At 37.9% G+C, this 72,089-nt stretch overlaps 2 protein-coding genes across 4 annotated transcripts in view; one reads left to right on the top strand and one right to left on the bottom strand.

The window, feature by feature from the left end:
• LOC121377859 (solute carrier organic anion transporter family member 5A1-like) overlaps positions 1-736 on the bottom strand; it is a 36,382-nt gene extending 35,646 nt beyond the window's left edge. Inside the window, exon 1 of the mRNA XM_041505957.1 lies at positions 664-736. The gene's annotated coding sequence lies outside the window, so the exon portion shown is untranslated. The remainder of the gene's footprint in view (positions 1-663) is intronic.
• A 22,898-nt stretch (positions 737-23,634) lies between these two features.
• On the top strand, positions 23,635-56,723 carry LOC121376989 (keratin, type I cytoskeletal 9-like). 3 transcript variants are annotated; one of them, XM_041504811.1, is made up of 17 exons: positions 23,635-23,859; positions 23,964-24,051; positions 27,793-27,882; positions 30,434-30,486; positions 33,024-33,090; positions 34,205-34,254; positions 37,638-37,677; positions 38,769-39,032; positions 39,541-39,729; positions 43,959-44,095; positions 45,057-45,107; positions 46,318-46,443; positions 47,831-48,030; positions 49,677-49,701; positions 51,247-51,361; positions 51,900-51,957; positions 55,337-56,723. In XM_041504811.1, the coding sequence occupies exons 3-17, from the start codon at positions 27,813-27,815 to the stop codon at positions 56,388-56,390; spliced, it is 2,499 nt and encodes an 832-aa protein (XP_041360745.1). In that variant the 5' UTR covers positions 23,635-23,859; positions 23,964-24,051; positions 27,793-27,812; the 3' UTR covers positions 56,391-56,723. The 3 variants fall into 3 exon arrangements, with proteins under 3 accessions (XP_041360745.1, XP_041360746.1, XP_041360747.1); XM_041504812.1 differs by having other exon boundaries at positions 23,644-23,705; XM_041504813.1 differs by having other exon boundaries at positions 23,678-23,714.
• Positions 56,724-72,089: the final 15,366 nt, after the last annotated feature.

Genomic DNA, 72,089 nt, shown 5'->3' with positions numbered 1-72,089 from the left:
TGCTAGCTATCTTATTTCAAACCCTCCCCGACCATACCCCGTGCTAGCTAACTTATTTCAAACCCTCCCCGACCATACCCCGTGCTAGCTATCTTATTTCAAACCCTCCCCGACCATACCCCGTGCTAGCTATCTTATTTCAAACCCTCCCCGACCATACCCCGTGCTAGCTATCTTATTTCAAACCCTCCCCGACCATACCCCATGCTAGCTATCTTATTTCAAACCCTCCCCGACCATACCCCATGCTAGCTATCTTATTTCAAACCCTCCCCGACCATACTCCGTGCTAGCTAACTTATTTCAAACCCTCCCCGACCATACTCCGTGCTAGCTATCTTATTTCCAGCAGGCCATATTGTTTTGCTAAGCTGGTCATATTTCTTTTCACCTGCTATGTTAGAATAATAATAGCAGGCTATATTTTACTTCCTGTTTCAAGCCTTGGGTCCTAAATTGGGGAATGGGGAAAATTAGGCAGCTTCTACATACAGTTCTACTACTTTACACTGTTAACTTCGTGATCAAATACAACTAAAAACACACAAGTTTATCAATTTATGTTACATCACATTGTGTCGACTACGCCGCATTCAAAAAATTTAAAAAAAGTTTAAATGAAATCATTCAACAAGTGAACAACCTGTTGACTTTCTCACTTACCTTCACATGAACACAATAACAATGAACATGCACACTGCTCCTAGCTCTAGAGATTTCTTTAACACAATAAATGCATAAAGAATACCAACCTGTAAATATTAAAGGGTCATGGTGACTGCGTGTGAAACATAAGTGAATACAAAAGACTGCATGTGTTTGGGTCACAACTACCAATCATTTTACGACAGCTACCCTGTGCATGTACGCAGGCACTTCCTAAACACTATTCAGATGCACAGCCATTAAATCTTACATGAATATAGTATGTGAATACAGGCGTGAAGACATATCAAAATGTTGTCCACGTAGGTGTATTAATGTCTGCAGTGTGTGTATCGTGATAACACACCACCAGTAATATTATTAATAGAACATTGTCAACAGTAATTTAATACCTTGAATAAATACAGAAATAGTGACACCTCATTTGTAAACGTTCTTTTCAAAGATATTTATAGACATGATTTGAAATCCCACCCACCCCATCAAATGTTTTAATTGAACCAATAGGATATTAAATCCTACCAAATAATCAGCTTATTAAAGTTAAACACATGTATATTATATTATAATAGAACTATTAATTTTTATTATACAAAGTTAAAAATATATATATATATATATATATATACATGTATGTATATAAATCCCAGTTCATCCCTTGTCTAAATAAATTATTTAAAGTTTTAATTTGTATGGCTGGTATAAGCAGAAAACAGATTTAAGTTCACCATCATACAAACATCATCTTCCTTTCCTTATGACGTCATAAAATTGTCTAAATGTTTTGTAAATTAATCATTCCTTTTTCTCGGGCTTTGTCAAACACTATATATCATTTGATGTCAGTCATAAATGAGAATAAAATAAAACTGTTTCTTCTGTCCCGTTGACCAGCCGATTTACACTTTGTACCCTCGGGCAGAAACCCTGGTACTGTATTTACTTTAATAATTGCCGATTGATTTTATAGTTGAATCTCACACTGAACAGTACATGTATTGTATTTACCGACTTTAATAACCCAACCATGTGATGCTGGTTGATTTTATAGTTGTATCTCACACTGTACATGTACTCTTTGTGCTGACTTTAATAACCCAACCATGTGATGCTGATAGATTTTATAGTTGTATCTCACACTGTACATGTACTGTATTTACCGACTTTAATAAACCAACCATGTGATGCTCATTGATTTCAAAGTTGTATCTCACACTGTATATGTACTGTATTTACAGACTTTAATAAACCAACCATGTGATGCTCATTGATTTCAAAGTTGTATCTCACACTGTACATGTACTCTTTGTACTGACTCTAATAAACCAACCATGTGATGCTGGTTGATTTTATAGTTGTATCTCACACTGTACATGTACTCTTTGTACTGACTTTAATAACCCAACCATGTGATGCTGGTTGATTTTATAGTTGTATCTCACACTGTACATGTACTCTTTGTACTGACTTTAATAACCCAACCATGTGATGCTGATTGATTTTATAGTTGTATCTCACACTGTACATGTACTCTTTGTACTGACTTTAATAACCCAACCATGTGATGTTGATTGATTTTATAGTTGTATCTCACACTGTACATGTACTCTTTGTACTGACTTTAATAACCCAACCATGTGATGTTGATTGATTTTATAGTTGTATCTCACACTGTACATGTACTCTCTGTACTGACTTTAATAAACCAACCATGTGATGCTGACTGGTTTTATAGTTGTATCTCACACTGTACATGTACTCTTTGTACTGACTTTAATAACCCAACCATGTGATGTTGATTGATTTTATAGTTGTATCTCACACTGTACATGTACTCTCTGTACTGACTTTAATAAACCAACCATGTGATGCTGACTGGTTTTATAGTTGTATCTCACAATGTACATGTACTCTTTGTACTGACTTTAATAACCCAACCATACGATGCTGATTGATTTTATAGTTGTATCCACACCGTACATGTACTCTTTGTACTGACTTTAATAAACCAACCATGTGATGCTGGTTGATTTTATAGTTGTATCTCATACTGTACATGTATTGTATTTACCGACTTTAATAAACCAACCATGTGATGCTGATTGATTTTATTGTTGTATCCACACTGTACATGTAAATGAGAATAAAATAAAACTGTGTTTCCCCTGTCCCGTTGACCGGCTGACAAATCAATACCGGTCCATCGACGCTGGGAAGTCGCAGGAGCAATTATTTATTGGCGATGGCTATCTGCCCCCAGTGAATCGGACGTCAACCCCATTCACAGCAGCACGTCAATGAGGTAATTATTTCAACACTCACTGGAATGAGCTGTCACATTTTACAACATCAATAAAGTCAGAAAACACTGCTGGACACATACAATGATATATACACATGTATATATATATACTCTTTCAAAAAAAGTAGAGGAACCTGAAATATTAATGTTAATATCAACTATTAGACCGAACATACTTTTTGACCATAGACATCCTAGTAAAGAACATTCAGGTCTGTTTATCAACACACCGAAACACATTCCATAGTTTGCACATGCATCACGCAGTTGCCCCGTACACGTGCGTGGGGTGTCATTCTCGATTTTGACAATTTCCATGAAGGTCCATTAATCACTGTAGAACATTATTTCTGTCAATCTTTTTCATTCTGTTGATCATACAGTTGTTATTGTTTTGTTTTTAGTAATTTGTATTGTTTAAAAAAAAATGTTAACTTCAAATTTCACTTCTGACCCCAATCGTCCTTCAAGATCTTTGGTGGTCATAAAACCTACTGTAATACTGAACTACCGGTTATAATGTTTGCCCAATTAATTCACTATTATCATATAACCATTCCCCACAGCTAATATACCTTACAATTTTGGCAATTGTAAATTCTTATTAGATTATTAGAATTCCCCTACTTTTTTTTGAAGAGTATAGATTTCACACTGTAGATAGACGTCTTTTTTTAGTATTGTAAATATCCATACACATAAAAAGTAGCACATTGATTTATTAACCATTGGCTATTGGATGTCAAACATTTGGTGATTTTGACATATATACTCTAAGAGAAAACCCGCTACATTTTTCCATTAGTAGCAAGGGATCTTTTGTATGTACCATCCCACAGATGACAGGATAGCACATACCATGACCTTTGATAATCCAGTTGTGTTGCACTGGGTGGAACGAGAAATACATGTACCAATTTTATTTCTTGTGTGTCTCCCTCTGTGTGTGTGTTGTGTGTGTGTGTGTGTGTGTGTGTGTCAATATATATATATATATATATATATATATATATATATATATATATATATATACACACACACACACTCACACTATAATAATCATGGAAAATGAAATTTCGGTTCCGTGATTTTACACACATGGTAGCGGAATCGATCATTCCCATGAAATCCGAAGGTGTGTGTATTCCAGATAAATATCCAAAATTCCCTATTTCCGGAAAGATAATATAAATAATTGTATCTGCGTTTGTTTCAAGTTTTCCGTATTGCTTTTTAAAAAGTCACACTTTAAGTGAAATAAGTAGTCTAATTGTCAGACTACTTTCTAGAATAACTTCTCAACTTCTTTTTGTTTAAACTTCTAATATCTGTCTCAATGTCTAATATTTGTCTCAATTTCTAATACTTATTTATCTCAACTTTTAATATTTGTCTCAATTCCTAACATTTGCTTTCAAAGATTGCTTCTTATTTCACAAAAGGAATTTCGAGCCCTGGGCACAAACATCTATTTTGTGACTAATGTACAAGCCAGAACAAAGAGTATTCCTTAATGGTTAGAACTAAAAAGAAATATGTGTGTGTTTGAAAAAAATAGTGTAGGTAGGATTTTTTTTTTTTTTTTTTAATTGATTCAAACTGAGAAACCGTAATCGGCTGAGGTGTTCCAAATCTGGATGGGTGATTGCAAAAATCATGATTTAAAAACATATTTTCTTTTCTTTTTTTGCTTCAAAAATGTTCAGGATCACTACATAAAATTAAGGTTACATAGTTTGGGAAACCAGAAACATATTTTTTGTTAGGCCTGAGTGAGAGAGAAAAATCAGTGTAATGTACTTTTATAATAGTAATAACGAAGAATTCTAAACTTGATTTAAATGAGTCTATACGTTACCACGTCCGTATTTCGTGGTAACCTGTACATCAGAAACTAGATCGATGGCTCTAAGCTGGACTCCAAAAATGATTAGCAATTTGGCAAATTTGATCCAAGAATCTGTAGCCAAATACAGCTTTGAACGAGCCAAACAAACATTTGATCAATCACGGGACATTCATGGACGATTCAAAGGCCGAGGTGTTCTCAATGAACTGTTAATTACAGGCAATCGGAACCTTTCGGCTTTTCCCAAACGCGTAAGTGTAATTAGTACACCCCAGACAATACCAGACCCATTTATTATGGCAAATAACAAAAAAGGATGAGATGTTTCAATTAGGAAAACTTATGCCAGTTACAAAATATTCGGATGTGATTCCAGGAAAAAAAAAACGCTTTTGTTCAGTATCACGATTCACTACACAAGTTTCAGAGATCACTAGACAATTTTATTGAGAATAATACATTCCCATTAGATACCATTTATCTCACAATGAGTTGTTTTAAAATGTATCCAATGAGCGAAAGATCTAAGAGAAAATTCAGGACCATGAAAGTTGGCCGGTTTTTACAGGATTTTGGTATGTCCAGGGTCCGGTTTAGACAGGTTTCACAGTATATGTATGTATGTATGTATGTATGTATGTAGTACTAGTAATATATATATATATATATATATATATATATATATATATATATATATATATATATATATTAAGTATCATGTATGTCTATGACAATCTACATACATGTACATGTGAACATGCCAGAAATATCCAGCTAACTGAAATTCCACACTTTAACAAGATGCCCATGGGGCCTGAATCACTCACCTGCAGGTGTTAAACTAATTATCTCTCTGAAACATGAACCGTGGCAATAATGATTTATCACAGATGGTCATTTGGTGACCGCTAATTCGACATTAATTAACACAGCAAATAAACAATCAGACAGAGTGCAAGGTTTTATACCTTTCTCCTCAGGACATTGCCCTCATTCAGAAGAAGTTTTCCTTATTTAGAAGAAGTTGCCCCCATTCAGAAGAAGTATCACTCATTCATAAGAAGTTGACCTTGTTCAGAAGTTGTCCTCGTTCAGAAGACGTTGCCCTCATTCAGAAGAAGTTTCCACCCGTTTTAGAAGAAATTGCTCTCATTCAGAAGAAGTTGCCCTCATTCAGAAGAAGTTGCCCTCATTCAGAAGAAGTTGCCATCATTCATTCATAAGTTGCCCTCATTCAGAAGAAATTGCCCTCATTCAGAAGACGTTACCCTCATTCAGAAGAAGTTGCCATCATTCAGAAGACATTACCCTCATTCAGAAGAGGTTGCACTCATTCAGAAGACATTGCCTTCATTCAGAAGAGGTTGCCCTCATTCAGAAGACATTACCCTCATTCAGAAGAGGTTGCGCTCATTCAGAAGACATTACCCTCATTCAGAAGAAGTTGCCATCATTCAGAAGACGTTACCCTCATTCAGAAGTTGCCCTCATTCAGAAGACATTACCCTCATTCAGAAGTTGCCCTCATTCAGAAGAAGTTGCCCTCATTCAGAAGACGTTACCCTCATTCAGAAGTTGCCATCATTCAGAAGTTGCCCTCATTCAGAAGAAGTTGCCCTCATTCAGAAGAAGTTGCCCTCATTCAGAAGACGTTACCTTCATTCAGAAGAAGTTGCCATCATTCAGAAGATGTTACCCTCATTCAGAAGAAGTTGCCATCATTCAGAAGTTGCCATCATTCAGAAGAGGTTGCGCTCATTCAGAAGATGTTACCCTCATTCAGAAGAAGTTGCCATCATTCAGAAGATGTTACCCTTATTCAGAAGAAGTTGCCATCATTCAGAAGTTGCCATCATTCAGAAGTTGCCATCATTCAGAAGAGGTTGCGCTCATTCAGAAGACGTTACCCTCATTCAGAAGAAGTTGCCATCATTCAGAAGAAGTTGCCATCATTCAGAAGAAGTTGCCATCATTCGTATTTATGCTCTAGCTTGTGTTATGAGTTGGCTTACATGTAGTTTATCACATGAACTGTTCAGGGTTTCTGCCAGATGGAACCTTTTGACACAATTAATTACTCTTATCATTACTGTATGATTTTCTTAACCCTAATCCATACCCATTTTTTTTCTGGGGGTGCAGCCCACATATAATCTTGGTTGGACATAAAGAGTAGTGTTTTCCCTAGTTTGTTTTAGCATGGTGCAGCACCATGCCTTAATCAGCGCCATGCTGCCCTGAGATTAAACAAGCCTTTTTCACTAATTAATTCTAAAATTGCCTTTATAAAACACCCAAAAAGGTATTATTAATTAATAAAATATGCCTTTTATATCTTTTGCCATTCATTTAAGCACATAAATTACATTAATGTTTATTTCAATTAATTTTTGTGTATTTTTAATGAAATACAAGTGCCCCGAAAATGGTGACAATGCCCCAAAAGTGTCTGGTCTACCATACCATGCCTAATTTCTTGAGAAAGTCACTACGATAGCCTTCACAAAAACTTTGGTAGGTGCCCTGTGTATTATAGTAATCAGTTGATAATTTCCACTAACCCAGTCCAAAATATTCACAAACTGTTATTTTTTATGTGTACAGGATTTGCCAAATCCATTAGCCGTTGGCAAATCCTGTACACATAAAAAAATGGCATGTAATCGTGGTCAGACATAAACAGTAATGGATCCCTTGCAGCCAAGGCATTTTCCATGACCTTTCTAAGGATTTTTTCCCCCAGGTGAAATGAAAAAAATCAATAAAAAAATTAATACCTGCAGGGTTGTTAAATTGTTTTTATTCATCAATCTTACAAAAAGTTTGGACAAATCATATGTATTTTAAAAATCTTATCAATCTAAGCAAGTATTTTGTAGTATGACATCAATTTTATACAATATTTATAACTTTATTTTCTGTTATAAACTTGTCACTTAAAAAAAGAAGTTTTAAAAATCTTAATGCATCAATAAATATGTAGGTGTTGTAAACGTGTTATGCTTGCCACAACATGACGCCAGCTGCCATAAAACATATTCGACTAAAGATCTAGTGCAAAGTAAACAAGTTGAGTGAGGCACGGGTCACATGACAAAAGATAATCTGCCTGAAGCTTGATTTACTTCTATCACTGTATCAGTCATCATCTTCTAGCTAATACAGTGGCTGCGGGATAAATATGAAGGACAATAATGGATATATACTTGATAAAAAAAAGTTGTTTTCTTTGTATGTTATTTTTCCTAAATAGTTATTAGTGTATACCAACATGACAACACATTACCAAGACTCAAAACTGTAGCCTGCGAAAAAGACGTCCATTTTTCAGACCTAGTATGTGAAAATAGAAATTAACCAGCTAAAAACACAACAACAAAAATTCAGGTCATTTTGGAAGAGCGATTTATGACTGATGTTTGGTATTTCTGCTGTTTGGTCCATGATTCTGATATATTTTTAATTCCATAATGCCCTAAAATACATCTCAGAGGTTGACAATTTTCCACACACTATCCCAAACTCTCCTTTTAACCTGTGCTGTCGTAATTCCAGCAAGCCACAGGGGTGCACAAATCACTTGTCCGCGTGCCCGAGATAACCAAAATATGTTGCGGGCAACCATTCTTTGTCAAACAGTTGCCCAACGGGCAACCAAGAAAATCATAAAACAAATAAAATGAAAAACAAAACTTCACGACACTCAGACAGTCACGGACAATTCAAACTTAAAGTATCAGCATGATAACTTGACTTACAGGCGATATAAATATCCACCCTAACTCAGCGTCCACTGTGCATAATTTTGGCAGGAGGTGTTTGAAAACACTATATGCCAGATATTTCATAATAATGTTAAAAAAGGAATAAAACTAAACTGATAAGTAATGATAATAAAAACATGTTAAATTTCAGTTTCATTTTAACGACAATTCAAATTATATTCATAAAACGTTGATGAAACATGTGGGCAACCAAGAGATATTGTTGGGCAACCAAACTTCCGCTACTGGTTACCCGGTGGACAACTATCACAATTTCACATTTGTGCACCCCTGAAGCCATTTTTTCTTTCTTAGCACACCAAATTTCTTTTTACCTATTTTTAAAAATCCTATACATATAGTGAAGAAAAAAATCTCCTACCATGATACATTACTCATACCAACTACCAAAGTGCGATCAATGGTAGATGATTTTTGCTGCCACTACTGCCACTGCCTAAGTTTCATGCTTACATTTCTCTACATTCTGATTCAGTAAATATTGCTCCCTATTTTTCACAGTCTGAAAGTATTTTTACATTTCCCTATACCACTACGGTTTTTGGCATTATTTTTCTCAAACAGCGTCCCAATGAACAACATGCTTTAAAACAATTCTCGGTGGTATAGTGGTTAACCCATCGGTCTTAAGGCTGGTAGGTACTGGGTTCACATCCTGGTACCAGACTCGGTGGTATAGTGGTTAACCCATCGGTCTTAAGGCTGGTAGGTACTGGGTTCACATCCCTGTACTGGCTCCTAACATTTTTAGTCAACTGAAAATTAATTAGTGACTATAAGCGTTTAATGTTTTAAAATTGTGTAGCAATCTCTGAAAATTTATTTAGTGAATTGCAACACAATAGTCAACAAAATATTCTCTGACCATGCATGGAAACTAAAAATCTAAACCGGTCACCCAAGTAAAAAGTCTGGTTTTAAGGCCTGTCTGAAAGAAAAGAAACAAAGAAATGTTTTATTTAATAACACACTCAACATATTTTATTTATGGTTATATGGCGTCAGACATATGGTTAAGGACCACACCAGATATTGAGAGAGAAAACCCGCTGTCGACACTTCATGGGCTCTCTTTTTCGATTAGCAGCAAGGGATCTTTTATATGCACCATCCGACAGACAGGGCAGTACATACCACAGCCTGTGATATACCAGTCATGGTGCACTGGCTGGAACGAGAAATAGCCCAATGCGCCCACCGACGGGGATCGATCCCAGACCGACCGTGTATCGAGCGAACGATTTACCACATGGGCTGCAACCCACCCTCAAACAGTTGTCCGAATTTGAGCTCTAGGTTAGGCTGTGTACTGGTATTTAAAAAAGGACTGTGAAAAACATTCAGTTTTGATGGAAGCCCAGTTTACAGAGGGTCTGGTTTGAAGGGGTTTCACTGTGTATTGATAAATGCCAGACGTAGCAGGTGCAGTGATACTGAACAAAATGTTTTCTGATGAAGTCACTATGGAAACTAAAACTCAAACAAATAAATATACAGTGACACCTGTAAAAGTAACCAAGTGAAAGATCTTGTTTTAAGGGATATCTCGTTTACACAGGTTATGTTGTGTACTGATATTTCAAAAAGGACCATGAAAAATGTCTGGTTTTGAGGGAGTTCCAGTTTACAGAGGGTCTGGTTTTGAGAATTTTTACAGTTTACAGAGGGTCTGGTTTTGAGGGAGTTCCAGTTTACAGAGGGTCTGGTTTTGAGGGAGTTCCAGTTTACAGAGGGTCTGGTTTTGAGGGAGTTCCAGTGTACAGAGGGTCTGGTTTTGAGAGGTTTTACAGTTTACAGAGGGTCTGGTTTTGAGGGAGTTCCAGTTTACAGAGGGTCTGGTTTTGAAGGAGTTCCAGTTTACAGAGGGTCTGGTTTTGAGAGGTTTCACTTTTTACAGACGGTCTGGTTGTGAGAGGTTTCACTGTTTACAGAGGGTCTGGTTTTTGAGAGGTTCCACTATTTACAGAGGGTCTGGTTATTAGAGGTTTCACTGTTTACAGAGGGTCTGGTTATTAGAGGTTTCACTGTTACAGAGGGTCTGGTTATCAGAGGTTTCACTGTGTACAGAGGGTCTGGTTTTCAGGGGTTTCACTGTATATTGATAAATATAAGACACAGCAGCTGAAGTACTTAAAACAATGAGATAAATCAGTGGAACAAAGCCTACAGGTATCCAGTGCATTGTTCAGCATAGTCGTAAATAACGCACTTGTGTATCCGGTGTGTACTGTGATAAACACGCAGCTTAGTGGAAATGCACTCAGTCAACAGAGGAAATTAAACTGTGTAACAAACATCATCTGCTGCTATTCAGTAGGATATATGCATCAGAAATAGAGGGGGGGGGGGGGGGGGCTGGAGGACATTGGCCCACCAGCCAATCATTTAAAACTGCATCATCGATCCTTCCCCAGTTGAAAAGCATTTTACTTTTTTTTTTTAACGACACCACTGATTTATTCATTATCAGCTCTACTGAAGTGAAACATTTGGTAATTTTGACACATACAGGGATGTGAGAGGGGCTGAAAGAAAACAGCTTACTGCTCACCTTGTTTCTTCCCAAGTCAAACAAAGGCTTTCAAATAGCATATCCTGGATAAGACAAAACTGACCAATCGCAGCGAAGCTGACGAAATCCAGCCACAGGAATGTACTACGTGCAAATATTACTTGCGATCGCACAATATTACTTTAATTTTCGCATTGGTTTTTTTTAAAGACAAAATGAAAAAGCGCATTTCTGCGTTTCCGCATACATCTCACATCCCTGCACATTATTAGCAAGGGATCTGTTAAATGCACCATCCCAGACAGGATAGAGAAGAAACCTGCTACATTTTTCCATTAGTAGCAAGAGATCTTTTATGTATATGCATCATCCCACAGGCAAAATACAGACATACAACGGCCAGACAGGATATGACATACCACAGGTTTTGATATATATATATATATATATAGATAGATAGATAGATAGATAGATAGATAGATAGATAGATAGATAGATAGATAGATATCTACAGAATCCAAAAAAGTGATGTTTGGTGAAGTGTTTTCACTGTATTTTAGAACTTAAAGTGAAGATATCGGAATATTTATCAATTGTTATTTTCGAAACTTGCAGGTGGAACAAGTCTATACTTCAGTTACCTCCATTGTAAATTATTAAATTCTAATTATTGAGGTCAATGTTGCGTATGTTGTTGCAGCAGTGGGTTTTTATATTATTATTATTTTTAAACAGTTTCCAGTGGGTTCCCATGATCATAAGGCACGGAACCAAAAACGTGTTTCCCATGAAATTTGAAATCCTATATGGCCTACAACACAATTTTATTTATGATTATAAATATGGCATCGAACATACATGTGTATATTGAGGTCCACACAAACAATGAAAGGACACCTTCTGCTGCCACTCCATGGGATACTCGTTTCAATTAGCAGGAAGCAGGATTTCTTCCAGAGGATACGGAGGGTAAAATTACGTACCCGTTAAATCTTGGAATTAATGGATTTCATTTTTAGAAATTTTAGAAAGATTACAGTAACAGAAATACTGTTTAATATAAATTTGTCAAAGTACGTGAAAGGAAATGTTTTATTTAACAACGCACTCAACACATTTTATTTATGGTTATATGGCATCGGACATATGGTTAAGGACCACAAAGATATTGAGGGAGGAAACCCACTTTCGGCACTTCATGGGCTACTCTTTTCGATCAGCAGCAAGGGATCTTTTATATGCACCATCCCATAGAAAGGATAGCACATACCATGGCCGTTGATGTACCAGTCGTGGTGTACTGGTTGAAGCAAGAAGTAGCCCAATGGGCCCACTGGCGGGGATCGATCCCAAACCGACCGCGCATCAAGCGAGTGCTTTACCACTGGGCTACGTCTCGCCCCATTCAAAGTACATGAAATGCTATGTCCATTTTGAAAAGATTTCAAACCCATAACTAGTGTCTCCACGAGTAAGTATCGGGCACGGGCCATGTATAGCAAGACTCAAGCCTGTTTATACAGGACTCAATTACCCATGCAAGGAAGGTCACTCTCATTTAATTATATTTTTTACGTTATTTCCACATATGCTTGCCGCTGGTTACATTATAGGGCTATGGAAAACAAAAGTCGAACGTAATACAATGGCATGGTTTGGCATCCATGTTCAGTGCTTGAATAAAAATACATAATGCTAAATATTTTACTTTATTCCAGTCTCATTATCATCTAGTGTAGGTGTCAGGTCCTCGGGTCCGGGTCGAGTTTGAGCCTCAAGTACTCGAGCCCTATCCATAACCACCTAGTATTCATGAGCATAAGTGATCTTGTTTTATAAAACGGGTATGATGCCATAAAACCCAAAGATTTTTGCAGATTTTATCTTTTTAACTTAACCTTTTGACAAAATTACTGATTCTTATCATTACTGTATGATTTTCTTAACTCTAACTCTAAACTAAACCATTTTCTTTCTGGGGGAAGCACCCCCACACACACATCCCATTGACTACGGTTGCATTCATTACACACATTGTAAATATACAATTCCATAACGCCATACCCAAAAATTTCTTTCAGGTAGAAATACTGGGAATATATAAATGTACCATTACTACCATCCCACATGAATTATTTCATGTTTTTATAATAAAACAACTTTTCAGGAGTCGCATTCAAGTGTAACGACCAGTATGTAGAAGGAAGGAAGGGAACGGCTTATTTAAAGATGCACTCAACACATTTTATTTACAGCTATATGGTGTCGGACATATCGTTAAGAACCACACAGATAGAGAGGAAACCCGCTGTCGCTACTTCATGGGCTACTCTTTTTGATTAGCAGCAAGGGATCTTTTATATGTACCATCCCATAGACAGGATAGCACATACCACAGCCATTGATGTACCAGTCGTGGTGCATTGGCTGGAGCAAGAAATAGCCCAATGGGCCCACTGACGGGGATCAATCCCAACCCGACTGCGCATCAAGCGAGCGCTTTACCACTGGACTCGTCCTGCCAACCCAATAAGTAGAATGCAAAATAAGAAATGCAAGCCCAGTTTGACCATGAGACTGCTTAATTTCCAGGGCACTGTTAAATTCGAGCCCTGTCGTATTTAACAGATCTATGCCATGCTCCAAGTGATTCTTAATAATTATAGGGGTGACTATTGCGGTCAGTTTTAATATTGCAATACTACTGCGATAGGTAAAATACTATTGTGATAGTATTGCAATACTATTGTGGATTCTTAAATCACTTGATAACAGTAATATAAATAACTATTTCGTAAAACTATTATGTATGTATGTGTGTGTTTTCTGTGTTTGTCTGTGTGAATGTATGAGTGTGAGTATGTATCAATCTAATTAAAATTAGCTCCACTATTACATGTGGATCTAACAGCAGCCTGTTGGAACTCATGTCCAGTTGACCTTTCATTCGACCAATCAAAACCTTACTTGCAAAATCATGTCAGTGATTTGAAAACATTTGGGATTATGCCGAGGGTATACGAAATAATTCGGGTGAATTACAAATTATGCCGGAAACTAACTGCAATATAAAATCTGTTTATACTAGTATACAATCCAAAGTTTATTACTGCACTTTCCCCCTGTTTTTTTCAATGTTGAAATAGACCAACAAGTTCGCCTATTGCATAAATAGTCTCACCCGATATTTTTAGAATTTGTATGCTCCCGAATAACCCTATAAAGGGCGAAGTGTAATTGGTCGATATTTAAATTGTTATTTATAGATGAAATGTCACCTGGACATGGGAGTCCATGCAATGCTGTTAGATCTATACTGGCTAAAATCCCATGCCTCGACTGGGATCCGAACCCAGTACCTACCAGCCTGTACACCGATGGCCTAACCACGACGCCACCGAGGCCGGTATGTTTGTATGTATGCCTGTGTTTATTTGTAATAATGAAGTAGTGAAATCATATTTAATAAATTTATAATATAAAGACCACACGTTGTTGTTTCACTGTGCATACTATCGATAGTTGAGCAAACAATTGCGATAGTTATCGATAGCTAAATTGACTATCGATGCATTGCTATCGAGGTACTGACTATCGCAACATATCGATAGTTCGATGTATTGTTACACCACTATTAATAATGCTTGTTTTTCTTAAATAATTATGTACAAAACGGTTTTGGCAATAAAAAGTGGAAGACCATTTCTATTTCTCTGTAGCTGAAGTAGAGTAAAATTGTGCATGTATATTAATAAACATGCTGATATATACCAAATTTCAATGTCCTAATATTATTTTAAAAGTTAAAGTTTGTCTTGTTTAACAACACCATTTGAGCACATTGACTTCTTAAACATTTTTGTAGCATGCAGGGCTAGCTCTGCCACTCGCCAAATTCGCCAACTGTGAATTTTAGGAACAAATGGCGAATTTTATTTTAATTTGGCGAAAACATTTCAAGTAATAATTGGTGTTTTGTAGGAAAATAAATGGGTTTTGCTTCTTTTTTTTCGATAATTTGGCAAAATGTTTCGCTCACCCAGAGCTTGCCTTGGTAGTATGGGATCTGTTATATGCACCCTCCCACGGTTACCAGTTATATCGTCCCCGGTTCCTACCAAATCATCCCCGGTCACACTTAAAACACCGACTACATAACACTAGTTATCCTTTACTATCTTTACTGTCCAGTCCAGTTATACTTTAATATTTTAAGGATTTTAGCCGCGGAAACATGCCTATTCAGTCAAATTAACAGTCTAGAATCGTTTGGAAAGCACATGGGGCCATAATGACACAGGGACGTTATGGTCGGTCCTTCGTATGCGGGGACGAAATGTCCTGTAACATTTGAACTTTAATTTAGTCAAATTAACATCCTAGAAAGCACATCGGGGCATTATTTAAAACGCTATGGACCTTCGTATATGGGGACGATTTGACGCGGGAACATTATGGACTGGTCACCCCTCCCACAGACAGAATAGCAAATGCCACGGCCTTTGATATACCAGTTGTGGTACACTAGCTGGAATGAGAAATAGCCCAATGGGTCTACTGACAGGGATCGATCCTGGACCAAACGCACATCAGGCGAATGCTTTAACACAGGGCTACATCCCACCCAAATATTGAAATAATGCTATTTTAATCACCATTAAATTAATCAGTAATTTTATTACCAGTCTTATATATTGATTTTTATTAAATCACTGCCAAACAAAATTACAGAAAGATAAATCTGCAATTTCAGTTTGACACAGATTTATTAAAAATCAATGTATAAAACTAGTAGTAGTAAGAAAATTACTGATTACATGGCGATTAATCTGAAAATTATAGTTCACACCCATCCAATGACTGACTGAATGAATTAATGTTAAATAATCGTCCCTATGCGTCTAAAATTAAATGTATATATTCTAATAAATATCTCAAAGTAATCGCCAGTAATAAGTAATAACCTACGACTGGTATGCTTCCGTGTGCATATTCTTTATAGATCGTGAATGGTGCAAGGAAATGTTGATTATGTTAACTCGGTCAGAAACAAGAAATAGAGTAATAGAGTAGCCAGTAGGCGTCGATTTCGTGTCTATCAGCTGATATTACCACGCTTGTAATCAGAATCGTGTTTCGGCATCATGAGGAAAAAAAAACATGAAGAAAATTAAACAGTACAATAGAATAAGAAAGTAGCCTACCTGAGTCGCCCACATTTTACATCCACATTCTTTATTTCTCCTCTGAGCTCTGAACAAACATTCGTTCACTTACTGACTTCCGCCTTCTTCGTTTCCTCGATCCAAGCGTAGCGATTGGTTAGCATTTGACCTTTTGGGTCAAAGAATGGCGGGAAGTAATTTCATTGAATACAACTTCGTTCGCAAGCAGTTTTAATAAATTGAGTTGTAATTTGATTTGGCATTGGCAAACATGTGTTGTTGTGTTTTATTTGTTTGGGTAAGTCTTTCTTGGAGTGGGGTGTGTCTCGTTTTGTTTTTTGAGAATGCACGTGTCGCACATGTTCATAAAGGGTAGGCTATACTATACACACACACACTGGTATATCCAGGATTTTAGGGTGGGGTGTAACCCACACTATGTATGTATGTATGATTGTATAAAATTTAATACAGTTTTTAAACAAAAAAGTTTGGGGGCATGGTACCCGTGCCCCCACCTACGCCACTGCATGCATATTAACTTCAAACGCAAGCACCGTAAATTATGTAAGTTTTAGTTGGAAAAGGCATTTAAATTTGTTTTTAACTTGGTTTTTGAGGATGTATATACAAATAGGGCACTATATTCGTGTTCGTTACCTAATTATAGATTTATATACCATATTTGTCTTACAACTCGTTTAAAAATACACCGGACTATCGCTAAGGTCGAGCCTTGTCTCATTAATCCGAATGGGGTGGGGGTATATTCTCTCGATTTCCCCCTACACTCTCCCCACTGTTATAAACAAGGCCTGTCCTGTACTCTTGGTAGTGGCGGGTATTTTTGAAAAAATCACTTCGTATTTTTACATGAGCGGGATTTAGCTCATTCGGTTGATTGACTACTATAGGAGAAGCCATGTGTTTAGGGAAGTGACGTCACGTATCAGCATGCGCGCGCATCTGGTAGGCAGAAGTCTATCATAATGGCCATTAGTAACAAAGCGAACTAGCGTAGCGTGAATAGCAAAGAATGGCCAACACGTGCTTAAATTACCGCTTGTAGCACGGGAACGCTATTCTACATAGCTACATGTACTCTTTCCACCCATACAATTTGACGATTGACCGAGTTCAAAACTATAGCAAACTTCCTTTTTTTTCTTTTTTCTTTTCACCTGAATAAATATTTTTAGTCCATGTATTTTTAAAGCGTCTGGTCCATATTTCAAGTAAAGCATTACAAACGAGCGCGCGCACACACAAATAAAAATAATAAAATAAAACGAGTAGGCCTATATTTTTTATTTAAAACTGTTTAAAAGAAATAATTGGCCTACACTTTGTTAAAGGAAATTATTTCTTTTAACAATTTTAAATAACCCATATATATATGCATATATGTATATATATATATATATATATGCATATATGTATATATACATATACATATATATGTACATATAGATACACATATATATATATATATATATATATATATATGAACATTTGTTACAAATGAACAACCAGTAGACAATATATAGACAGTAGTTATATATATATATAACACATCAGACTTGTCTACTGGTTCATTTGTAAGGCTTTTCATCAACAATAAATTTAAGCAAGTATCTTATTAGAAAACTTTACAAAAACTTTAAAACTATTAATTTTATCAAGTCCTTTTTTATTCCTTAAACTTGCTGATATCGGATACATATTAACACATTGTATTAAAATGGAGGAACCTAAATTTAGTTTCCATACATGTTCCATGACCACACATACATTGCTCCCTCTAGCTACAGCATCCCTTTTTAAATATTAGTACAGAACTTAGCCTTTTAAACCGGATACATCTCAAAGTTACTTGGTCCCTCACCTTTGTGGTTCCATCTTCAGAACATTTTGTAGCATTATTTTTTTATATATATATACATAAAAATTGCCATTAATATTTTAATCACCTAATCCCATGCAGGCCAGGACATAGTTTAATATGCAGTCGATCTAGGATTGATTCCTGTTGGTGGTCCTATAGGGCTATTTCTCATTCCAGCCAGTGCTCTACAACTGGTGTAACAAATGCTACACTATTTATTATCCTGTCTGTGGGCTGATGCATATAAAAGATCCCTTATTGTTAATCGGAAAGAGTAATCCATTATGTGACAGCAGCAGGTTTCCTCCCTAATATTATCTGTGTGATCCCTAAACATGTCCGACTCTATATATCCGTAATTAAAATGACTTGAGTGCATTGTTAAATAAAAGATTCCTTCCTTTCAAATCTAAAACAGTGTCAGTTACCTTTGACAAGAGGCACAGTTTCAAAGGCTATCACTTTCAACCTGATTAATAAACCATTTAAAACAACAAATTACTGTAAATGGTAACAATACAATGTTTTAATGTAAGACACACATTAACACAATGCAAATATCATTTGATCATTGGTTTATAATGATAATAGAAAAAGAAAATAATAAATATGTGTTGTCTACTGTTTCTCGATATAATTTTATTGATTTTGTAAAGTCTGTTTTTATTAGAAAATCGAGATCCTGGTAAAAAAAGATTAAATCCAAGTGTTATCAATGTCATCATCACATACTGAATAGCCCCAATAATATTGCACATGGTAGTTTGGAAAGTCAGTGAAAAAGTTCTGGTATCCCTCTTATGCACAGAAACATGAGATACTGTAGAAAAGAATCGCTGAATCTGATACCAGTGTTCTCCTTAGCATCCCTTAATTCACCCTAAAACTTAAACGCCCTTAATTCATCGTGAAAGGCCCATTTTTCATCCAAGAGTTGCCGGTTCTCTTTTTGTCCATAAACAGGGATCACTGATACCTAGGAAAAAAATAAGAAAATTGGTAAATTTCTATGATATATAAGTATGAAAGTTTTATATTGTGTATATTGAATATTATTGAAATATTTGAATACACATAAATGTATTTGTGAAGACATATTGACATCTGTCACTGATGACAATAATACTTATAAATACAATCAGCTCCCCTTTTCTTTCTTTATTTCCTGCAAACAAATTCAGATAACTTATATAATAAATGCATGTAACATAATTTATGTTTTTAATAAAATATAATGGCTATCACCAACTTGTGGATCAATATCCAGTTTTATTATTAGTATTTATTTATTTTTAATCCCAAACAAATGATTTCATACACCTGATATCCCACCCTGAAATGTTTATACCTTTTATTTTATTATTAAAAAATCAACTTACACATTACAAATACACCTGTGGATCACTTCTTCAATAAAAAAAGTAAAACATTATAATTAACATAATATAATTAATAAATGGAAATATTTCACAACCATTTTCATATGAAACAATATATATATGCTTGATTGCACACACACACACACACACACGTACACACACACAGCTCCCTGTTATTTAATTAAAAATATAAATACTCCAGCCACCTACATATTTTATGGCATAATACAATATAAAATATATTCAGATTTTTGTTTTACCCACTATAATGGATCTGTCAATACAAACAAAAAGTTACATAAAACGTTGTTTGTCGATTGACTGGGTAGGCCTACTGTTCACAGGGTAACTTTGTTTCCATGTCAGTTTGGTGGGGGCTTTTATTATTATTATTTTTTATTTTATTATCTTTTCAATTTTCATTTCAATAAATACTGACGTGTATTAGTATTACGAATGAATAACATACAACAAACCTTGTATAAAATGACGATCTCCGTTGTGGGATGGGCAAAGTTGATTGTTGTCAGCTTTAACTGTTCAACGTTTCGCTTCCACTGTATTTGATGAAACTAATTTCATAATCCTTACTACAGTGACTTGTGCATCTAACAACAACGTATGAAATTACCATGACAAAATACCATTCATCAAAACTAGTCTACACTGATTTAATTGACGGAAAAACATTCGATTGTTCATTACTACTAATGCCAGTATTGTCAACTGGTTTCTTGCCTACCAGCGCTCACGCGGTACCACGTGATCAAAACATGTGACGTCACCGTGGCTTCTCCTATTCTGGATGTTTGACATCCAACAGCCGAAAATGAATTAAAGGGACATTACTGAGTTTGCTGCATTGTAAGATGTTTCCGACTAATAAAATATTTCTACGATTAAACTTATATATTAAATATATTTTATGGTTTAAAATATCAGTGTCTGCATATTCAATGTGTTTCTGGTCGTCTTTATATTTGTAAGAAGCCCAAACTGGATTTTGTCTTCAAATAATTTCGTACGTACGAAAAAAATAAAATATTTTGGAAATAAAATGAAATTTAACCTAGTACAAATATTAGAATGATCAGAAACACGTTTAATATACAGCCACTAATATTTTATGCAGAAAAATATATTTGATATGTAATTACAATCGTTAAAAAGTCTTTGTTAGTCGATAACATCTTAAAAAGTGCAGCAAACTCAGGAATGTCCCTTTAATTAATGTGGTGTCGTTAAACAAACCAACCTTTAAATTGTACGTGAATTACAACTAATATGTAGAATGACGCAAATACAGTGTGAAAAGCTTCAGGTCATCTCGTTGTGCGGGAATATCTCACTTTTTCCCGAATTTAAGGACTTGACAGAGGCGGATCTGGTGGGGGGGGGGGGGCAGGGGCCAGTTATAATTTTATTATATATTAATTTTCATATTTTTTTACGATCCCCTTCAAACCTCCCCCAAAGTTCCATTGGCATTCCACCTCATGTCATTGGGGTCCCCCTAAATGGATTATCTGGATCAGCCACTGCTTGATCTAGCACTTGATGAGAGGGCTAGGGGCGATTGCTCCCCACCCCCCACCCCTCCACCCGTCTCTGACACTTTTGAGAGAAAGAGACAGACACATGAAGAAATACTATGATAATATTCGCAAACATTTTTTCATCACAGAATTGTTCAAGAACGCCTGCCATGGACATACACCCCTCTAAAAAAAAAAAAAAACCCAACCCAGGTGCTATTTTGTAATATAAATTAATGCAATGTTAAGCATGTCACCGATTGTTTTATTTTAATCAGCTTCATTTAAACATTTTATGAACCAATCTAAATTTTGCGTCAATATTACCTTCAAGACATTACGCAACATTTTCTGTTTGGCTTTAACCATACGGGACATTTGCAAATTCAATAGTACCAAAACCAACCCTCGCCCGCTACCGACCCTGGTCGGGCTTCTTGTGCTCCCTTCTCCCACCCACCCAACTCTTTCCCTGCCCTGGACGGAGAAGCCGGTCTAGGTCGACACCTGCGCCCTTGACAAGCGTGTGCTACAACAGCTTGGTTTGATTGAGCAGGTTAACACCTATGACCTGACCTAACCTGATTGAAGAATGATAGCGTCACTGGAAAACAAGAGATGACTTCATTTAAAAAAAAATAATATATATATTCCCCTTTTTGTCGAGCAATATTCGGTCTGCTCCAGCTTGTATTGTCTACATATGTGACAGGCCTATTGCATACCGATTTCAAAGAACGTCGAAACATTTTGGCATAAAATCAGGGTTATGATCTTCAAGAACACCTGACGGCTAGGGTTCAAAAAGTTTTATGAAAGACATTTAGAGCCTATTTTCTGAAAGGTCGTAGGCCTATATATTTTTTTTTTTTTTTTTTTTTTTTTTTTTTTGGGGGGGGGGGGGGGAGTTCCACTTTTCTTTTCTAAGTCCCAAGTGCTTTCCTTTTTCTCCTATGAATTCCATTTCATTTCTTCCCGATGTGGCAGCTCGTCCTATCTTTCAACTTCTTTCGCAGTCTACCTCCACATCCCAGCCCTTGACTTTTCAAAAGCTACATGTGCTTGTCTCTTGTAGCTATCCGTGCCAGACACCTACCATTTTCCATCAGCTTTACATGTGGACAGTCTGACCACTTCGGAGAGTGTTCTGTGGTCACTTGTAACCACCTACTATACTCCCCTACTATCGACAGTCGTTAGTGCCGTGGGTCAGACCAGCTTTATTAGCGGCAGAGGACGATGATGCCAGGTGGGTGCAGGGAAATACACCCGTGGAGGAAGTTGAAACAAGTTAGCAATAGTGTGGACAGCTTAGAAGACAGAGCCGGGGGAAAATGACAGAAAAAAAGTGTTTTGTTTAACGACACCACTAGAGCACATTGATTTATTAATCATTGGCTATTGGATAGCAAACATTTGGTAATTCTGACATGTAATCTTCGAGGGGAAATCTACACTTTTTTCCATTAGGTCAGGTCATAGGGCTTAATGTGCATATTCAGAGCAAGCTTTTGTAGCACATGCCTGTCATGGGCACAGGTGTCGGCCCATGCCGGCTCCTCAGTCCAGAACAGAAAAAGGGTTTAGAGTGGGTGGGAGGAGGGATACTTTTTTTCATTAGTAGCTAGGGATACACTATTTTGATTTTGCACATCCTTTTTCATATTTGTGGTGAAAATCTTATACATAAATTGTATCGAATTTAGGAAATCAACAGCTGTATGGTCTCACCGCTTGGACATCTTTAGCAAATATCTCATATCATAATTATTTTCAACGCCATGCTCCATGGTTTTATACTGGGGTCCACCCACATTTATGGGTGACCACCCTCCCCCACCCCCAATCCCCCACTTCCGCGCAGACTAACAATGGGTTTTTTTTTTACAGTGCAAGGGTAGGCTATTTATATTGCAGTCCAAGGAAACTGCAGGTAGACCCCCACAGGCCCAGACCACTTGCGCTACACCCCTGCTGATTGTGATTCCTGGGAGCGGTCTCCACCTTGTCCAGACATTCTTGGGACTCTGACTTGTGTTGAGAATGAGATACGATTTTAAAACTGATAATACAGGCCCGTAGGAACAATATCTAGAGTGGGGGAACTCAGTAGTTGGGGGGGGGGGGGGGGGGGGGGGGGGGAGTAGTTAGTTTACAAGCCAGATTTTCATCTTTATTTATATACTCATAATTATATAGTGTAGAAAAAACACAAAACGTACACTGTTGTCATCGAGTGTGTTGGTGTATTGGGGGGGGGGGGGGGCACACACACTCCCGGATCCTACGGGTTTGTAATATGGTTTGGGGGACACGCACACTGTCTTCGAGTCGTGTTATTGTGCGACAAGCAAACGTAAATGATGATGTGGGGTTGGGGGAGTGGGGGAGAGGTGTGATTTAGGACCCCTCCCCCCAAAAAAAACCCACACACACCAAAACAACAACAACAAACCATTACGACATTATTTTATTGACTGGTATGAGACCATTTCACTGATGTGCTTCAATCAAATAAGGCCAAAAAACATAAAGAAGAAGAGAAATGGCTAAAGATACGTGTGGCCGGGTTATTTAAAACATTGGTTGAAAGTGCACTGTATTGCAGACGCGAGCCGGGTTAAAGGGTAAACAATGTTAGTTAACAAACACGCCAAACCAACACCACACGTTTAAAAGACACTACTTCAGGAATTTTTTTACACGTTCAACAAACTGAGAAAATTGATTGACTGTCAGTGTCTGGATCATTTTACCCAGCATGCAATAAACAACAAGGAAGTTAGTTACTTTCACTTTCATGTTTGCAATTCGTAGTTCTTATCGTTTCTGATTCTAAGAAAAAAAATGCAGTAACTGAGTAAGCAGTATTTTTGTGTTTATAGATCTGGTACCACAGCGACTCCCAGTTTTGACATCTTGAAAAAAAGAAAAATTGTTAGGGGCAGGTCACCAGGTGAAACATAATTTTAGGTGAGTTGACCAGATCAAATATTTTTTAAATCGGAAATGTGAATTTCACCATAGAATTATGGGGGAGGGATGTAGCCTACTTGCTTGGTGTGCAGAAATGGAAAATATTTCACTAGCCAACCGGACCAGAACCAACTAAAATTTACTAGCCTGCTAGTACTTCTACTAGTCCACCAGCCTATAGAACAATATATTATTGTTTTACAACATTATAATATACATTGTTATCACTTTAAATGATAGATAGATAGATTTGACCAAAACATTTTTAAGGACACTTGTTTGGCTACGTGATCGACATCTCATGGCAAATGAAATCAAGCCCCAAACCTTGATAGATAATAGATAACTCACTAAAAAAATTAATATTCTGGTAAAGACAAAGTTTTTCACATTTCTTTCTTGTGGTGTGTCACTTGAATTTTGTAAATCTATATGAAATTCATGTAGATTTACAAAATTCAAGTGACACACCGCAAGTATTGCGGAACACTTACTCAGGGTTTGGAGTCGGTATCTGGATTAAAAATCCCATGCCTCGACTGGGATCCGAACCCATTACCTACCAGCCTGTTGACCGATGGCCTAACCACGACACCACCGATGCCGGTGTGTTGTGTACGAAAAAAACAATTAACAAAATATTTACAACAGTTAACGTAGTGTCATTTAACAGTATTTTTAACAGCCTCTATTTTGTCCCATACTTGTATCACACAATAAAAGTTATATTTTATTTGAGCAATGAAAACATTTTTATTTTTTATGGATTCGGTAATGTCCGATTGAAAAACCCTCACTTATTTGGCGCCAAATTTATCCCGTGATCAGAACGGTCATTCTGTCTTTTGTTTCCACTAACTATCGTCTGATATTTTGTCCTCAATCGCAGATATAATTGGTTGTAACTGATGATTCTGTCATTTCTGTCATTCTGTTATTCAGCAGTTATTTATAAAATATTTTAAACTTTTTATTTTGGGGGGATATCACCGCTTATAAAAACAGCGGAAGTGGTAGTGCTTATTGTTAAAAATCATTTATCTTGGGTGCCAAATAATATATACACTGCCTTTACAAAAACAAAACTACTTTTTATCAGCTGGCGATAATATTTTATTACCACGATCGATTCACTCGATGAAGATGGAAATAACAAAAAATGTATCCGACATTAGGGGATCACTTTACAAACATCTTTATTGTTTTTTTCGTATATCTTGAAATCTTTATTAAAAATAATAATATTAAAACTTTGATCAGTTCAGCAAAACCGGAACTGCCCATGAATGTCAGACCGATAACATCTTCGGTTCATTTAAAAGACGAGTATTGCATATAAACTTTTTTGCACTTTCTTTTAGGCAAAATAAGGAGTATGTCTTTCCACAAATTCTACCAACACACAATATGGTAACCAAGCTCCCCCTTCTTTTTTTGTTTGTTTGAAGGGTGTGGTGCCGCGCAGCCGCCCTCCTTTAATTTTCACCCAGCGAGAACACTGCAATCTATTCAAAACACACAAGTATCATACTTTCAGCGTAAACAAGCCTCTTAAATTGTGCGCTTACGCAGTTTGGAACATGAGTAGTCTGTTGTCAATGCGGTACATATATTGGGTTTTCTTCATAATTCCAAACTGTTTCTTTGAGTACTAGTATCTTGGAATTCTGACATGGTTGATGTGAATTTGATGGAAATATTTTTTTACTGTCAGTCAGAAAAAGACAGATTGCCTGTCGGACTAGTACCTTCATTTTTTAACTTGTCCATCAGAATTTTTACTCTCATTTGACATGTGGGCGAGTACTTTCTACTCTTTGTTTTGTTTAACGACACCACTAGAGCACATTGATTTTTTATTAATTGGCTGTTGGATGTCAAACTGAATGATGAAACCCTCTTAATTTTTTGCACTAGTAGTAAGGGATCTTTTATATACACCATCCCACAGACAGGACAGCACATGCCACAGCCTTTGATATACATGTACCAGTCGTGGTGCACTGGCTGTAACGAGAAATAGCCCAATGGGCCCACCGGCTGGAATCGATCCCAGACCGACCACGCATCAAGCAAGCGCTTTACCACTGGGCTACGTCCCGCCCCTACTCTAGATTGGATTACTAAGCATTGAATTGAGATATTTATTTTAAGATTCTGAAATTCGCAGACATTAAAATGATCAGAAACACTTTGAATATGCAGACTCTGAAACTCAAAAATAATCGAGCAGTCTGCACACTGGATATCAAAGGAAACAAGGCTTGTTGTGTATACGAGAAAGCAACTGACAAAAAACTTCAGTAGCTTACAACAGTTACCGTAACATAATTTTAACAGTATCTATTTTGTCCTATACCTGTATCCATTTGTATGTTTGACACACACAATAAAAGTTATATTTTATTTGAGCAATGAAAACATTTTATTTTTTATTGATTCAGCGATCTCCGACTGAAAAACCACTTATTTGGCGCCAAATCTGTCACGTGATCAGAACAGTCATTCTGTCTTTTGTTTCCACTAACTGTCGTCTTGATATTTTGTTCTTAAATTGCAGATTTAATTGTTTGTAACAGACCTTGCTTTTTAAGGTGTGCGGGTGCGATTACGCTTGTACAGTGCATGCAATTTCAGTCTGCTGAGTGTGAAAAACAGCGTACGTCACACTACAAACGGCGCACGTAAAATAGATGGGTATATTTATTTCCACTGTTTACAAAAACTGACAGTTTTCATAGCTCATTTAGCTGATAGAAGGTCCTTTTATTAAAACAATAAAATTAAAAACATGGCAGTGGCTTCCATGCAGTCTTTAAACTGGTATTTCTCTTTGTTGAACAAATCGGGAAATACAGGTTTAGTAAACAATTTTGTAGAGGTACATGTACCAGTCAAAATCCAATCGGAGCTACATTGCCGATTTTATTTATTTTGGAGAGTGATTTTTCACTAGCCTTAGCATATTGAGGTCTGCGATTTTCCACTCGTCTATAATTTTCAAAAACCAAGGACTGTCGTAACTGATGTTTTCTTTCTGTCATTTTTGTCATTCTGTTTATTCAGCAATTCTTTATAACATATTATAAACTTTTAATTTTTGGGAGGATATCACTGCTTATAAAAACAGTGGAAGTGGTAGTGTTTAATTATCATTAAAATCATTTATCTTGGGTGCCAAATAATATATACTCTGCCTTTACAAAAACAAAACTACTTTTTATCAGCTGGCAATATCAAAGCAATCGATTAATTCGATGAAGATGGACATAATTTTTTTTTCTTTTCTATTCAACATTAGGGGAATACTTTACAAACATCTTTACCGTTTTTCATATATGTTGACATCTTTATGAAAATAATAATATTAAAACTTTGATTGGTTCAGCAAAACTGGAACTGCCCATGAATGTCAGACTGACAACACCTCCAGTTCAATTAAAAGATGAGTCGGCTTGTATATCGTATGAACTTTTTGGTACCAAATACTGAGAGGCAAAATAAGGCAAAATAAGGAGTATGTCTTTTCACCAAGTCGACCAAACACACAACGATATATGGTAACCAAGCTTTCCTTTTTTTCTTTTTTCTTTTGTTTTTTGAAAGGTGTGGTGCTGCGTGGCTGCCTTCCTTTAATTTTCACCCAGCGAAAACACTGCTAAGCATATTTAACATGTTTCAATGGCAGCAAACTTGGGACAGTCTTATTTAGTGCTACAGGTGAATTTTCTGCTTCAGATACAGAGTGAGAGAATATAATGTCTGGAAGAGAGAGAGAGAAACGCAGGTGTCTGGAAGTTCTTGGTTTGCCAAACTCTGCTTCAGAGGGTAAGTACCTGAGATCATTTTAAACACTGCTATGGATGGTAAGTACCTGAGATCATTTTAAACTCTGCTACGGAGGGTAAGTACAGACCAGCGTCACATAAAAGCCTGGACCCATATTCACAAAAAAGTGTAAAGTTACCTCTACGACTAGCACTTATGTCTGCCGTAGATTTATGTTTACGTGCAAGAAGCACCTTATTCTCAAAGACCATCATAAACGTAAATGTAACTTAGTTGCACGTAAATCTACGATTGTAACTCTCACTGAAGAAATTTAAAAAAAAAGCATTAGAAACGATGGCTTCCGGGTAAATAACAAATGTGCAAAACGCAATTTCTTTTGTCGTCTGCTAACAGTAACATCGCAAACGGCAAACCATGGCATTTTGGTATTGGTGAGGATGCGTATTTTAGTACGAAGTTTATATTAGGACATTCTTAAAAAGAAAAGATAACTCAATAAAAATGTGGCCGAGTCTAAAACATCCGTTCTATCACACACAAATTAATTTTTTTTTTTTTTAATAATAAACAAACAAAAATCTGTTCAACCCGTGGGCCTTCGCCATCGCGAACTGCTTCATTTATTGGAAATGCTGCCATTTTCTGCAAATAATAATAAATAACGGAGATAGTGCTTGATTTATTATATGTATATGACTTACTGCGTTAGTTTTATCTGGAGGCGGTCTTATATTTACGTCGAACTTTACACGTAACTTACGTTTACGTTGTTTTGTGAATAGCTCTTCAGTCGTAAATTTATGTTTATGTGTAAAACTAGACTTAAGCTATGTCTCCATGTGCGTGTGTGCGTATCTAAAAATTGGCTTCTATGTATTTAAATTGTGGTGTTTCCATGTGTATGTATGCGTATGCGTGAGCGTCTATGTAAAAAACCCACATACACACAGAATTTTTCTCTATGCTCACACAGTACGGACACATAAATTCAATAAAATTACATCATCAGTCAATTTCCCGCTAAATTTGAAGCTAACATTGTGTGCGTCTTTTCGTTATTTCAATCTTTTCAACACGAAAACCATTAAAGTGTCGAAAGTATTGGTGGACACACGTTTCATTTAGTAACAATTCAGCTACAAGATGATGCTATGCACCATATTCCTTCCTTTTTTGACAGATAAGATGAACCCACCACCGGTGCTTTCTTCTTCCCCTCTTTCTTAAAGTTGTGGCAGTTGTCAGTGCCAGTAACATGTCGTCAACATTTTTTCGGGCAGAAGGGCTAGAACTTTCCCCCTACTCATATTTCGGTGGCCACTTCCTCAATTTACACGTTGTGACGTCACACCAAAAAAATCTACGCATTCTTCTACGCACACATGGAGACAGTCATTACGCGTACACATACGTTCGCGCATACGCGCACATGGAGACATAGCTTTACGGTGTTTTGTGAATATCGGGCCTGGTAGGTTCAGGATTTGGCTGGGCTTGCCCCCCAGTAATGGCTGCCAACCAGTGGAAATTAAATGACAATGGACAAGGCCACTAAACCGACTTCTCTCTCATTAACCACGACGGGTATGGAAATGTATTGCAGAAACGTGTCTGAAAAAACACAATGGGATATGCAACCATTTATTTTATGAACATGATGAACTGTATACTTTTTTTGGGGGGTGGGGGTGGGGTGTACTTTTGACAACTAATATTCCATACCTCTGAGAATTTTAAATCTGCATCACCCATTTGTCGGTTATGCAGAAATAAATTTAAGTAACCCATTTCCTTTTACGTAACCAGTTATATCCAAGTAATAGGTGCTCCAAATTTTGCTTGAACAACAAACAGGTTATGCAAAATTATATTTGTACGAGTAATACACAAATGAAATGATTGCTCTCGCAATTTACAGAGACCTGATATTCTGTAATAAAAAGATTGGAATACTGCCACTACTGACATTACACTACCACTGGGAATCTGTGATTGTTTTGAATAATGAAATATATATATATATATAGACAGAGAATAACTAGTTAATAACGTCGGATATCTGCTTTATCCTGTGAAGGTAAGAATGGGAAATTTCTCATTCGGCCTGAACAGAATACAGCAGATATCCGACGTCATAAACTAGTTATTATCTTTATCCTGCAGACCATATAAATTAAGGGTAAAAGCTATTATTTCTGTTATTTCAGCCACATTGTGCAATGACCTAGATGTCAAATGATGTGTGATGTAGCTAAGTGTGTGACGTCTTATGAGTGACGTCAAAAGTCATAATCTGCTAGTATACATTTATTACTTTGCTTTATTCGGTCATCATAATCTGTCAATAGAAACAGTGGTTGCAGGATAAACATATGTATATGATCTTAACCATTTTTGTTGAATGACTTGTCAAATTTTTTAAGGACAAGTGGCAGGTTTTTTTTTACCTGGCTCTGCTAGCTGCCATTTTTTAAAGATTATTTTTAGATTAATTTTTAGATTAAATATATTGTAATTAATTCAGATTGGACTTGTATGTACAAAAGAAGTGTTAATTAATCACTTTCTGTTTGTTGTATTCCTGCAGATGACATTAAGAAGACGTACAGATCACTTGCCAGACAACATCACCCAGATAAGGTGTGTATGTGTACCGCACGTACAACAGAACATTACTGGCTATTTGCATAACTGTTTTCCTTGTGCAGAGAACATGTTCAAATTTGATACACCACAGTGGAAGAGATACCCATGGACTATTTTCCATAAACCCTGGGCTCGAACTTAACGATGGTACCAGTGGCAATTTTCCATAAACCCTGGGCCTGAACTTAATGATGGTACAGATGGCAATTTTCCATAAACCCTAGGTTCAAACTTAATGATGGTACCAATGACAGTTTTCCATAAACCCTGGGTCCGAACTTAACGATGGCACTGATGGCAATTTTCCATAAACCCTGGGCTCAAACTTAACGATGGCACTGATGGCAGTTTTCCATAAACACTGATGGCAGTTTTCCATAAACCCTGATGGCAGTTTTCCATAAACCCTGATGGCAGTTTTCCATAAACCCTGGGCTCAAACTTAACGATGGCACTGATGGCAGTTTTCCATAGACCCTGGGCTCAAACATAATGATGGCACTGATGGCAGTTTTCCATAAACCCTGGGCTCAAACTTAACGATGACACTGATGGCAGTTTTCCATAAACCCTGGGCTCAAACTTAATGATGGCAATGATGGCACTGATGGCAGTTACCGTCATCGAGATATAAATTGCCATGGGTCAGAAGCATTACTGCCGTCGGTAAAACTCCTCAATGACAGCAAAGTTAATATATTTGGTGTACATTATCTGCCAGTATTTGACATTTAAAACATGCAACAGGATAACCTTTTAGTTCTATGGTATTTATTTTCTGCAAAAGTAACTTAAAAAATATTGCCATAGGCAGGCTCAAAATTGCTGGCGTCGTGCCATTTCAATCTACAGCAATTAAAAACAAAATACTATGGGTGACAAATTCTTAAAGGTAGGGTCAACTCAAACAAGAGCCTTGTGTGTTGGAAAGATGCATACCCGGACCACCAACACATACTGACACTTTAGCAAATGAAAAACGCGTAATTTTAGAGTTAATAAAAAACCATGATTATTCCTGCTAACTGGGGGCAGCCATTTTGTTTTGTTTTTGTGACGTCCGGTGGTATAGCTTGGGGCGAAGTGACGTCAGCTCCTGACCATCTCCTGTATGTACAGTGTAAACAAAAGCAGTAATTTTCGATAATCTTTGATCAACCTGTCTTGTAAAACAGCATAAATGACATAATAATGTAATAAACGGTTTTACTAAATATATTTCAAGTTGCATTAATGGAACAAAATAGGGTTATAGTATTTTTCTCTGTGAAATAATCCAAAGGAAAAATGTACACTATTAGGCCTATTGATATGCTATGTTGGAGCAAAAACGACAACCCACGATAGTTTTCTTTTCTTTGGGACTACGTAATTGGTCAGTTCTGTGGTTTTAAATGGAAAAGTCTATTTAATCAATAGTTTTACAGAACTATTTACAGTAATAAACCATGTCCATTACCATTTTAGGGGCGACAGGTAATATTCCACAATACCAGTATGTATTTTTGTGTCTAAACAGCATCAATTAATTGGCTCGTCTGGTTACTAATCAAATACACACCTGCCAATCAGGAATCACAGGTAGAAGCAACTAACAGCATAGACCAATTAACTAAGAAAACACCCCGTGTATCGTTTCAGTACGTAGGTTAATGCTTGGACAAAATGTTGTTAATTACTTCGACTTGTTGTATAGCCACTTTGACAATGGTATTTTATTTTGTATTGAAAAATGATATCTATAGTGCTGGATATACTTATTGCTGGCATACTGGGATGTGTATTATTACAGAACATTGCAATGTATGACTATTTATCATCCCTCAAAAACCAGGTAGATTGTGTTTCTCTAGTTCTAAGGCTCATTCCTGACGTTACGCGTTAAGTATTACGTAACCACCAGCTCGCCAGAGGCGTACTCACTGAGATGGTACAAATGGCTGCGCCCATTATATATAATAGCTGTCACATTTAACCGTTTTATTAATTAACTATACGATTATACTTGTTGATATTAAGCAATAATGTGCATTATATATCGTTGAATATGCATACCAGGCCAAATGCCTTAATTGTCCTTTCCTTTAAGTTCGATCACTGTAAACCACAAAGTGAGTTACTCTAGAGAGGTCATGACCTCTTATTGGCTGATTGAAAGCTATCATAGTGGATGACTCCATGTAGAATTTCTAAAATCTCTGCAAATTGTTCTTTCAATTCATACTTGACAAAAAAAAGGGAAAAAGACTTGTGGTCAATTCATATAATTAATATAATTAAATTTAGTCAGTAATGTAATAAAATACTTGTTTGAATAATTTTGCCAAGCCTTGATTATGTTTATGGTATTGTTTGTGTAAACTTCATTGAGAAATCTGTTGTAAGAAAGCCAAGTTTCATTGATAAATCACATGACTATCAAATGACGTCATCTTCCTTGGTCTCAGCTCTGTTCATTCCCATGCTTCGCTTAATTTTCTTTTGGAAGTAATTGTCCTATTTTTGTTCTGTAATTTTATTATAACTTTCAGAATGATGGGGAAGATGCCACCCAGAGATTCCAGGAAATCAGTTATGCCTATAAGTATTTAATTGAAGGTAAATAGATTTTGTTAGTGCTTTACGTTTTATTACTAAGTGTAACAACAGCAAACAGGCAGGTATCTAGCTCAGTTCAAGGGCAGGACTTGGTCAGTGGTAAAGTGTTCTCATGATGCGCGGTCTGTTTAGGATCGATCCACATCAGTTGGGGCCATTGGGCTATTTATCGTTCCAGCCAGTGCACCACAACTGGTATATCAAAGGCTGTGCATGGTATGTGCTATCCTGTCTATGAGATGGTGCATATAAAAGATCCTTAGCTACTTATGGGGAAATGTAGCAGGTTTCCTCTCTAAGACTATATGTCAAAATTACCCAAATTTAATGTTTAACATCCAATAGCTGATGATTGACTTGACTAGGTATTTTACGTGTCCATATACCTCTATGGTTTCGAACACGCCACTGATGATTAATAAATCAATGTGCTCTAGTGGTGGTGTTAAACAGAACAAAAAACCCCAAAAGGTCAGTTGGTAGAGCACTCGCCTGAGTTGCTTGTGTCATAGGAACAGACCATCTCATTGAAACCATTCTCTGATTGGTGTTTTCCCCCATCCCAACCAGTGCACCACAACAGGTATATCAAAGGCTGTGGTGTGTGCTGTTCTGTCTGCGGGAATGTAACGTAGTTGGTTTCCTTTGATTACATTATTTATTAGCATCAAATTGTGAAATACATGTAAGTAGTCACTTGCTGAAATATATATTTGCACTTTTCAAGGATTCCAGTGATAAAATATTGTATGAATCCAAGTGAATTTTGGTTAAATTTGAAAATAAATTCAGTGAATATTTATAGTGGTTCTTCATTCACAAGAAACCCTTTCATATCATGTTAAACAAATATTTACAAAAATGAGGAATTAGTTTTTACTGAATTTCATGATTATATTACAGCCCACCACCACCCCCCCCACCCCCGGGTTTGTTGAAAATCACCTTCGTCTACCAGCAGCCTATCAAATAAACCAGCCTAAACTAATTTGACATAATACGAATATTGAAAGTTGTAGAATGTCATCAAATAAACTGTCCCAGATACCAATAACTTGAACTGGCTTGAAGAAATATCTTCTTGTAGTTCTATATTTGTGCTTACTGTTCACAGGTCCACCTAACACGGGTCACCATGGAGATAGCTTTGAATGTGGTATTCCGGTAAGTACCTGCACATTTCATAAATAAGACTAGGTTTAAAAACAATATGTATATATACAACTGTATATATGTATGTATGTATGTATGTATGTGTGTGTGTGTGTGTATATATATAATATATATATATATATATATATATATATATATATATATATATATATATATATATACTCTTCAAAAAAAGAAACGCAAAAGGGTACAAATGGGTTATAACTCCGATTTTATGTTTCCTACCGGTTCATGCTTTGTGAATATAAGGTCATTGCATGTCCCAAACACATTCCCACGGTTACATTCGATAAAACGCAGCTACTGTACAATAAAGTTCCAAAATGTGAATATTCGCAAAAACGCAGCCACGTGCAAACCATGTCACTACTGCACGTGCGTTGTCTGCACGTGCAACATGAACACCGACAGTATAAAAGTGCAGGGTGTTCGCTTGCCTGGCCTCTGTATCTGGCCGACAGTTGACAATCCAGGACATGCCACGTCTCAGTGAACCGCAGAGAAACAATGCCATCGGCCGACTAGACGCAGGCGAATCCAGAACGGCCGTTGCCAGGGCATTCCATGTGTCCCCAAGCACCATCTCCAGACTGTGGGACCGTTACCAGCAACATGGATCAACACGTGACCTCCCTAGATCCGGTCGACCACGGGTCACTACCCCCGGGCAGGACCGCTACATCCGGGTACGCCACCTTCGGGAACGATTGACTACTGCCACCTCCACAGCCGCAGCAATACCAGGTTTGCGCAGGATATCCGACCAGACTGTACGGAACCGCCTACGTGAGGTAGGAATTCGTGCCAGACGTCCAGTTCGAGGTGTCATCTTAACACCACAACACCGTCGACTCCGACTGCAGTGGTGCCAGATTCATCGACAATGGCCTCAACTGCGATGGAGACAGGTGTGGTTCAGTGACGAGTCCCGATTTCTGCTCCGACGTCATGATGGAAGATGTCGCGTGTATAGGCGTCGTGGTGAACGTTATGCGGCAAACTGCGTGCAGGAAGTGGACAGATTCGGCGGGGGTAGTGTCATGGTGTGGGCAGCCATCTCACACACTGGCAGAACTGACCTGGTCCACGTGCAGGGCAACCTGAATGCACAGGGCTACATTGACCAGATCCTCCGGCCACACATCGTTCCAGTTATGGCCAACGCCAACGCAGTGTTCCAACATGACAACGCCAGGCCTCACACAGCACGTCTCACAACGGCTTTCCTACAGAACAACAACATTAATGTCCTTCCTTGGCCATCGATATCACCGGATTTGAACCCAATTGAGCATCTATGGGACGAGTTGGACCGACAGCGACAACCACAGCCCCAGGCCCTGCCCGAGCTGGCAGCAGCCTTGCAGGCCGAGTGGGCCACCATCCCCCGGGACGTCTGGTTGCTTCAATGGGCAGGCGGTGCCAGGCAGTTGTCAACACACGCGGAGGCCACACCCGGTATTGACTCCAGATGACCTTGACCTTGGTGGTGTGTCCTATCACTTACTCACAATGGACTAGAGTGAATTGTGAACAATCCTGCAACATTTGGTAATTATCGGACTCACCATTCAATAATTAAATCAATTCTCCAAATGTTACGACAATGTGGTTTTGCGTTTCTTCTTTTGAAGAGTATATATATCAGGGTTTTTAGATTATGGTAGCCCCACTCCCATGGCTAATGATATTCAATGGGCTAGTAAATAACTACTATTGCCATTCCCAATTGCTAGTGAATTTGTTTTGATCAAATGTTGCAGTTAAGTCTGTTTTGTAACTATGAGTATCCTACCCCCACCCCAACACCCCAATGTTAGTGTTATTAAGCTCTTTAGCTGACATATCTGATTATTACTATTATTTAGTAAAATTGTATTAATTTAAAGTACTAGGGCTAGTGAATTTTTAATTGGGGCTAGTGGATTTGATCAAAATTCTAGAAGCCCTGTGTGTGTGTGTGTGTGTGTGTATATATAGTGAAACCTGTTAAAATTGGATCATGCTGGGGACCTAACGTTTATCCAATTTAGACAGGATCCGTTTTTTAGATAGTCTCGTTTTAGAGTTTAGAATATTTGGGACAATAAATCTTGGCCGGTTTTAACCCGATTCCAGTTTGTTCAGAGTCCAGTGTAGACAGGTTTTACTGTATATATATTTTATTTAGTAAGTTTATCAAAGAACTAAAAATTAGATTATAGCAACCTTCTCTTTATGAAATCTCTAGCTTGGTATGCAATCATTTAAAAAAAAGAATTAAACCGGGGCATTTTTCCTCAAGAAATGGCATTGATTGGTAAATTTCATACTAGCTCGATTGATATTTACTTAAAATTAGAAAGTGTTTTATGATTATTTTAAATTACCAATTCCGATTGGTGGTTATTTTAAAATACCATTAGGCTAGGTAGTTTTTTTAATTCTTATTATTTTTTTTATGTTTTTTAAATTTGTACAGTAGTATTACACTTAATTAAGTCAGTATTATTTTTATTTATATACACTCAAAGGCAAAAGTTATTGTGACATGGATTGTTTGGAGTAATAAATTTGTGAATGGATTTATGGATGTAAACCAGAAAAAATGTGCATGAAACAGCTCAAAGAAATGCAACCAAGCAGTTGTTGCAGCGATTGCATGCTTTGTGCAAGAAACATGGAGTATTCGGGAGAAATACTGTCCAGTGTTCACCATAAAAGGCCAGACATTCAGTCGCAAATCATTGCCACTTTGTGCAGCCTTCAGAAGTTCAGAAGTCAGAATACACCATTAGTTAACTGTTTGATGCAATTTCGTCATGCCACGCCTCAGTGAAAATGACAGATGGCGAGTCATAGGGATGCTTGAATCTGGGACCTTGCAGCATGACGTCGCACGTCAATCCAACATCCACAGAAACACCATATGGCACTTATGGAAACTATATCAACAAAACAACCAGGTCAGGGACCATCCCCGTAGCGGCCGACCACCCGTGACAATCCCTCGCCAAAATACATGGAACCAAACCACGCATCTGCGTAACAGGTTCTAGCCAGCAACTCTCACAGCCCGTACCATTCCTTTCTCCAGCGTTTAGTGGCCTCAATGAGACGACGGTGCCAGGCCTGTATCAATGCTCAAGGTGGACACACTCGCTACTGACTGTGTGAACTTCGCTCTGGACCCCCTCTAGTGATGTGGCTCATTTGCATGTACAGGTGCGCCCTTTTCATGGACTATTGCTCGTTTCCATACCTTCGGACATTTCTCTTTCCATGTTATAACGTTTCATACACGGCAGTAAAAACTCTTCATCAATTATCTTTGTCGTTTGTGTGTCACAGTAACTTTTGCCTTTTAGTATATTTACATATTGATTGATTTACAGGTTGAGATCTTGATTCGACTCTTTCCATGGCTGTTTACTGGTAAGTCCATATTTCCACTATTCAGCACATAACAATGATTGAGCCATTCTAGTTCTTGAAATGGCCTTAGTAAAATATATTTTCAATATTCAGAGCGAGGGCAAGATGTAGCCCCATGGTAAATTGATCGCTTGATATCAAAGGCCATGGTATGTGCTATCCTGTTGGTGGGATGGTGCATATAAAAGATCCCTTGCTACTAATGGAAAAATGTATTGTGTTTCCTATCTAGGACTATATGTCAAAATTACCAAATGTTTGACATCCAATAGCTGATGATTAATAAATTATTGTGCTCTAGTGGTGTTGTTAAACAAAACAGAATTTTTGTCAAATATATTTTTGCTATTCAGCATATAACACGCGGGCCTTCATGTGATTCATTATGCGAGTCAATGATTTTGCCATTCTCATTTTTACTAATGGCCTTGGTGAATATCGTTTCACTATTCAGCACAATGATTTTGCCATTCTCGTTTTTACTAATGGCCTTGGTGAATATCGTTTCACTATTCAGCACAATGATATTGCCATTCTCGTTTTTACTAATGGCCTTGGTGAATATCGTTTCACTATTCAGCACAATGATTTTGCCATTCTCGTTTTTACTAATGGCCTTGGTGAATATCTTTCCACTATTCAGCACATAATGATTTTGCCAATCTAGTTTTAACAAATGACTGTTAAGTTAGTAATATATCTTTATATTCACTGAGTTAATATAATAATAATCATACGAAGAACATGTGTAATAAGTGTAATGATGTAATTTCGGCAAGAGACGTCATAACATACCCAGTCTTACATGAGTAGCTCAGACTGTGCATGTGGAATATGACGTCATTTCGTCGTCTCCTTCTAGTTGTGGCTGAAACCTTTTGAGACGGTCCTTGTTATTCATAATAAAATACCAATAATAATATGGATAATAAAGAAAGTATTATACTCGCATGTGAGTCGTACTGATTTTACGAAACTCGTGTCAGGATTCATGTATTGCCCTCGCTCTCGCACGGTCAATACAAAAATCCTGACACTCATTTCGTAATATCTCGTTTAATAATCTTTATATATTTGCACTGCTCCACCAGGTCGAACGATGTTCAATCCTTTTGAGCGGCCGCGATTCCGCCCGTCTCCGTTCTTCATGTACGACAGTTCCGATGACGATGACGAGTATTACGAGTTCTGTTTCCATGACAACGGTGATGATAACAGCGACAGCGACTGTCGCCCGCGGGAACGGGCATACACACCAAGCAACACGGCGGGCAATAAAAACGTGAATGCCAAGAAAGAGAGAAGGAGGGAGAAAAAGAAGCGGTATGAAGAACGAAGGAAACAAGCGAAGAAAGGTAGGATCGCCCTCGCCCCCCCCCCCCCCCCCCACCGAAATTGGTGCTTAAGGGTTTAGTGTCACTCCACCCCATACCATCCTGACCCCAATATATCTTTAGCTGTGACCATTGGATCCAAACCCTTAGAAACGTATTACCAGAATATTTGTTATTTCAGATTTAATTTTCAGGTTCTGAAGATGATATTTTCTACACAGCTGATAAAAAGTATACATTGGTGCTTTCCACTGGCTTTGAAAATCTGAAATGTCTGTAAATCTGTAAATAAAATTGAAGTTGTTTTTAAAGATAAAAAACAACAACCACAAACAAACTTCCAATCAGGGGAAAAGGTAGTTGAATGCATGTCAAATGGGTAACAAAAACAAAATTGACTGGAAATGTTTCGGGTTTATTTTTTCAAATTTCAAATAATTCATCTAACCAAGCAATTAATTACTAAGTTACGAAACTGATTGTCCCAAGTTTTGATTTTGATATTTTGATGATACTATTTTTTACACAGCTGATAGCAGTCAGCCAACAGGTGCTGCTCGGAACACCAGTGAAAGTAGGAAAGATTTCAAATCGGAATCGGCAGGCATCAAGTCGGAAGGAAAAGAAAACTGTTTCCCTTCTGAAAGTGCCAGACAAAAGAGCACTGCCGATAAAGAACAGTCTGAATGTAATGCGTCGGCCAAAACTAAAACACAAGGTACAATACACGATGCAACAACAATGTTACCTAGCAACCCATAGGTGTGTGGGGGGGGGGGGGGGGGACGTATCCCAGTGGTAAAGTGCTCATGATGCATGGTCGGTTTAGGATTGATCCCCGTTAGTGGCCCCATAGGGCTATTTTTCGTTCCAGCCAGTGCTTCACAACTGGTGTAACAAAGACCGTGGTATGTACTACCCTGTCTGTGGGATGGTGTATATAAAAGATCCCTTGCTGCTAATCGAAAAGAGTAGCCCATGAAGTGGTGACAGCGGGTTTCCTCTCTATATATCTGTGTCATCCGTAACCATTTGTCTGTCGCCATATAACTGTAAATAAAATGTGTTGAGTGCATTGTTAAATTAAATATTTCCTTCCTTCCTTCCCATAGGTGGTTTCGAAAAGTCACTAATTACCTCAACTCATAGAACTGCAGGCCCGTTGGAACCATTTGTTTGCTTTGTCCTACTCTGTATAAATGAAGATAAAAGTATGGCTTGTACCCCCTCCATTAGAGATTGTCCCCCGCTTCACTCCAGATATCATTCCTACGGACCTGGGGCCAGTTTCACAAAACATTGTAAACATACTTTTGCACATAAATATGAATGTATGACTAAACCACAATTCATTTCACTATTAACAGTACAATCAGTATAGTTTGAAGTACACATATTTCATATTCTTTCAATCTCAAAATACTCCATCTTCCGTAATGATGTGATTTTTCTACGTGAAATAGATGCCAAACACATGTAAACGTATCACCGGTATAACTGCTAGTTGCAGACGCAGCCCAGTGATAAAAGCGCTCGCTTGATGTGCAGTCGGTTTGGAATCGATCCCAATCGGTGGGCCCATTGGGCTATTTCTCGCTCCAGCCAGTACACCACGACTGGTACATCAAAGGCCGTGGTATGTGCTATCCTGTCTATGGGATGGTGCATATAAAAGATCCCTTGCTGTTAATCGAAAAGAGTAGTTCATGAAGTGTTGACAGCGGGTTGCTTCCCTTAATATTTGTGTGGTCCTTAACCGTATGTCCGATGCCATATAACCGTAAATAAAATGTGTTGAGTGCGTCGTTAAATAAAACATTTCTTTCCTGAACTGTCAGTTGTTGGTTCAGCTAATTCCTTTGTTAACCTTTTACTCCATCATACCATCTCCCACAGACAATTGGTGTCATCTACATATATACTGAACAAAATAAGAAACTTCCGCTAACTTTGCTTGAACATAACTTGATGAAAACAAACTGGGGGAATAATTGTTATATATGCGTTTAAAGAGTGTTCCATGATGCATCGTTTGGTGCAAAAATCATGGCCATAGGTTAACAGAAACTGGGAGAAATTTTGACCAAGTGTGGTAGGGGTTAAAAATAAAAACACCCACTTAATAACTGGTATGACCACCTCTTGAATTGACCACTGCAGTGCATCGCAGGTGCATAGAATTGACTAAAGTGTTGATTTCTGCCTGTGGAATATTGTTCCATTCCTGAATGAGTGCTTGACGAAGTTCGTTGACGTTAGCTGGTGGGTTGGGACGACGCCTCAATCGTCTGTCCAGACTATCCCAGGCATGCTCGATGGGGTTGAGATCAGGACTTTTAGTGGGCCAGTCATCAATGAAATCAATGTTATTTGTCCTAAGAAAATTGACAGTGTGCTGTATGAGAGGTGGCATTATCATGCTGAAAAATCGAGATGTTGGCGTTGTTATGGAACAGAGGAATGACGTGATGAGCGAGAATGTCATCGCGGTAACGTTGAGCATTTAAATTGCCATCAATGACGACTAGTGGTGAACGATAACCATGGGCAATGGCTGCCCAGACCATGACAGAACCCCCACCCCCGAAACGATCTCGTTCAAGAACACAACAGTCAGCATAGCGTTCATTTCTCCAACGGTAGACGCGCACCCTGCCATCACCACGTTGTAAAGAAAATCAGGATTCATCCGAAAAAAGAACAGTATTCCAGCGTCGCCGTATCCAACGAGTGTGTACACGTGCCCAATTAAGACGATTTAGACGATGACGTTGCGTTAAAACGCATCTGACGTAAGGACGTCGTGCATGTAAACCATTCTCCCGCAGACGATTACGAACAGTTTGCCCACTGATTCGGTTATTGTGAAGCCCAGGTGTGTTAGCAGCAGTGGCAGTTTGGAATCGATTGCGCAAATGCGTGTTCATGATATAGTGGTCTTGACTACGTGTTGTAATACGCGGACGTCCACGAGGTGGCAAGTCGTTGGTGCTTCCTGTCATTCGAAATCTTACGCGAAGATTTCGTATCGCTCGACTAGAACTCCCAACATGCCTTGCAACGTCTTCTGTCGACATGCCAGCATCAAGCATGCCAATCGCCCGTTCGCGTAAATTATTGGGTATTCTTGGCATACTAAAAATGCTACAATGTAAAAAACGTTAATTTTTTTTTTTTTTTTTGAAGCGTTTTCGTTCACTTGACAACAATGTCAGTAATACAAGTAAAAAAAATTGACTGAATACTACACGGGACATGTCGAACCATGCATGCATGTGCAAATTGAATTTCACGTTGTCGACGATTAACAGTGCAAAAATAATTGATAAAATTCATGAATCCTGATAATACAGCTCACGGCTAATACTTCCTATATACTTTTATTACACAATGAATTCTTTTAACACAACAAATACTATATGTACAAATCGGAAGTTTCTTTTTTTGTTCAGTATATGTGTAAATGACTTTATTAGGGTTAACAATTCTTGCCTGGTTGACAAAGGTCAACTGCATTTTAAAAAGATAGCCATCGGTTTTATCAGTTTTTTACTTCAGCATCTGCTTCCACTCATGTAGTCTGTTGTTCAATCTAATTAAAATTAGCTCCACTATTACATGTGGATCTAACACCAGCCAGTTGGAGCTCATGTCCACCAATCAAAACCTTACTTGCAGAATCCTGCCAGTGATTTAAAACTAACAACACTGCGTAGTCCCCAATGTCCAGGTAACATTTCGTCTGTAAATAATAATTTAAATATTGACCAATCACATTTCGCCTTTTATAACGTTATTTGGGAGCATACAAATTCTAAAAATATCGGGCGAGTCTATTTTAGTGGCCGCATTACAGCGAACCATACCAATACGTACGGGGTGGGTTATCAGTCTTCAATTTTACATTAACAATTATTTATTTATTCATAAAAAAAAAAAACTAAATCAGTCTTCAGTTTTACATTACAAATTATTTATTTTATAAAATAAAACAAGTTTTAAGGCATTCGTAATTCACATGAAACATGTCGTGTACCCTCAGGATAATTCGGAATGTTTTCAAATTATTTTTAAATCACTGGCAGGATTCTGCAAGTAAGGTTTTGATTGGTGGACATGAGCTCCAACTGGCTGGTGTTAGATCCACATGTAATAGTGGAGCTAATTTTAATTAGATTGTCTGTTGTTCATCAAATTCGATTGTATTGAAGTTAGTCCGCAGCCATCAACTTAAAAAACATTCATACTAAAAAATTTAAATGTGATTTAACTCTATTCTGTTTCTTTGTAATTTGTACATTCCTTCATTCAGTACAATGTGCTAAATCTGTACATTCCTTCATTCAGTACAATGTGCTAAATCTGTACATTCCTTCATTCAGTACAATGTGCTAAATCTGTACATTCCTTCATTCAGTACAATGTGCTAAATCTGTACATTCCTTCATTCAGTACAATGTGCTAAATCTGTACATTCCTTCATTCAGTACAATGTGCTAAATCTGTACATTCCTTCATTCAGTACAATGTGCTAAATCTGTACATTCCTTCATTCAGTACAATATGTTAAATTCTCAAGACGTTATTATTTTAGGGGCTGGACTTAGCCCAGTGGTAAAGCTCTCGCTTGATGCGCAGTTGGTCTGGGATCAATCCCCGTCGGTGGGCTCATTGGGCTATTTCTCGTGCCAGCCAGTGCACCATGGTATATCGAAGGCCGTGGTATATACAACCCTGTCTTTGGGATGGTGCATATAAAAGATCCCTTGCTGCTAATCGAAAAGAGTAGCCCACGGAGTGGCGACAGCGGGTTTCCTCTCTCAATATCTGTGGTCCTTAACCATATGTCTGACGCCATATAACCATAAATAAAATGTGTTGAATGCGTCGTTAAATAAAACATTTCTTTCTTTCTTTCTTTTTTATTATTTTAATTCATTTATACAGATGAGAAGCCTAATGAACAGGACGACAAAACCCAGGCCCAGAACTCTTCCAAACCAACTGAAGGAAAGAAAAATGTTGCTGAGACTATAGCTTCATCTTGGAGTAATGCGTCTCAGAATATGTCGGAAAAGATTCAGGTTACAATATTAACATTTTACAATAATAACGTTTTAGCAATATTTTTTATGGTATTGATATTTTTGTCTTAATCATACTATGTATCAGGGGTGGGAATTCTCCTCAGATCAGCTGTTTTCCTCTCATGGAACATTGCGTTTCTTAGCATTTTAATTATTTTTGCCTCCAAAACGTGTCAGATGGCACAGATTTTAACCTTGGGTTTCAAGAATTTCCCAGACCTTCACCAATTCCCACCCCTGTTTATGGTATCGATATTTTTGTCATAATCATACTATGTATAGACAAGTTTGTTTGTTTGTTTTGTTTAACGACACCACTAGAGCACATTGATTAATTAAGCATTGGCTATTGGATGTCAAACATTTGGAAATTCTGACTTGTAGTCATCAGAGGAAACCCACTACATTTTTCCTAATGCAGCAAGGGATCTTTTATATGCACTTTCCTACAGACAGAAAAGCACATACCATGGCCTTTGTCCAGTTGTGGTGCACTGGTTGGAACGAGATGTGTAGATGAAGTACTTCATTGGTAGTCCCTTGCAGTTTTCTAAACTTTGTTGCTCACAAAACTTTCTAGATTTACAGTGTGCCTATAGTCCTTCTCAGCCTCCATGTAAGTTGTTTTTTTTGTAAATACTTTCAGATTAGTTTGACATATGAAGAGAAGTAAAAGTGTTTTGAAAATAACAAAAATGTAGCATTTATTTGTGTGCAGTTTTAAAAAAATTGGTTCATAATTTAATAAAAAAAATTGTAATATATACCATAGTAATAAAAAAATGTTTACAACATTATGGCCACTGGGGTGGGTTTTTTCTTTGAGAATCTAGGAGAGATTAAAAGGTATTGATGTTGTCACTAACCTGACTACATTTTGTCGTGGCTTTTAGTTTGTAATCTGTTTGTTATTTGATTTGTTTCTCGAATTAATTCAAGTGAAATATGCAATTTTCAGAACAAAGAAAAGAAAAAGAAGATTCAGGCTGAAGAGAGAAAGAGAGAGAAGGTATGTTCATCCTTGTCTGAATTTATAAAATATTAATCAAGCTTCCATTTCATATCAAGTTGATGTCTCAAATCAACTCATTTTTCTCATGGTCCATTCCTTGATGTGTTGAGGTAGCTTGCATGTCTCAATGACTTGGAGAGCTATGCCAGCTGAAGCATCAGCTCCTGGTAGGTTCACCCAAGCTGGACTGGTCAAAGGGATTAGACTAATATGAGATTTGACTAAGAGAGATTAGACTAATATGGACTGGACAGACAAAGGACGTGAGTCGAGAAAGACAACTGTCTATGAGAAGCAAACTCCAAAATCAAAACAGGGCTGGAGAGGCTCAGAATCCTAGTAAGGAAACTCTCCTAGGAGAAGGAAAACTCCAAACTCAAACCAAGTCCACTGAAGTCAGAGTACAGAAGCTATGCATAAGCATTAGCATGGAAATCGAAAGGAAATGTCTGTACATGCACCCAGGTCTGTGATCATGATCAAATAATTTTTAGTTGTCACAAGCTTTAGTGAATGACAATGAAAAGTAATCGATTTTAATTTGTATTACTGATCTCATTTGGTTGATGTTCCTGTAAGATTGTAGTGCGCCAATCGATGACGTCACAAAGTGTTACGTCCCACTTGGCGTTCTGGTATCACTTTAATATGTACCCAGATATTTTTAACCATATGGGTAATAATGAGCCTTCTTTTAACTTGGTTTCCAAGTGGTGTAAAACAGAATCTAAAGTTGCAAATGTGACATAAATAGAGATTATTATACAAGCTTGTGTGTCGTACTGATTTTACGAGTGACACAAATTTCCTAACATGAGTTTCGTACGTTTCACATGCGAGTAATAATTTCTTTATTATCCACATTATCCAAAATAATAATCATTTTCGATAAGCATTTACATTGATGTCGTTTCACAAAAGTACGTCATTCGTGGTGCACGCGAAATCATTATACACATGTGGGTCATACTGATTATATTTCCCTGAATCTCTTGAACTATGTTGATAATATTATAGTTTTTTAGGCTCGAATAATACCGAAATAGCTCAGTTGACAACAAGTGTGGAGCACAGCTCTGTCAAGCTGTCTCATACCGAAAGGGAAATAGTGCATCTTGACCATTCATCTCATCCTCATCCATATGTATTTGTGATGTCCTGATTTTTTTTAACCTTTTTTAAATGTCTTCTCTGATGTTTTATTCAGGAGATATTGGAAATCCGAAGAGAGCTGGAGAGGCAGGAGGAAATTAAAGCACAGAAACTTGCCCAGAAGAAGGAACAAGAGAAACGTCTAGCTGAGGAACGTCGGAAGCGAGAGGCAGAGGAAGAGGTAAAACTTGGAATTGGAGTATTCCCTAGCAATCTGTCGAGTTCAGTCTTCTTCTGTCACAGAGGCTGGATTTAGCTCAATCGGTCGAGTGCTCGCCTGAGGTGCTGGCTTTGCAGGATTGAACCTTTTTCGGTGGATCCATTTATTTGATTGGGATTTTTTTCTCGTTCCAACCAGTGCACCACAACTGGTCAAAGGCCATAGTATGTGCTTTCCTGTCTGTGGAAAAGTGCACATAAAAGATCTCTTGTTGTGTTAGGAAAAATGTAACGGGTTTCCTCTGATGACTACCAGTCAGAATTGCAATAGCCGATGATTAATTAATCAATGTACTCTAGTGGTGTCGTTAAACAAAACATACTTAGTTGCTTCTGTCACATCACATTTATCTAATGTTGGGTGCAAAAACCTAATCTAGCGAGTTTGGTTATGTGAATTGTATTGTGTAATCGATACGCTAATAGTAAATCATGTATCATTCTGTTCTACATATAAAACAAGTTGATTTGCAAGTGTTATAGTAGTAGTTTTCAACTGTCTAACATTAGTCTCGAAAATATTTTGAAATAGTTTGCAACTTTTAATTACAAACTATTCACAATTTGTTAAATTTGCATAACCACGATATTAACAGAACAGCTATTTTCATAAAACACTGGCATAGGAAATGGGGGGTGGGTGGGGTGAGGGGGCATGCAACAGCAATAGTTTTTATATATTATGTGTGTGTGTGTGTGTGTGTGCCACTTTGGCACCTTCCAACACCCGTGTAAAATATTGTGTCCTAATAAAAGGGTCTTTTTTTTTTCTTATGCCCGACTTTGATAGGTTGTATTATGATATGATGTCCTAATGCCATACCTTAAACTTTTCGTTAGCGAAGCATATTTTTGTTATCAGTTTGACTATAATGTATACCTACATTTCACGCATTATTGCACATTAAAGGAAATCATTGTCCGGACCATATCTTCCTTATCAATTTGTGTAGGATCATCCAACCTTGCATTCAAGCTCAACTTGGGATGGTTGCATATACTATAGTTATAACAGGTCACCACCACATACTTTTGACAGGTATATTATATAACTTTTGACAGGTATATTATATAACTTTTGACAGGTATGTTATATAACTTTTGACAGGTATATTATATAACTTTTGACAGGTATATTATATAACTTTTGACAGGTATATTATATAACTTTTGACAGGTATATTATATAACTTTTGACAGGTATATTATATAACTTTTGACAGGTATATTATGTAGCTCACCGGTACTCTCTTTTTTGTTATTCTTTTTTTTTCATTGCCATAACAACCCCAAAACTGGTAGAAATTTTAAGTTATGTATGGCCTTCACAGCTGTAATCATTATTCTAGGAACGAGAGATGGAGAGACTAGAAATGGAAAAAAAAGAAATGGAAAGAAAAGAAATGGAGAGAAAAGAAATGGAGAAAAAAGAGATTGAAAGGAAAGAAATGGAAAGAAGAGAGATGGAAAAAAAAGAGATGGAGAGACAAGAAATGGAAAGACGTCAGGAGGAATACAGGAAGGCTCAATTCACTCAGGACTTTCAAAAGTATGGCTTTAGTTACCATGACGATATGATTGTCTGATTTAGCATGCCATTGTTCAACATTTAGGATACTGCAGGCGAGATACCTTGTGCAACATCACTCGAGTTGGGATGGGATGGGAACTCTATTTACGTGCCCATATCCACAAGGTTCAGGCACGCCCACCCCGGACTTAGCCTCTGACTTTGCCAGTGACCAGTTCCGGGGCAGGAGGTCACTCAAGTTAACACACTGTATACTGCATGCATTGCATTAATAGACTCTATCATATGTGGTCACGTGGGATAGAAAAAAAACACCTCAGGTGGTGGAAATTTAGACCCAAGACGAGGCTTGCCAAGTCCCAGGGTCGAAAGTTCAACCACCGAGGGTGTACTTTTTCTATCCCACATGATTGCATATGATGGAGTCATAAACCATTATTTTACACTAACAAAGATGGCTAAAAAAGTAACTTCTTTAGTTGACCGTTTTATCATAAATAAACTACACTTTCATATTTGCTGCGTCTGTTTCATGTGTTAAATACAATTTAACACTACAAATTAACAAGATAACTTTTATAATGAAGGTTTTAATAACAAAATATTGATCTAAAACTAATCAACTCACATTGATATGACGTCATATATTACTGACGCTGTAATACTCCCCATGTTAAATTTAATGACGTCATAGCCCATGCAAGACAGATTTATTCCGCATGGGCTGACGTCATGGAATGGGCCTGTCTCGCATGGGCTGACGTCATGGAATGGGTCTGTCTCGCATGGGCTGACGTCATGGAATGGGTCTGTCTCGCATGGGCTGACGTCACGGAATGGGTCTGTCTCGCATGGGCTGACGTCACGGAATGGGTCTGTCTCGCATGGGCTGACGTCACGGAATGGGTCTGTCTCGCATGGGCTGACATCACGGAATGGGTCTGTCTCGCATGGGCTGACGTCACGGAATGGGTCTGTCTCGCATGGGCTGACGTCATGGAATGGTCTGTCTCGCATGGGCTGACGTCATGGAATGGGCCTGTCTCGCATGGGCTGACGTCATGGAATGGGTCTGTCTCGCATGGGCTGATGTCATGGAATGGGTCTGTCTCGCATGGGCTGACGTCATGGAATGGGTCTGTCTCGCATGGGCTGACGTCATGGAATGGGTCTGTCTTGCATGGGCTGACGTCATGGAATGGGTCTGTCTTGCATGGCTAGGGATGGGAGAATGACCAATTCTTTATTCGTGCCATTTCTGATGCGCAGTCGGTCTGGGATCGATCCCCATAGGTGGGCCCACTGGGCTATTCTTCATTCCAGCCAGTGTTCACAACTGGTATATCAAAGGCTGTGATATGTACTACCCTGTCTGTGGGATGGTACATATAAAAGATCCCGTGCTAATGGACAAATGTAGCTGATGGTTAGTTTATCAATGTGCTCTAGTGGTGTCGTTAAACAAAACAAACTTTTTCATGCAGTTTCTTACATGGCTATGGCCAGAAATAATAGAACATCCAGAAATAGCTTTTATAAATATATGTTTAAATTGATCTTTTATGTGCTTGATTACTTGATATTTTGGATATAAAGACATGCTATGAAAATATATCTACTGATATCATTTATTTTAACTTTACTTTTTATAATTTCTTTTTCAGAGTGGATAAGAAAAATAAAGTGAATGTAAGTTGCTTTTTGTATTGAAATTTTGAATGCCTTTTGTTAAGTTGAATTTCATATTTTCGAAACTATCTTAGCTTTACAAAATCGTAAAACCATCATAAGCTATGACGTCACTATGGTTTGTGCTGTAGTGACGTCATAGGCTATGATGGTTTTACGATTTGGTAGCTCTAAGATCAGTGTTCGAGATTAAACATTTTGGGCAGTATCCCAGTTGCATACTAACATTTCACAATCTGGTATCCCACCTGAGAATCTAGTATCCCACTTAAATGAAATTCATAAATAACATCTTAACAAACATGGACGACACTGTTCTCGTTCCCAATCTATTGCTACGCTGCAATCGAAATCGCGGAATTCGTGAAATTCGCAATCAAACGGAATCGGCAAAAATAATTGCTACATCTATTTTTAAGTAATACTAACATAAATTAATATTTAGCTGTAATCTATAAGTGTTTATGATATTACTAATAATAAACCTACCTGTATCAATTTTCTGCATATGTGAAATCAATACCTCAAATAAAATTTGAAGGGAGGAAACATCCAGCAAAAACAATATTGACTTCCCAGTTTATTGCTACACTGCTATTGCTCCAGTGTAGCATTAGATTGGGTTCGAGTTGGGGAAGATATTGTTACGGCATAGCATTAGACTGGGTACGAGTTGGAGGAGATATTGTTACGGCATACTGTTAATAAAAACGCAGGATTAAAAAAACAAAAAACAATCTTATATGGTATCCCGGTGGGTACTGGGTTATTGAAGTCTGGGATCCAAAATTAAATTCTGGTATCCCCAGGATATCGGGATACCGTTAATCTCGAACACTGAAGATTACTTCGAAAGTATGAACCTAGTTGGACTTCTGTTGTGATAAACAATTATAAAAATCAATTGACTATTTCATGATTGTAATTGTCTGTACAATTTGAACGCTGAAATTGATGTAAATATGCTGGGGTTTGGCTTTGTTTTCTTGTGTACATAAAAAAAAAGGTATATTAAATGGTTATTAATTGTAAAATTAGCAATTCGTAGGGTGTTTCCCAGTCAGCATGACAACAGGTACATAGTCCTAATCAGGCTTTCTGCCAAAAGATTATTTCAGGGTATGTAATAAAAATAAAACAGGTCTTAAGTACCCTTTTTAAGGGGTTATGGGTTAGAAATCTTTTGAAAATGGACACTGAATTTCATGAACTTTCACAAATTTTAAACAACAATTCTCTTATTGTAATTTTTTCACTCTATAAAAATGTAACCATTAATTTCCAAGATTTTAGGGTATGTAATGTTATCCATCGTATCCTCTGGCAGAAACCTTACTAATTATTGAAATCTTCCATAAGTTCAGACAATTCTAACCAGTTGTATAATCGTGATCGGTAAAAGTTTTCTAGAGTTGTAATTCGCATTTCATGGTTGGTATAACACAATGGTATGTGCTGTGCTGTATGGTACATGCTGTCCTGTTTCTTTGATTGTGCAGACAAAAAGATCCTTATGCCCAGATTAAAAGTTTAATTTCGTTTCAGAAAACGAAACCAATGCGACCGTTGAAGAAGTTTCCGTCTGGTAACAAGTTTAGTGTTTTAGCCGATGTCGATGACGAAACTCTGCTGCAAACCATGACCGAGTCAAAATCTACCGGTGAGCGAGTCAATTTTGGGAGGTTATAGAATTGATATATATTTCTGGTACAATTGTCACTCATAAAAGAAACTTACACATTATGCCAATTATGTTTTTAGGGTATAACTTAGCCCAGTGGTAAAGCACTCACTTGATGTGCGGTCGATCTAGGATCCCTGTCAGTTTGGAATTGATCCCCATCAGTGGATCCATTGGATTATTTCTTGTTCCAGCCAGTACACCACGACTGGTATATCAAAGGCTGTGGTATGTGCTATCCTGTCTGTTGGAGGGTGCATATAAAAGATCCCTTGCTACTAATGAAAAAAGTGTAGCGGGTTTTCTCCGAGACTGTCAAAATTACTAAATGTTTGACATCCAGTAGCCGATGATTAATAAATCAATGTGCTGTAGTGGTATCATTAAGCAAACAAACTTTAACAATTATTTTTTGTAAAAACAATATTCTTCATGAGTACAGGCAGATACAAAATCACAGCTATAGCCTTTACTAATACAGTTAAGTAGCCTTATTAACAATAACTTTTGTTTTCAGGTGTTGGTGAAAAGCGTGAAGCCACAAAATCTAAGACAATATTTGATATTGAGTCGAGGTTAGTAGCTATACATATACAGAACTTTACATACATTGTTTTCACTTCCTATTTATTGCATGAGATTATTTTGTGCGGTCTCGTGGGATGTTCTTTGGCAAAATAAATAGGAAGCAAAAACAGAATATGTGAAGTTTTTTAATTATTACATACTCTCTTTTATTTTCTGCAAAAAATATTTTTAATTTAACGTCATAACTACACTTTCATAAATCTGTGATCAACACTCCTTTCATGAATTTACTTAACGTTAATAATCAAACTCTGCGGTAACCTTGTGTAATGTTTCAACTATGACGTGATGTAACTGGTAATTTATATGAATTTACTTAACGTTAATAATCAAACTCTGCGGTAATCTTGTGTAATGTTTCAACTATGACGTGATGTAATTGGTAATTTATATGAATTTACTTAACGTTAATAATCAAACTGCGGTAATCTTGTGTAATGTTTCAACTATGACGTGATGTAATTGGTAATTTATATGAATTTACTTAACGTTAATAATCAAACTGTGGTAATCTTGTGTATGTTTCAACTATGACGTGATGTAATTGGTAATTTATATGAATTTACTTACCGTTAATAATCAAACTGTGGTAATCTTGTGTAATGTTTCAACTATGACGTGATGCAATTGGTAATTTATATGAATTTACTTAACGTTAATAATCAAACTGCGGTAATCTTGTGTAATGTTTCAACTATGACGTGATGCAATTGGTAATTTATATGAATTTACTTAACGTTAATAATCAAACTCTGCGGTAATCTTGTGTAATGTTTCAACTATGACGTGATGTAATTGGTAATTTATATGAATTTACTTAACATTAATAATCAAACTGCGGTAATCTTGTGTAATGTTTCAACTATGACATGATGTAATTGGTAATTTATATGAATTTACTTAACGTTAATAATCAAACTGCGGTAATCTTGTGTAATGTTTCAACTATGACGTGATGTAATTGGTAATTTATATGAATTTACTTAACGTTAATAATCAAACTGCGGTAATCTTGTGTAATGTTTCAACTATGACGTGATGTAATTGGTAATTTATATGAATTTACTTAACGTTAATAATCAAACTGCGGTAATCTTGTGTAATGTTTCAACTATGACGTGATGTAATTGGTAATTTATATGAATTTACTTAACGTTAATAATCAAACTGCGGTAATCTTGTGTAATGTTTCAACTATGACGTGATGTAATTGGTAATTTATATGAATTTACTTAACGTTAATAATCAAACTGCGGTAATCTTGTGTAATGTTTCAACTATGACGTGATGTAATTGGTAATTTATATGAATTTACTTAACGTTAATAATCAAACTCTGCAGTAATCTTGTGTAATGTTTCAACTATGACGTGATGTAATTGGTAATTTATATGAATTTACTTAACGTTAATAATCAAACTCTGCGGTAATCTTGTGTAATGTTTCAACTATGACGTGATGTAATTGGTAATTTATATGAATTTACTTAACGTTAATAATCAAACTGCGGTAATCTTGTGTAATGTTTCAACTATGACGTGATGTAATTGGTAATTTATATGAATTTACTTAACGTTAATAATCAAACTCTGCGGTAATCTTGTGTAATGTTTCAACTATGACGTGATGTAATTGGTAATTTATATGAATTTACGTAACGTTAATAATCAAACTCTGCGGTAATCTTGTGTAATGTTTCAACTATGACGTGATGTAATTGGTAATTTATATGAATTTACGTAACGTTAATAATCAAACTGTGGTAATCTTGTGTATGTTTCAACTATGATGTGATGTAATTGGTAATTTATATGAATTTACTTAACGTTAATAATCAAACTCTGCGGTAATCTTGTGTAATGTTTCAACTATGATGTGATGTAATTGGTAATTTATATGAATTTACTTAACGTTAATAATCAAACTCTGCGGTAATCTTGTGTATGTTTCAACTATGACGTGATGTAATTGGTAATTTATATGAATTTACTTAACGTTAATAATCAAACTCTGCGGTAATCTTGTGTATGTTTCAACTATGACGTGATGTAATTGGTAATTTAAATATCACGTAAGTAGCAAAAAGTCCAGTAAAACTAAAAAGAGAATTCCCCATTTAAAAGTTTCAGACCAGAACGCACATTGCTCTTGTTTGAAAATGTCTTTATCACTATAGTGAGATAAACTTTGTAGTACCTGGGGAACAATCTGAAATGTTTGACATTACCTAATACAGTGGTCTTAACCTTTAGACTACTGGATTAATTTTTAACAAAAACCACGTTAAGTGGGTACAAGTTTATAATTTTTACTCACATATATTCACTTAAATGTTTTATAAATACATAAAATAAAGTCCATATATGAATCGGTAAGTATTATTTTTGTGGGGTTTTGTAATTTTTATGATTTTTAAATCAGTTAATGGTGATTAAAATTTGGCAAAAAAAATGAAAAAGTTGTGTTTACTTAAGGGCATTTATGGCCAGCTGTCCAGTATTTATGTCCATTATTCCCGATAACAGTGGTTTTCTGACCCAATTTTTTTTATAAATCCGAACTACGTTTCATATTGCAATATTTGGTGATTTTTGTTGTTGGTAAAACGATCAAATTTATTATCAAATTAGCTATCACTATCAGCTATCGATCCCTGAAAATGACCACAATGTGCCACCATTGTTGTCAAGCGAAAATACTTGCCGAAAACCACTTTTTGAACTAAAAAAAATGCAAGGTATTTTCAATTTAAAAAATCAAAATAAAAGCCACCATTTTGAAAAGAAATCTTTTTTTCTTTTATTATATTTCCGTTTCCGGTGAGTGCTGTGTGCAAAACGGCGGGAAATATGAATTGGTGAATGCACTGTATGCAGTATACAGTATGTCGACTGGCGTGACGTCGGGTGAGATATCTCGCCTGCAGTAGTCAGAAGGTTAATTAGCATTGTCTCACTCCAGCCAGTGCACCACAACTGGTACATCAAAGGCTGTGGTATGTGCTATCCTGTCTATGGGATGGTGCATATAAAAGATCCCTTGTTGTTAATCGAAAAAAGAGTAGCCCATGAAGTGGCAACATCAGGTTTTCTCCCTCAATATCTATATGGTTCTTAACCATATGTCTGACACCATATAACCGTAAATATTTTTTTTAAAATTGGCATTGTCTTCAGTGGACCCATTCTCCAATTGTGTTTTTTTCCCCATGACCCAACTAGTGCCCACTGACTAGTGGTATGTGCTATCCTGTCTGTTGGAAAGGGCATATAAAAGATCCCTTGCTGCTGATGTGAAAATGTAGCGTTTTCTGTTTATAACGAAACCACTCATTCATTGTTAAAAAATGTTGTGTATGTTTTTACAGCATGACCATGGACGCCCTGGACGATATATCCGACAACGAGGACCTCCTGCTGTTTGCATCAAAGAACTCGTTCTGGTGTGACCCGGCCATGTCAGGGTCAGGGTCATCTGCAAGTAAGCAAGGTCACGGTCAACCAGAGAAAAGCTCAGGAAGACCTGAATCCGAGAAACAGAAAAACAAGACGTTCACGTTCGAGGCGTCAAACCGGAACTCTAACAACGCGTACGGGAAGCCGACACAGGGCCAGGGCAGTACACAGTCTGGTTTCCATGGAAATGTTCCGCAAGCGGCTACGTCCACTCCGGTGATGTGTTGGGCTGATGAGATGGACGACGTTGATGACGGCGCCATATCGGGCAGCTCACCAAACACTGGCGACAGTCTCAAACAGCAGCCCAACGGCAGCTACTACAACAATGTTCGTGGCAGCAGCAATAACAAACAGGCTAACGGCTTTAGGGGATATGGAGGAAATAACAGAGGAGCTTCTCGAGGCTATGGCAGAAATAACGGAGGTGCTGCAGCAACAAGTAGAAACACCACTGGTGCCTCTCAAGGTTATGGTGGAAATCACAAAGGTGCCTCGCAGAATTATGGTGGAAATTACACTGGTGCCTCTTGGGTCAATGGTGAAAATAACAGTGGTGCCTCTACAGGTTATGGTGGAAATAACCGAGGTGCGTCACAAGGTAACGGTGGAAATAATAGAGGTGCCTCTACAGGTTATGGTGGAAATAACAGAGGTGGAAATAACACAGGTGCACCACAAGGTTATGGTGGAAATAACAGAGGTGCCCCACAAGGTTTTGGTGGAAATACCAGGGGTGCTCAAAGAGGTTATGGTGGAAATACCCCTCGTGGGAACGGAGTCTTTCATAACCAACAGCAGAGCTACTATTCCGGTGGACCTATCCAGTATTCTGGTGGATATGGCAATCAGAATTTCAGTTCTGTCGGAGGACGCGGTTTTCGTTTTCCTAATTCGAACCAACAGAGGCCTTACGGGGCGCCCCAGCAAGGGTATCCATTTGCCAACCGTTTCACTTATTATTGATTGTGGTGTTTTCTAGACCGTATATCTAGTAATGCCAATTAGAACTTTCAGGTATTGAAATAAGTATAGTGTTCGGTGACTGATTGTAAACAGGTTTAAAATTTAATTTAAAAATGATGGTGGCTAATACGGCTAGTTATAACAAATTGTTACTGACCCTTTTCAAATTTCAGCAGCCCCCAAATGATTGAATTAGCATTTTGATTATTTAATATAGTTTATGATTATGTTGGAAAGATACATATTTTTCTGCTGTGGTATGAGCTATCCTATCTGTGGGATGGTGCATATAAAAGATCCTACTAATGCTACTAATGGGAAAAAAATGTAACGGGTTTCCTCTCTAATTAGGACTATGTTTGACATGCAGTAGCCGATTATTTTAATTAATCAATGTGCTCTAGTGGTGTCGTTAAGCAAAACAAACTTGAACTCTTGACATGTGGTAACTTGGTAACCTGAATGACCGCACCCGTCTTATTTCGATACCTGAACTACTATGTTAAACACAGTGCTAATTGTCCACCTTATTTACCATATTGTCCAGGGCCCCGTTCCACAAAGCGATCTTAGCGCTAAGATCACCTTAAGTGCATATGTCAGCTGTGCAGATACGGTGATCTTAGCGCTAAGATCACCTTAAGTGCATATGTCAGCTGTGCAGATACGGTGATCTTAGGGCTAAGATCGCTTTGTGGAACGCGGCCCAGGGCTTGTTTTTGTAATATCAGAATGACCTCCCCATACAAGAATTGTCAGTGTCAAGACTGTGATATTTTTAAGTATCATGTATTTTTCATGGTGTATTACATGTTTATAAATATTACTGCACTGCATACATGCACAATCACTAAAAAAAACCTTTTATTATTAGTCAAAATCTTAATTTTAATGATGAAGTAGAATCATGAAAGTTGGAATTTGCTTGTTTCACTGTCCTAGGTAATAATAATCATGATAGTACTGTAAATATATTTTTTTCTTTGTAGTTATTACTATATTTGTAAGAGATGTTAAGAGTGAGAAGACTACACGAGTGAACAATGATATCAACCAGCAATGTTATAGGCCAATGATTAATTAATCCATTAAATTATAGCAATCCTTAGTTGGTTTATGTGTCCATAATTCCATGTTTCTTATGGTCCAGCCAGTGCACCACGACTAGTACATCAAAGGCTGTGGTATGTGCTATCCTGTCTATGGGATGGTGCATATATAAAAGATCCCTTACTGCTAATCGAAAAGAGTAGCCCATGAAGTGGTGACAGCGGGTTTCCTCCCTCGATATCTGTGTGGTCCTTATGCCAGTTGGTGTTCCAAACTAGTGACTGGTGATGGGGGAGGGGTATTGTGGTGTGTTAAGAAATGTTGTGGGGGAGGGAGGGAGGGAGAGAGGGAGGGTGGTGTCAGGTAAGAGACATGTAATGTTTTTAAAAACAATTGTCTCTTTTTTTGTTTATAAAGTAAAATACAGCCAGTCCTTGATGTTTTGTTTTTTAACAAATGATTTTCTGTCTAGTATTAATTATTACGCCTAACGAAGATAAATATAAACAGAAAATCGAGTAATATTGGTCAAACTATGTCGTAATGACAAGAAACCTGAGGGGTGTATTGACAAGCATTACTTAATTTCAGAGCGGTGTAGGTGGTTTTAGCCAGGCTTTCTGCCAGAGGGTAAAATGGGTATGCTGCCATACCCAAATATTTTGGCAGCTTTTTTTTAAAGTTAACCTTTTGACAAAATTAATTACTCTTATCATTAGTGTATGATTTTCTTAACCCTAACCCTAAACGTAACCCTTTTTCTTTCAGGGAGAGGCCCCCCATAACCCCTGTTGACTGTGGTAGGTGGGTGTATTGACCAACATTACTTAATTTTGGAGGGGGTAGGTAGTTTTAGGCTAGGGGTGTGTGTATTGATAAACATTACTTAATTTTGGAGGGGGTAGGTGGTTTTAGGCTATGGATGTGTGTATTGACAAACATTACTTAATTTTAGAGGGGAGTAGGTAGTTTTAGGCTAGGGGTGTGTGTATTGACAAACATTACTTAATTTTGGAGGGGGTAGGTGGTTTTAGGCTAGGGGTGTGTGTATTGACAAACATTACTTAATTTTAGAGGGGAGTAGGTGGTTTTAGGCTAGGGGTGTGTGTATTGACAAGCATTACTTAATTTTAGAGGGGAGTAGGTGGTTTTAGGCTAGGGGTGTGTGTATTGACAAACATTACTTAATTTTGGAGGGGGTAGGTGGTTTTAGGCTAGGGGTGTGTGTATTGACAAGCATTACTTAATTTTAGAGGGGAGTAGGTGGTTTTAGGCTAGGGGTGTGTGTATTGACAAACATTACTTAATTTTAGAGGGGAGTAGGTGGTTTTAGGCTAGGGGTGTGTGTATTGACAAACATTACTTAATTTTAGAGGGCTGTGTAGGTGGTTATAGCATTATAAACTAACATGGGAACAGGATGGGTATTTAAAAATGCCAAATTTTGTTTTGGTTAAATTGTTAAATGGCCTCTTAGAATCAAACTCATTATTAATTATATTCATTTAGCATATGCTGTATCCTTGGCCTTGACGGTGTCGTGGTTACGCCATCGGACACACGGCTGGTAGGTACAGGGTTCGCAGCACGGTATCGAATCTCACCCAATGGGCAGGTGTAAGACCACTACACCACCCTCTTCTTTCTCACTAACCACTAACAAACTAACAACTAACCCACTGTCCTGGACAGACAGTCCTGAGGTGTGTACCCATGACAGCGTGCTTGAACCTTAATTGGATATAAGCGCGGAATTAAGTTGAAATGTGTCCTCAGATAAGCATTCCCTACCCTTCATCTACCACTCTACAAAACAAGCAAATTAACCGGTGATATTTTGCAGAGTAAAATCTTGCTGTAGCATTCTGTGTTGTAAATAGTGTCTATAAATCTTTACTAAGTATAGTGAGATAAAAGTGCCATGTTTCTAAAATGGTTTTCATTTGCTATTTTCTACATGTTTTTCGATGGGTGTAGCTTGTGTGGTGGTAGCGTGTTTCCTCTTTTATCAAGTGTCCACATAACCATGTATGTTAGAAACCTTTACCAAATATTCGTAGTTTGAAATGTGCCGAGATGTTAAACATATACTTTCCTTTCTTCTCTCACTCTCGACCGTGTTAAGACACCAAATGGGCCGAGATGTTAAACATATTCTTTCCTTTCTTCTCTCATTCTCGACCGTGTAAAGACACCAAATGGGCCGAGATGTTAAACATATTCTTTCCTTTCTTCTCTCACTCTCGACCGTGTTAAGACACCAATGGGCCGAGATGTTAAACATATTCTTTCCTTTCTTCTCTCACTCTCGACCGTGTTAAGACACCAAATGTGCAGAGATGTTAAACATATTCTTTCCTTTCTTCTCTCACTCTCGACCGTGTTAAGACACCAAATGTGCCGAGATGTTAAACATATTCTTTCCTTTCTTCTCTCACTCTCGACCGTGTTAAGACACCAAATGGGCCGAGATGTTAAACATATTCTTTCTTCTCTCACTCTCGACCGCGTTAAGACACCAAATATGGTCACAGAGGCGGGACTTAGCCCATTGATGAGGTGTTTGCCTGATATGCAGTCGGTCTAGGATCGATCCTTGTCGGTGGACCAGGGGCGGGACGTAGTTCAAAGCTTAAGTGATCACCCGATGCACGGTCGGTCTGGGATCGGTGGGCCCATTAGTCTATATCTCGTTCCAGACAATGCTCGACAACTGGCTGTGGTATGTACTATCCTGTCTGTGGGATGCTGCATATCAAAGCTCGTTTGCTGCTTATCAAAAAGTGTAGCCCATGTTATTGTGCATATATATTTGGTAGGCCCATTGGGCTATTTCTCATTACATCCAGTGCACCACAGTTGGTGTATCAAAGATAATGGTATGTGCTATCCTGTCTGTGGGATGATGCATATAAAAGATCCCTTGCTACTAATGGGAAAATGTAGCAGGTTTCCTCCGAGTCCAAATGTTTGACATCCATTTGCCAATGATTAATAAAACGAACTGTAGCTAACATCTCTTTAATGTTTGAACTCATTTCAATATTTTTGTCTTAAAGGCACACAATTCTTTGTTGGTCAATATTTCAGGCTAACAGTGACTTTTACGGTGGTCAGGTTTTTTCCATTTAGAATATTATCTTTTTATACTGATGTTTTTGTTATTTAAATACATTATATGTGTGTACACAGTATCTGTAAGCAGGTTTTTTTGTTTTGTTTTTTTACATCAGTAATATGTGCATGCTTGTTTATTGCTGTCAGACATTTCATGACATTGTGTAAATTGTTTTTATTATGTTAACAGGGTCATAACTAGTCTGTGTTAACTTGTAGGTGGGTGGGGGCATGTTGTAGTTAAAAACATTCACAAAACAACAAGAACACAGTAACATAGGGTGTTAACTTTTTTCCAGGTAAATCAAAAAGGGAACTTTTAAAATAAAGAGCTTTTTTTCCTCTATTTTTTCACACCACCCCATCCAGGCCTCTGAAATTTTTTTAATTTGCACAATCCATTTCATGGGTTGTGCAAAAACATTCAGTTAACCCATTCTCTCAGTGTAAATGATGTCTTAAATTTGGTGTCCTACGCTTACCTGATACGCGGTCTATCTAGGATCGATCGCCGTTGGTGGACCCATTTGTGATATTTCTTGTTCCAGCCAGTGTACTACAACTGGTGTATCAAAGGCCACAGTATGTATTCTCTTGTTTATGAGATGGTGCATATTAAAGGTCCCTTGTTACTAATTAATTGAAAAGAGTTGCCCATTGATTGGCAAAAACGGGTTTCCTCTCTAATTGTCTGTGTGATCCTTATCTACTTATCCGACGCCACATAACCATTAAAACAATTAGTGTTGAGTATGTCGTTAAACAAAACACTTCTTTCTTTGTTTCCTTTGATGTCATAAATTGCTTGCAAATAAAAAAACAGATTATTCAAAACTAGACTTGTGCGAGCGACGATCGTTCTCGCAATTGTTAAGAATCCTGCCACCCCAGCTAGATATGACCTTTGTTAACAGGTATATTATAACTGTAGATAGATTTTTTGGGGGGCAATAAAGAATACTAGTAGGATGTACTTCAAAGTGCATAAAAGAATATGTACCATTTACATTGAGAGAAATAAATAAGGGAAAACATGGTATTAAATACCAAATTTATTTAACTATTAGTCTCAATGAACAGTAATCTTTATGAAATATAAAAATGTGATGTCAGGCACGTGTGCATGGGGTGGGTGTCGAACACCATGCCCCTGCCACCCCACCCCACCCCACCCCACCCACTCGAGCAGATTTTCTTTCTTTTTTCAATACGTTTTCTGGGAGAGCATGTCTTGACCCCACTATATACTTCGCTCGCCAGTGTTTGACTTCCTGACTATGGTTTTGCATCTACCACCATAGTTGGACACCCAATAGCCGATGTATGTTTTGGTGCTGGGGTGTCGTTAAACATCTATTCTATTTTATTCCTGACTCTGGAGGAGGGTTGCTGTTGCAGTCGCCCTTAGCATTGGTGTGATCCCAGGGCCAGACGTAGTCCTGTGGTAGAGCGCTCGGTCTATGATTGATCCCTATCAGTGGACCTTTTGGGCTATTTCTCGTTCCAGCCAGTGCACCAAGACTTGTATATCAAAGGTTGTGGTATGTGCTATCCTATCTGTAGGATGGTGTATATAAAAGATCCCTTGCTACTAATGGAAAAATGTAGTTGTTTTCTCTCTTTTACTATATGTCACAATTACCAAATGTTTGATATCCAATAGCCGATGATTAATAAATTGGTGTGTTCTAGTGGTGTCGTTAAACAAAACAATATTTAATTACCAAATCTTTGACATCCATTAGCTGATGATTAACAAATCTGTGTGCACTAGTGGTGTCGTTAAACTTTTTTGGCGTGATCTCTTATTTCTTTCCAACAGTCTAGATGTAGTGGTACGTGAGGGTATTGAGACAGTACACTGTGTGTACATGGTTATTTTTCTCTCAGATCATTTCAACACTAATAAACAACTATTTTGTAACAGTGAGTTGTTATTTTTACGCCTTCTAGTGAATAGATAATTCTGCTTCTATACATGTAGGTAACCACAACAAAATGATGCATTCTGGACTTGGGCCCGTGCTTATAAAACTTGATGCAATCTGGACTTGGGGGGGGCTGTGCTTATAAAACTTGATGCAATCTGGACTTGGGACCCGTGCTTATAAACCTTGATGCAATCTGGACTTGGGGGCCGTGCTTATAAAACTTGATGCAATCTGGACTTGCGGGCCGTGCTTATAAAACTTGATGCAATCTGGACTTGGGACCCGTGCTTATAAAACTTGATGCAATCTGGACTTGGGACCCGTGCTTATAAAACTTGATGCAATCTGGACTTGGACCCGTGCTTATAAAACTTGATGCAATCTGGATTTGGGGCCCGTGCTTATAAAACTTGATGCAATCTGGACTTGGACCCGTGCTTATAAAACTTGATGCAATCTGGACTTGGGACCCTTGCTTATAAAACTTGATGCATTCTGGACTTGGGGGGCCGTGCTTATAAAACTTGATGCATTCTGGACTTGGGGGGGCCGTGCTTATAAAACTTGATGCAATCTGGACTTGGATCCGTGCTTATAAAACTTGATGCAATCTGGACATGGGGGGGGGGGGGGGGGCCGTGCTTATAAAACTTGATGCAATCTGGACTTGGGACCCGTGCTTATAAAACTTGATGCAATCTGGACTTGGGGGCCGTGCTTATAAAACTTGATGCAATCTGGACTTGGGGCCCGTGCTTATAAAACTTGATGCAATCTGGACTTGGACCCGTGCTTATAAAACTTGATGCAATCTGGACTTGGGACCCGTGCTTATAAAACTTGATGCAATCTGGACTTGGATCCGTGCTTATAAAACTTGATGCAATCTGGACTTGGGGGCCGTGCTTATAAAACTTGATGCAATCTGGACTTGGACCCGTGCTTATAAAACTTGATGCATTCTGGACTTGGGGGGCCGTGCTTATAAAACTTGATGCAATCTGGACTTGGGGGGGCCGTGCTTATAAAACTTGATGCAATCTGGACTTGGGGGCCGTGCTTATAAAACTTGATGCAATCTGGACTTGGGACCCGTGCTTATAAAACTTGATGCAATCTGGACTTGGGACCCGTGCTTATAAAACTTGATGCAATCTGGACTGGGGGGCCGTGCTTATAAAACTTGATGCAATCTGGACTTGGGGGCCGTGCTTATAAAACTTGATGCAATCTGGACTTGGGACCCGTGCTTATAAAACTTGATGCAATCTGGACTTGGGACCCGTGCTTATAAAACTTGATGCAATCTGGACTTGGGGGCCGTGCTTATAAAACTTGATGCAATCTGGACTGGGCCGTGCTTATAAAACTTGATGCAATCTGGACTTGGACCCGTGCTTATAAAACTTGATGCAATCTGGACTTGGGGCCCGTGCTTATAAAACTTGATGCAATCTGGACTTGGGACCCGTGCTTATAAAACTTGATGCAATCTGGACTTGGGACCCGTGCTTATAAAACTTGATGCAATCTGGACTTGGACCCGTGCTTATAAAACTTGATGCAATCTGGACTTGGGGGCCGTGCTTATAAAACTTGATGCAATCTGGACTTGGGCCCGTGCTTATAAAACTTGATGCAATCTGGACTGGGGGGGCCGTGCTTATAAAACTTGATGCAATCTGGACTTGGGACCCGTGCTTATAAAACTTGATGCAATCTGGACTTGGGGACCCGTGCTTATAAAACTTGATGCAATCTGGACTTGGGACCCGTGCTTATAAAACTTGATGCAATCTGGACTTGGGACCCGTGCTTATAAAACTTGATGCAATCTGGACTTGGGACCCGTGCTTATAAAACTTGATGCAATCTGGACTTGGACCCGTGCTTATAAAACTTGATGCAATCTGGACTTGGGGCCCGTGCTTATAAAACTTGATGCAATCTGGACTTGGACTTGGGGATGCAATCTGGACTTGGGGCCCGTGCTTATAAAACTTGATGCAATCTGGACTTGGACCCGTGCTTATAAAACTTGATGCAATCTGGACTTGGGGGCCGTGCTTATAAAACTTGATGCAATCTGGACTTGGGCCCGTGCTTATAAAACTTGATGCAATCTGGACTTGGGGGGGGCCGTGCTTATAAAACTTGATGCAATCTGGACTTGGGACCCGTGCTTATAAAACTTGATGCAATCTGGACTTGGGGGCCGTGCTTATAAAACTTGATGCAATCTGGACTTGGGACCCGTGCTTATAAAACTTGATGCAATCTGGACTTGGGACCCGTGCTTATAAAACTTGATGCAATCTGGACTTGGGGGGCCGTGCTTATAAAACTTGATGCAATCTGGACTTGGATCCGTGCTTATAAAACTTGATGCAATCTGGACATGGGGGGGGGGGGGGCGTGCTTATAAAACTTGATGCAATCTGGACTTGGGACCCGTGCTTATAAAACTTGATGCAATCTGGACTTGGGGGCCGTGCTTATAAAACTTGATGCAATCTGGACTTGGGGCCCGTGCTTATAAAACTTGATGCAATCTGGACTTGGACCCGTGCTTATAAAACTTGATGCAATCTGGACTTGGGACCCGTGCTTATAAAACTTGATGCAATCTGGACTTGGATCCGTGCTTATAAAACTTGATGCAATCTGGACTTGGGGGCCGTGCTTATAAAACTTGATGCAATCTGGACTTGGACCCGTGCTTATAAAACTTGATGCATTCTGGACTTGGGGGGCCGTGCTTATAAAACTTGATGCAATCTGGACTTGGGGGGGGGGCGTGCTTATAAAACTTGATGCAATCTGGACTTGGGACCCGTGCTTATAAAACTTGATGCAATCTGGACATGGGGGGGCCGTGCTTATAAAACTTGATGCAATCTGGACTTGGGGGCCGTGCTTATAAAACTTGATGCAATCTGGACTTGGGACCCTTGCTTATAAAACTTGATGCATTCTGGACTTGGGGGGCCGTGCTTATAAAACTTGATGCATTCTGAACTTGGGGCCCGTGCTTATAAAACTTGATGCAATCTGGACTTGGGGCCCGTGCTTATAAAACTTGATGCAATCTGGACTTGGACCCGTGCTTATAAAACTTGATGCAATCTGGACTTGGGGGCCGTGCTTATAAAACTTGATGCAATCTGGACTTGGGCCCGTGCTTATAAAACTTGATGCAATCTGGACTTGGGGGGGCCGTGCTTATAAAACTTGATGCAATCTGGACTTGGGACCCGTGCTTATAAAACTTGATGCAATCTGGACTTGGGGGCCGTGCTTATAAAACTTGATGCAATCTGGACTTGGGACCCGTGCTTATAAAACTTGATGCAATCTGGACTTGGGACCCGTGCTTATAAAACTTGATGCAATCTGGACTTGGGGGGCCGTGCTTATAAAACTTGATGCAATCTGGACTTGGATCCGTGCTTATAAAACTTGATGCAATCTGGACATGGGGGAGGGGGGGGCGTGCTTATAAAACTTGATGCAATCTGGACTTGGGACCCGTGCTTATAAAACTTGATGCAATCTGGACTTGGGGGCCGTGCTTATAAAACTTGATGCAATCTGGACTTGGGGCCCGTGCTTATAAAACTTGATGCAATCTGGACTTGGACCCGTGCTTATAAAACTTGATGCAATCTGGACTTGGGACCCGTGCTTATAAAACTTGATGCAATCTGGACTTGGATCCGTGCTTATAAAACTTGATGCAATCTGGACTTGGGGGCCGTGCTTATAAAACTTGATGCAATCTGGACTTGGACCCGTGCTTATAAAACTTGATGCATTCTGGACTTGGGGGGCCGTGCTTATAAAACTTGATGCAATCTGGACTTGGGGGGGGGCCGTGCTTATAAAACTTGATGCAATCTGGACTTGGGACCCGTGCTTATAAAACTTGATGCAATCTGGACATGGGGGGGCCGTGCTTATAAAACTTGATGCAATCTGGACTTGGGGGCCGTGCTTATAAAACTTGATGCAATCTGGACTTGGGACCCTTGCTTATAAAACTTGATGCATTCTGGACTTGGGGGGCCGTGCTTATAAAACTTGATGCATTCTGAACTTTGGGCCCGTGCTTATAAAACTTGATGCAATCTGGACTTGGACCCGTGCTTATAAAACTTGATGCAATCTGGACTTGGGGGCCGTGCTTATAAAACTTGATGCAATCTGGACTTGGGACCCATGCTTATAAAACTTGATGCAATCTGGACTTGGGGGCCGTGCTTATAAAACTTGATGCAATCTGGACTTGGGACCCATGCTTATAAAACTTGATGCAATCTGGACTTGGGGGCCGTGCTTATAAAACTTGATGCAATCTGGACTTGGGACCCATGCTTATAAAACTTGATGCAATCTGGACTTGGGGGCCGTGCTTATAAAACTTGATGCAATCTGGACTTGGGACCCATGCTTATAAAACTTGATGCAATCTGGACTTGGGGGCCGTGCTTATAAAACTTGATGCAATCTGGACTTTGGGGGGCCGTGCTTATAAAACTTGATGCAATCTGGACTTGGGGGCCGTGCTTATAAAACTTGATGCAATCTGGACTTGGGGGGGCCATGCTTATAGGGTGTATACTGCCAAATCAGATCCCATAGACGACAATATTAAAATGTGTGGCTAAAACTCCTACCTGCAGCGTATCTGTCCATATAAACGCCACAGGTATAAATACTACCACCTCTCATCCTTAAAGAGAATCGGAAAAAGATTTGGGGTCAAACTGCTCAATTCTGAGATAATGGATAGTGCATGACTACCCTATAGTTCCGCACAAAATTCGAGTACTGGGTGGTTTTTTTACAGGTACCCCTTACATGTTTCAAGCACAAGGCTATTTGACAGTGGTACTAGATGAAATTGCATATATCTCCCCCCCCCCCCCCCCTCCCGATGAAACATTTTTTTTCTTTCTTTTTTTTACAACCAATCGCAGCACTTTTGGTGTTCACAATTAATTTCCCTATAAGTTTCTATATAGCCTTAGTGGCTGTAATATTTTTTATTAATATCAGCAGGCCCATGGATTTTTGTATGTACCTTTGCCTGCCTGGGGAGGGACACATACCATGAAAAGGACAACCCTTATTGTCCAGCTCTTTCTCCCAGGATATTGGTTTAAACAAACACACCCACTAAACCTGGCCGGAGTCCACCTGTTTTACACAAAAAGCACTACTTTTGCATAGGCCAGAATTGCCACAAACAAGTCTTCAATGTCAACATGTTTACAAACTACATGCTCACCCCTGTCACTTCAGTCAAATAGTTGCCACTTCATAGGTGTCTGCCATGAAATAATCACAGTCAAACAGCAGACTACTTGCGCTGACAAATTTCTAGATTTTCGACAACCAGATGGAAAAATAACTGATCTGAGGCCACCTCCAACTCTGACCCAGCCGGAACTTTTTTGCTTTAGTACTACCTAAAGTAGCTTTTATAAGCACATGGCCAGAAGTCGGTATTTTAATCATGTCTTTTAACAAAGGTGATTTCAACATTGGGGGTTTTAAGCGAGGTTAAATTTCTTTTCGCTAGTGTCGACAGGACATTGTGATTCAGATTTCATCATGGATTTTAACCCAGAAGCCTAATTCACTAAACTCGATGCAATGAAGATGCGATGTTGCATAAGAGTTTCTAACCCTTTCCACGACACCTCCATAAAAAACACAAAAAACAAACAAATTCCACCCTACTAAATAATATGGAATTTTATTGCATTTGGTGTGTACTTTTGAAATTGTAAATTGTTCCAAGTTATCCACAACTAAAAATGACACAACGATAAGCAAGGTACACGTAGACGAATATTTATTTGTTTTACAAACATCGATATGCATGTACTAAACAAACATTTAAAATATATATAATTATATATATATATATAATGTATCTGACACTAAGTAATACACAAGACATTGATACAGGAGACATTGTTTTCAGTATTATGTTGCACTATGGAAGTTTTAAAGATTGCTACAAAATTCTAAAACATTGATCAATATCACAATCAATATTTTTGACTGTTTATTGGAATTCAATAGCTAAGTAAATTTTTTATATTGCAGTTAATTTATTTGCTAAATGATGATGACACACAGCAAGGCAAAGGAGGTTTTTAAAAATGGCCTTGGGAAAAAACCCTTTACAAACTGATGCATTCAGCCAGTAATTTGTCAAGAAGACGCTGTCCAAATTCAAACTTGTGACTTCATACTAGTATTATTGGGCAGCACGTAGCCCAGTGGTAAAGCGTTCGCTCGATGCGTAGTCGGTCTGGGATCAATCCCCGTCGGTGGGCCCACTGGGCTATTTCTCATTCCAGCCAGTGCACCACGACCGGTATACCAAAGGCCATGGTATGTACTACCCTATCTAAAAGAAAGAATTGTTTTATTTAACGACGCACTCAACACATTTTTATTTACGGTTATATAGCGTCAGACATATGGTTACGGACCACACAGATTGTGAGAGGAAACCCGCTGTCGCCACTACATGGGCTAGTCTTTCCGATTAGCAGCAAGGGATCTTTTATTTGCACTTCCCACATGCCTCAACTGGGATCCGAACCCAGTACCTACCAGCCTACGACGCCACCGAGGCCGGTTACCCTGTCTGTGGGATGGTGCATATAAAAGATCCCTTGCTGCTAATCAAAAAGAGTAGCCCATGACGTGGCGATATCAGGTTTCCTCTCTCAATATCTATGTGGTCCTTAACCACATGTTCAACGCTATATAACCATAAATAAAATGTTTTGAGTGCGTCGTTAAATAAAACATTTCCTTCCTTCCTTTAATATCCACAAAGAATCTATTGCACAAAACATGAAAATGCCACGAATTGAATATTAATCTACATATTATATTTACACAAATCTCTGGTTAAAGCCATTATTTTCCAAATATGGTATAGTGGGAGGGTGGGGTGGAGGTGGGAGGGTGGGGTGGAGGTGGGAGCGAGGACCACCAACTTCATAAAAAAAATACTGACCTCTGAACACATTTAAAAAACATTTTCATACTGACACTTGGCAAAACGGCGAATCTTCATCCACTGGATCCAATTCATAAAAACAATTTATCTCCCCCACCCACTCTCGCCTCACATCCACGGTTACAAAATACCCCCCACCCCCATGATGACCGATATTTGGCGAATATATATAATACATAAATAAATTGAGCAAAAAACATATTTGAAATCAGCATGCTTTACAGGCTTATGGGATGGCACTATACTGGTGGGAATTTGCCCTGAAATTTGTTAACAGTGCTATAAGCTGCACATAAACCTGATATGTGGCATTCAATACACCTTGTAGCAATACCAGCGTCGCATGCTGTATTAATTAAGCTGTTGGCCTTAAGGCAGCTAGGTACTGGGTTCGCTTCCAAGTACAGGCTTCCACCAAAGAGGAAGTTTTTAACGTCTCGGTGGGTAGGTGTAAGGCCACTACACTGACCTCTCTCTTCCTGAACTGCTAACTCTTAATTAACATTTCGAGAAGAATCGGGGACTAACTATACAAAACTACACATTCTGGTAAATAGGGTAATACAGCACTGTTAATTAATTAATGAGTTAATCACATATAAATACACAGAATGAATGATTTCATGATAGCCTAGAATAAACTAATAAAAACAAATACCAGGAGTAACTGGATCTTGTAAGATAATGGAATGAAATGAACGGAAAAATAAACATAACAAATCAATGGCCAAGAACCATAACTCAGTTTCAGCATATATATAACAGTAGAGAAGAAAATTAAGAATTAAAAAAACAACAACATAATAATGCCAAAATTAGACTATCTGACTTTACAGCCATTGTAAAATGTTCCCAACTATTTAGAGGCTTTTTAACAAATAAAATTACATATTATATAAATCTTTATTTTTTAAAATTACAATTACAGTGAAACCTGTCCAAACTGGAAACTTGTCTAAACCAGCCAAGTTTCGTGACCCTCTACATACTGGATCCTGTCTAAATGGGACAACTATTACATCCCTTGAGTGATCCGGTTCAGACAGCTTTCACTGTACATCAGTCTGTAAATTGATTGGTTCTGCTTTACAGGTTTCCTCCCAGGATTTTTTTACGCACAACAAAATTAAATACATATAGTAGGAACTGAAATAATGTTTGAGCTACTACAAACGTCAGGATGACAGAAACACCTCGTGTACACAGACACTGGTATTCTAAACAAGAACATGTAGAAATCGTGGATCGTATTCTGTTTTCATTAACACTTAGCCTGACCTCTCACTTATGCATTGCCACCTATTTCAACAGACTAGTCCAAACATCACAATAGCCAATGAAATTGCTTACATCTTCCAATGAGATCACGTTAAGTTAAAAACAAATGTATTTAATACGCAATTTTAGTGGTTGAAAGAGCTCTGTAATATTATTAGTTGGGGAAATACCTAAACAATGGGAGCAAAATGTTTCGGATATTAAATGAAGTATGAACTACTACAACAATTAAGATAAAAAAACAACAACAAAAACTACAAAAAAAACCCAACAAAACATGGTGTATATAAAGACACTTAATTTAAGTGACTTACATGTATATACTAACCAAAAAAAAATTAAAAAATTAAAATGTAATGTAATTTTATTTGTATAATAGATCTATTAGTCAGAAACACCAATAACACAATGGCAGCAAGACAGTCTTTTTAAAGACATCTGATGATGAGAATTGATCCCATAACCTACGACAACTCAAGTAGATGCTCCACCACCAAGATCAATCCCACTTTCAAGTAAAGCTCTCTGAGGGAATCGGCTTCTTCTCGGGAACACCTACATGTATACAGTGAACAGTTTGCAGGTCTCAAACTCAAGAATTTATTACATACAGCAATTCTTAAAAGGAAAGACCCTAGTTTTAGCCTATGAAAATTAACACTAAGTTTAGTTAATCTACAAACCTGTAACACATTTGGATAAACTTACAGTTGAGTGAAACATGAGTCTGACTTTGAAATGATGAAATACCCTCTAAAAATAGACTAAAAATTGACTCCATAACTGTTACCTCTCAGACGCATGTTCTTTTTTAAAAATATGAGATATGCATTTTGTGATATTAAAAACACCAGTATGACAAAAACCACTTCTTTGGATGTAAGGACATGAATAATTTAAACAATAAACTAGAAGTAAAGTATGATTTCAGTTACCAAACACGGCTCTAATAATAAACAAAATATGCTTTAGTGTTTAAAAACTAGGGTATGTTCCTGTAAATGTTTTTACATTAAGCAAAATGTTCAGCTATGGCAATTGTGAACCTGCCTACAACATTATTAAAGCACTTACTTTTACAAGAAATAAAGACAAAATTATAAACAAAACAAAAAGTATCTCTTCTACCGATGGCAATAACTTTTATCCAGTGACAAAAAAAACCCCTGCAATTTGTAAAGGTCCTGAACCTACGACAATTCATACTGTCACTATGGCAACTGACATCAGTTCCATGATGCCATTAGCATACTGTTACATAGTGCACCAAAACAA

This window comes from Gigantopelta aegis, chromosome 7, assembly GCF_016097555.1.
Source record: "Gigantopelta aegis isolate Gae_Host chromosome 7, Gae_host_genome, whole genome shotgun sequence".
NCBI lineage: Eukaryota > Metazoa > Mollusca > Gastropoda > Neomphalida > Peltospiridae > Gigantopelta > Gigantopelta aegis.
The sequence above is the reverse complement of the archived record's forward strand: the minus strand, read 5'-3'. Positions and strand labels throughout refer to the sequence as shown.

Bases quoted from the DNA above. Each gene is read 5' to 3' on its own strand.
- LOC121376989 (XM_041504811.1), top strand. From the start codon at position 27,813: ATGTCTGGAAGAGAGAGAGAGAAACGCAGGTGTCTGGAAGTTCTTGGT. The intron at 30,487-33,023 runs GTGTGTATGTGT...TATAACTTTCAG, and splicing joins GACAACATCACCCAGATAAG to AATGATGGGGAAGATGCCAC. The intron at 33,091-34,204 runs GTAAATAGATTT...TACTGTTCACAG, and splicing joins CTATAAGTATTTAATTGAAG to GTCCACCTAACACGGGTCAC.